This window comes from Myotis myotis, unplaced genomic scaffold, assembly GCF_014108235.1.
Source record: "Myotis myotis isolate mMyoMyo1 unplaced genomic scaffold, mMyoMyo1.p scaffold_m19_p_5, whole genome shotgun sequence".
In the NCBI taxonomy this organism is placed as follows: Eukaryota; Metazoa; Chordata; class Mammalia; order Chiroptera; family Vespertilionidae; genus Myotis; species Myotis myotis.
The window spans coordinates 25,822,078-25,892,935 of record NW_023416357.1 but is presented as its reverse complement, the minus strand read 5'-3'; the positions used below and the strand labels follow the sequence as shown (position 1 = coordinate 25,892,935).

General features: G+C 46.8%; 1 protein-coding gene across 5 annotated transcripts; it reads left to right on the top strand.

The window, feature by feature from the left end:
• The first annotated feature begins 11,098 nt into the window (after positions 1–11,098).
• TENT4A (terminal nucleotidyltransferase 4A) lies at positions 11,099–58,565 on the top strand. Of its 5 annotated transcripts, none has more exons than XM_036308418.1 (13): positions 11,102–12,277; positions 37,811–37,934; positions 38,976–39,022; positions 40,390–40,510; positions 43,484–43,591; positions 44,634–44,762; positions 48,216–48,429; positions 51,049–51,175; positions 52,249–52,349; positions 53,009–53,181; positions 53,625–53,783; positions 54,822–54,986; positions 56,296–58,565. In XM_036308418.1, the coding sequence occupies exons 1-13, from the start codon at positions 11,565–11,567 to the stop codon at positions 56,485–56,487; spliced, it is 2,373 nt and encodes a 790-aa protein (XP_036164311.1). In that variant the 5' UTR covers positions 11,102–11,564; the 3' UTR covers positions 56,488–58,565. The 5 variants fall into 5 exon arrangements, with proteins under 5 accessions (XP_036164314.1, XP_036164313.1, XP_036164312.1 ...); XM_036308417.1 differs by having other exon boundaries at positions 11,105–12,277; positions 56,293–58,565; XM_036308420.1 differs by lacking the exon at positions 54,822–54,986 and having other exon boundaries at positions 11,100–12,277; positions 56,293–58,565.
• The last annotated feature ends 12,293 nt before the right edge of the window (positions 58,566–70,858 follow it).

Here is a 70,858-nt window from a genome sequence, read left to right as displayed (position 1 = left end):
CTGAAAAATGAGAATTTTCCTGTTTCACAAAGTCTTTTTACATCTTAGATTTATATTCATTTATATAAAATCCCTACCTTCAACCATGTCCATCACAATTCCATCTGCTATGGCAGAGTAAGCCTCTGAAATATGTATATATATATATTTATATGAGAGCATTTCTCCTATAAATGGAACACAGGTTGCTCAGTAAAACAGGCAGTCAATGCTAAGTGCCTGTGGTGCTTTCAAAATAGACCTACTGTCCTCCTTGCTAAGGCGGACAAATAGACCTACTGTCCTCCTTGCTAGTGGCTCCCGTGCTCACCATCCAGGGCGTCCTGCCCCAAGCTCCTCGGTGGAAACCTGGATGCTCTCCGATTCTCCCTCTCCCGTTCCTCCATGTGGAATCAATTATGGGGCCCTGATGATTTTACCCCCGAAACATTTTGTGGCAGAGTCAGTGTTATGTTAGCCAGACCCATTTCCTTTCTGTTCTGAGCGCTCAGCTCAACTATGCTTGCTAGACTCCCTCGTACCGGGGTGGGGCCACGAGTCTGAGTTCTGACAACCAGGATGTGGGCCGAAGGTCCATGTTGGCCACTCCCAGGCCTGGCCTCTAAGCTTCCTGCAGGGTCCTTCATCCTATTTCTTCCCTCTCCTGCTGGCCTTCTGCAGAGAACCAAGAGGACTGCCAGGCAGGCCCTAGGGAATGGCAGAATTCCTAAACGGAAGAGCCCGCATCCCTGCATGACTGCATGGATCGGGACCCTCCTTCCTCACACCCAGGCTCCATCACAGATCCACACTGGACCGGGATGGAAGTAGGAAATAAACTCTGACTATACCATGTTCACTGAGCTTTTAGGCTACTTACCTTAATTAACCTTCTCCTAAATAATTCTTCCTAAATCTAATACTCTACCCATGACTGACTTTCTACTTCTCTCAACAGGCCACATCCTCCCAACCTCTGTCCCTACCTTCAACCTTGTCCATCACAATTCCACCTGCTAAGGCAGAGGGAGCCTCTTGGTGTAAACCTTTTAATAATGACTTCGGATATGGCCTCCAACTGCTATAACCTGGCAGATGGTCTCTCCATGCCTGGCTTTGGTCTACAGTGTAACCCTCACATTACATTTCTGTTGCCACCCACCGGGCCTGGCCACAGGGAGTGCTGGGCATTTCTGTCTCAGGACTGTTTCTCTTACCATGCCTCCTCGGGAACATCTGTCTGCCTTCTACCGCCCTCTGTCGACTTAACCTCTCTGGGCAACACTTCTTCCAGGCTCCCTTCCACTTTAACTCCCGAATCACCCACACACCATGCGCGCCCCTGTGTTTTCTACACTGAGAGCACTTGGGACAGAGATTGTGTTGGTCGTCTAGGCTCCTGACACACAGCAGGTGCTCAAAAGCTACCCCCAGATGTGCCAACCAAAAATGTCTTTAGACATTGCCAAATGCCCCCTGGGAGACAAAATCAGCCCTTGAGAAGCCCTGCTCGGGGTCACGTGGGAGAAGGGATGATCTGTTAACCCTGATAAGAAAGCACAAGGCACATTATTTTGGTGGAGTCAACCTTGTCAATGATGACCTGAAACTGGATTTTGTCAAAAAAGGCTCCTGGAAACAGACTTGTAGGGACCAAATTCAGAAGAGATTGGGGGTGGCAGACATTGGGCTTACACAAACCCACCATCTGCTTTTGGCTAAGGACCCCAGTCTTTTCCAACATGGCCATATGCCCAGCACAAGCACGTCTTGTGATTGGTCTAAGCCAGGGGTGGGGAATGTCCTGTCTCTGGGCCATATAAGGCCTGCAAAATCATTTGGCCTGGCCCTACCAAGGCATTAATTAACTGTTTGACCAAATATAGCAAATATATATTTTTTGGTCTATAGCAAATAGATCAAATAATTTTTAAGTTGATAATTTTGTATGGCCTGTGAATGAGGTTAAAATATCCAAATGGCCCTTGACAGAAAAAAGGTTCCCCACCCCAAGTCATTCACAATCATTCTGTGTACCAATATCCCAGCCTCTCTTGCAGGTAAGGGTGGTCTTATAATCAGTTATAGTCAATGTGATATAAGGAGAAATCCAGTGTGAGGGTTTCTTGAAATTTTTGATTTTCTGATAAAAATGGCCACAAGCAGCAGACACCCCTCCTCTCCCTTCCATCCTTGACTATGGGCATATGGCTAGGACTGGGACAGCCATGGTGCCAAGCCAGGGGAGTCACAGTGGGTCAGCTCAGACATCCTGAGTGGTGCTTCACCCTGGCAAGAGCCCTCTATCTCTTGATTTCTTATTTTGGTAGAAAAAGATCTCTGCTTTGTATAATCCCCTGAAGTGGGTTGAATAGTGCTTCCCCCCTCCCCATTCATGTCTACCTAGAACCTCAGAATATGACGTTATAGTCTGCCCAGAACCTCAGAATATGACCTTATAGTATTTGGGAATAAGGTCTTTGCAAGGGTAATTGGTTAAGGATCTTGAGATGAAATCATCCTGGGTTTAGGGTGGGCCCTAAATCCAATGACTGGTGTCCTTATAAGAAGAGGAGAGAACACAAGGAGTCTTGTGGAGAGGAGGCCACTAATTTATTTTTATTATGTATCATCTAGACATTTAAAATGGAGAATAGCATGCATGCATAACACTCCATTTACCTTATTGTGAAGTAATAAGAATTTCACACAAATTACTATTACAGATACCTGAGGCTTATCATTTTTTATGTTCACAAACTTCTATTTTCTAATATATATCTACTAGAGGCCCGGTGCACAAAAATTTGTGCACTCTGGGGGGAGGGAGGTCCCTCAGCCCGGCCTGTGCCCTCTCGCAGTCTGGGACCCCTCGGGAGATAAGACCTGCTGGCTTAGGTCTGCTCCCGGGTGGCAGAGGGCAGGCCCAATCCCTAGGTGCAGCCCCTGGTCGGGCTCAGAGCAGGGCCGATTGGGGAGTTGGGGCGCTGCCCCCTGTCATGCACAGAGCAGGGTGGATGGGGAGGTTGCGGCGCCACCCCCTGTCACGCACAGAGCAGGGCCAATCAGGGGGTTGGGGCACTGCCCCCTGTCACTCACAGAGCAGGACCCATCAGGGGTGTTGGGGCTCTGTACCCTGTCATGCACAGAGAAGGGCCAATCAGGGGGTTGGGGCACTCCCCCCTATCAGGCACAGAGCAGGGCTGATCAGGGGGTTGGGGCGCCTTCCCCTGTCACGAACAGAGCAGGGCGGATAGGGAGGTTGTGGCCCTGCCTCCTGTCACACACAGAGCCGCAGGGCGATCAGGGGGTTTGGGCGCTGCCCCCTGTCACACTGATCCCGGTGCCGGGAGGCATATTACCCTTTTACTATCTAGGGTAGAGACCTGGTGCACGGGTGGGTGCCGGCTGGTTTGCCCTGAAGGGTGTCCTGGATCAGGGTGGGGGTCCCCACTGCAGTGCCTGGCCAGCCTGGGTGAGGGGATGATGGCTGTTTGCAGCTGGTCACACACCCTTCAGGGTGGGGGTCCCCACTGGGGTGCCTGGCCAGTCTGGGTGAGGGGCTGAGGGCTGTTTTCAGGCTGGTGACTGAAGCTCCCAATCACTCCTTTTTTTTCTTTTTTTAAATTTTATTCTGGGCCAGCTTTAGCTTTGAGGCATGGCTCCAGCTCTTAGGCCTCGCCTGCTGAAAGTAGGTTTCTGGCCTTTGCTTACAATGTTGCGATCCTGCTGGCTGAAGCCCCGCAGACTAAAGCAGGTTTCTGGGGTTTTGTTTAGCTTCTATATTTGTTACATAGTTGCTTAGAGTTGCAGCTCAGAGGCCTGCAGCAGCAGGCGGGGAACGTTGGAGTCCTCCGTCACTGAAGCAAGCAAGCCTCATGTTAGTTTCAAGCTGCCTGGCTGCTGGCCGCCATCTTGGCCGGCAGTTAATTTGCATATTGCCCTGATTAGCCAATGGGAAGGCTAGCGGTCGTACGCCAATTACCATGTTTCTCTTTTATTAGATAGGATTTAACATTAATTTTGAAATTATATTTACTTTTCAAAACCAAGATTGTTTTTTAACATGATTTAACTTATGTATGAATTTTAAAAAATATTTCATTTATTTATTTATCTTTCTCTAATTAAATTTGTACACATTTAAGGTATACAGCATGGTAATTTGATATGACTATACACAGTGAAATGATTAGTAGTCAAGCTAATGTATCCATCTCCTCACAAAGTTTCTTTCTTTTTTTGGGGGGGTGGAGCTTTTTGAAAATCTTCCCTGTCCCCCTAGAGCTCACCTTCTGGTGAAGGATCATGTGCTTCTGTGGATAAAGAGAATCAAAGCATAATTGGGGGCTCCCTGTTTATAGGTCTCCTACAGACCATCTCCCCAGTTCTGGTACATATTCCTTCCACTGGAATATACCTTCCATATTCTGTGTGACTGAATGAAGTTAATTTTTTATGGGATCTAACTCATAGTATGTGCTCTGCTGAGGTCCCCACTCTCGTCATCCTGACTGGGCTGTGGTTTCAGACAAATCTCAGAACCCTCACCTAGAAAGTAAGGCGTTAGACCTGAGGATTTGCAGGGTGCTCTGCTTTACAGATTAGGTGGGTGGAGCAGTCTTGGGATCCTGTGCTGGTTGGATGTGATGACTCAGCTCTGAGGAAACAGTGGACCTTGTGTTTTAGGCAATGCTCACCCAAGGCATTAACGTCACCACAAGAGAACACCAGATGCTGGAGCCTCCAGGTGGGACACAGCACCACCTTTGCAGTCGTATTGCCAAAACTAAAAAGACCAAACTGAAATTCCATCAAGACTCCAGATCCAGAGACCAATTCACAGAGAATAGAGATGACAGGAAACATGTTAAATGATACCACATGGAGATATAATTGCAAAATACAGACTGTGGGAAAACAACAAAAGATTAAAAAAAAAGATTAGGCAGAAATCACAGATTAAAAGCCTTAGAAGATATAAATTAACCAATTGTAATGTATAGATCTTTTTTGAAAAAAAAACAACCAATTAAAAATTTTATAAGATACTCAGATATTTATTGTTGGTCAGATATTTGATTAGATTAAGTAAGACAGTAATTATACTTGGATGAGATAATATAGTTATGTTTTAAAACAAGAATGCCTAGAACTTAGAAATATGTATTAAAATATATACATATGTAATACCCTTTGTAAGACTGTAAGCAATAAAATAAAATTAAAAAAATAAAATTTTTTTTAAAAAATAAAATATATACAGATGAAATAATATATTATCTAGGATTTGCTTCAAAATTGTTGAAGAGGGAGGAAGTGGGTGAGGATTCTGATGAACAAGCATGGCCATGAGTTGATAATTATGAAAGCTGGGTAATGGGTACACAGGGGCTCATTACATATGTTCTCTCTACTGTTATATACATTTGAAACTTTCCATAATTAAAAAAAAGAGATCATTCATTTTTACAGAAAAACTCACTCCAAAGATTTCCTTTAATTGAGTGGCACCACTGCTTGAAACTTCCAAAAAGTTCAGCATTCATGTTTGCAGAAAACCTCTCTTTGTGAACACAAAGTCAAAATTGCTAGGTGCAGATCTCTTTCTTTCTCTCTCTACCTCCCTTTCTTCCCATCAGTGACAAGAGATTACCCACAAGCTAGACATAACCCATTGACTGTTCTAGTCTGGGCTTCACAGCACATTAGCATTTTCTTAATTAACTGCCATATCGTGGTGCTTTCGGCAGCAAATCAAAGTGTGACCTGTCCAGAAAATACTTCAACTAGTAAGGAATGTTATCACATCAGATGCCAAAGGGTCTGGGAGCCATGGTATGGTTAAATCTGCTGCTCGCAAGCAATTGAGAGCATCTTCTTTCCATCATTCGGCCCATCCCCCAGAGGGTTGGTCACGTCTCTCTTCTGGCCTCTAGATGGCTACAGCATTGTGTGGTGTCCGATGCAGATATAAGTATGTTCAGTGGTGAAGAAGGGAGTTTCCTCCTAGAAGTCTTTTTTATTCAACTGGGAGACTCCCAGGAGTGTCTTGGCAGCTTTTCCTGAAAGTCTTTTCCTCTAGGATTTAGTTACCTCAGCGCTGGCAGGAAGAATCTGATCACCAGGAACAACAGACTCTGTGGTGTGAGGAATGTGGCATCTTCCTTTGTACCTGGCCATGAAGACACCCGGGAAGAATCAGGGCCCTTCCAGCTAGAGCAGAGTAGGGTCAAAAGACTTGGGTGGGCAACCAGCTGCATCTACTTAGGGGTTGACATTTCAGATCAGGCGATTTCAGGCTCACAACTGCATTTTCCAGTTGGGTGGGGCCTGCATTCTGGCAGCCTGGAGAGGAGCAGCTTTGGACCCTTTCTGCTAGGGTCCCCACCACTCTTCATTCATCTCACTTTGGGGCCCCAGTTATTGCCCTTCAGTATCCCACACCCCTTGCAGTAGGAAGCTCCTTGCATCAAGAGGTGAAAGCTATTTCTCTACCACTTGAATCTTGTCAAGGCCTCATCACTTGCTTTGGTGAGGAAGTGAAGGCGTGACAGTTCTGACCTTATGCATGTCCAATTGCTTTCCCTTTCAGCTATCTTGAGAACAAGCTGGGTCTAGCCTGCTAGATAGTGAGAGGCACATGGGCCAGTCTCTGGTGCCCCAACTGCCAGCCAGCCAATTGTCAGCCATGTGAGTGTGGCCACTTTAGACCACCTGCCTTCAGCTCACCTGCCAGCTGACTGCAGCATATAAGTGATCTATAAGCCAAGTTTGGCTGTATCTGACTTAGATCAGCAGAACCACAGTTGGTCTGTAGACTTGTGAGCAATGGTAAATACTTATTTTAAGCCACTGAGTTTGGGGGTGACTTACTACTCAGCAGTAGCTGACTAACACACACATACACATCCTTGATTTTTTCAGTTACTTACATTACCTATTCAGTTCCTGTGAACAGTTGAGTTTGGGAACCCTATATTAGGCAGAGGTTTCAAACTTTACTGTGTTTAAAACTGCTTAGGAATTTACTTAAAATACAGATTCCTGGGCCTCCCTCCTAGAAAGTCAGGTGAGCGCCAGATATCTGCATTAAACTAATCAGCATATCTAATTCTGGTGCAAGAAGTCCGTTGTAGGCCACACTTTGGAAATCATTTATTTGTGAGAACAAACCATAATGTGATCTCTACTATTACCCCTCCTCTAATATCAGGAGAGAGAGACAAGAGTGGGTTTTGGCCAAAAAGGGAAAATGCTGGGCTCATCTGTGAAACTAGGTAAGCAATGAGAAAGACCTCCCTTGCCCAGAGTCTCAGGAACTGCATTTTACTCTCAGCAGTTCTTCTTGATTTACATTAAGAAATATATTGCTTCTAATTTACATAAAAAGATTTATGACCAAATACACAAGTAATAAAATCCCAGGTCTAATTATAAGAAGTTGAATGGTGGCTGATGAATCAAACTAAGGGAATTAGCTAGAGGCAAACAGCAAAGATGGAGCATCAGGCTATAGAGGGGAAAAGCTTAAAATGTTGAAAAGAAGTAAACAATGGCAATCTATATAATAGATCCTGGAAGCTGGCAAGGTAAGTGCCTGCTTTCATTCCCATTCAGTCAGTCAGTAGACCCTTTGTCATTCCACCAGTGTTCACTGAGGACCTACCATGTGGCAGACACAGTCCTTGAGCTGGCCCACAGCATGGAAAAGGACAAATAAGAATTCTCCTTGTGGATCTTACATTCTACTGGGGTGAGGGGGCACAGCTGATGAAAAGATAAATAAAATTTATATTAGATGGTGTAGAGGAGTTGAATTGTGTGTCTGGCCAAAAGATATGTTTAAGTCCTAAACTTTGGTACCAGTAGAATGTAACCTCATTTAGAAACAGGCCCTTTGCAGATGTAGTCAAGTTAAGATGAGATCATTAGGGTGAGCCCTAATCCAATATGACTTCTGTCCTTATAACAAGAGGAGAAGAGACCCAGACACAGGGAGAACTCCTTGCACTGATGAAGGAGGCAGTGATTGGAGATTGGAGTGATGCACCTATAAGCAAGGAATGCCAACTCACTAGAAGCTAAGAGAAAGTAGGAACAGATTCTCTCCTACAGCCCTTAGAGACAGTGGTCCTGACATCTCAGTTTTAGACTTTTTAAAATATATATATATTTATTGATTTTTTTACAGAGAGGAAGGGAGAGGGATAGTTAGAAACATCAATGAGAGAGAAACATCGATCAGCTGCCTCCTGCACACTCCCTAGTTGGGATGTGCCTGCAACCAAGGTACATGCCCTTGACCGGAATCGAACCTGGGACCCTTCAGTCCACAGGCTGACGCTCTATCCACTGAGCCAAACCGGTTAGGGCTCAGTTTTACACTTTTAGCCTCTAGAACTGTGAGAGAATTTCTGTTGTTTTAAGCCATCCAATTTGTGGTATTTTGTTTCATGGCTCTAGGAAACTAATGAAGATAAATGCTAAGAGAAAAATAAAGCAAGGGAAGTAGGGAGTGCTAAAGGTTAGGTGGCAGTTTAAGAAGAGTCACTTGGAAGTCCTCACCAAGACCTGAGACTGGAGTGGGGAGCCACGTGGACATCTGGGGGAGGAGCATCCCAAGCATGTAACAGTAAGTGCAAAGGCTCTGAGGGAGTGTGCCAGCTGTGCTGTGGCTGGAGCAGGCTGGGTTAGAGGAAGAGCTGGGAAAGGAGGTGGGAGGAAGAGGGAGGACCAGGCAATGTAGGGACTTGCAGGTAATAGTAAGGCTGATTGAGAAAGAAAGCCATGGAAGGTTTTGAGTACAAGAGTGATATAATCTGAATTTTTAAAGAGTAGTACTTTTTTTTTTTTTTTTTTAAGATCTCTCAAGCTGCTGTGTTGAGAAAATGACAAAAGGGGCAAGAATGGAATGTGGGAAACTAGGTAGGAGGCACCGTTTTAAAAAAGGCTAGAAAAAGTGATGACTTGAAGGGGGTAAAGGTGGGGGAAATGAATGAAGTGGGGGATAGCAGCCGGGTTTTGCTGTTTCTTGCAGATGAAGCCAAGAGGATGTGTTGGTTATGGAGAGGGGAGCCCGGTATGACTGCAAGGATTTTGGTCTGAGTCACTGGAAGCAAAGGGTCCTAGAATAACGATTATTTTTTTTCACTTTTGTGTGATATTTCTGACTTTTGTGTGATTTTTTATAGTTTAACACATGTTCTAATCCTTATCATAATTTGCACATGTCCAATATACAAGGGCTGAAAAACGTATGAACCAAAATGTTCAGTTTTTACATTAACACCATTTGCCAAAAAGCCTTAGTAAGCAACACATGATCTTTCATGTTGGTAAAATGTTTGAAGTGTCAAGCACTTAGTAATATGTACTCATCTCTGGTATAGATGAAAAGAGCATCCTATATAATAAAACCCTAATATGCAAATCCACAGAACAGAGGACCCATTGTTATAATGCGCACTGACCACCAGGGGGCAGACACTGAGCGCAGGAGCTGCCCCCTGGTGGTCAGTGGTGGTCAGTGTGCTCCCACAGGGGGAGCGCCACTCAGCCAGAAGCCAGGACTGGAGAGCACAGCAGAGGTGGCCGGGGGAGTCTCTGCCATGCCTCCGCTGCAGTTGGTAAGGAGCCAGGGGTCCGGGACTGCGGGGTGCAGGCTGGGCTGAGGACCCCCGCCCTCCCCCCGCCCCCGCCCGTGCACTAAATTTCGTGCACTGGGCCTCTAGTTTAAAATATAATGCTCTTAAAAAGACCTTGCTCAGGTTATGTTAAAAAGCGGCGGTGCCCTGGTGCTGCTGTGGGAGCAAGGGAAACACCTTTAGGGCCCTGGCTTGGGTCCCTCAAAATTGCCAGCGGGAAGCGAGTGCATCATTGGGCTTAGACCGGGAAGGGCGGGAGTCCCTCTGAGGCAGGGGAGTGGGGTGGGGCCAGTGATGTCCAGTCAAGCCTTCTGGGCTTGCATGGCACTGCAGGTTTATGTGACACTGGCGTTTGCTGTGGACGTCACAGAATGTGTGGTTAGCCTTGCCTTCCAAACAACACCATTGTCAAACCGGGCTCGCAGCCTCCTCTGGACACCGGGAACTCAAACAGCAGACAGCTGGAGGACTCTCTAATAAGTCCTGCCAACACCATGTCAGCTTGAAAAATCAAGGCCACGAGGCCTTACACACAAGTACACGGACTGTTTCTCCCATGGGCAGCTGGGTAGCACTGCCAGGTTTGCCTCCGGAAATCGCACCAGTGAGCTGACTTGGAAGACAGAACCTCGTTTTCTGCACACGAAACCATTAACAAAAGGAAACAAACAAACAAAAAACCCGGTAAGGGTGCCCTCAGAGAAGGGTACTGCCAGCCCCCCGCCCTCCTGCTCTGGCACAGCACCGCCCAGGCCGCGGGGGAGCACGTGGGCGGGTGCAGACACGAGTGACTGTAGCGTGACCCACCGGCTGCGCAAGGAGCTCTGATGATGGACGGGAGGGGACTTGGGCATTTTTGTCATCTCCTCGGAGCAGCGGGCGCAGCGCGGTTAGGCCGCTCCGGCCTTTATATAAGGCGGGGGGGGGGGGGCCGGACTACACAGCGCGGGGCGTCCGAGACCCCCACCGGGCTGCGCGGAAACTTCCACGCAGCGGCGGCGACCTCTTGTCGTTGCGCACGCGCAGCGCGGCCCGTTGGCTGACAGGGACCCTCGCCCAGCGCGCACGTCTCCACGCCTCCGCCTCCGCACAGAGGCCGGAGGTGGGACTGGCGGAAGCAGCCGGGCCGAGGACGGCGCACTGGACTCCCCGTTACTTTCTTTCTCGCCGCAGCCAAGTTTAGGCTGGAAGGGCCCACGCTGCCGACGCCACCCTTGAGACAGCCCCTCCCAGTCGCGTATCCTTCCGACGCCGGCTCTCCCCACCCGCGCGGAGGAGTGCCCAGCGCAGGCGCGGTAACCCAGGCGGCGGTGTCCACTGAGGATTTAAAATTGGCCGCGCGTGCGCACTGGTGTCCCGGCCCCCGACGAGAAAGGCCGTGCTTCCTCCGCGCCCGCCCCGCCCCCGCCCCGCTCCCTCTCCGCCCCTCATTGGAGCGGAGGCGGCGGCGCCCCCTCCTTCCCCCGCGCCCTGTCGCCACTGAGTGTGTCTTTTCGCCGCCGCCGCCGCCGCTGCAGGAGCACCGAGCCAGCGGCGCGAGCGTGACTGAGGGCCCGGCGCACGGCGGCGGCCCTCCCTCGGGTCCCGGGCCGCGGCGCCTGGGCCCGCCCCCTCAGCCCGCCCCTCTCCCATGGCCTCTCCCCGCGGCCCCTGTGGAACGCCGCCGCCGCGGCCCCCGCGCCCGCCCCGCGCCGCCTGAAGGAGCCCGACAGGCCCGAGCCGACCCGCGGCCTGCTCGGGCCGGCCCGCGCCGCTCCGGGACCCCGCGACCCGCCGCCGCGACCCGGCCGGAGCCGCAGCGCAGGCTCGTCCGCCCGCCCGTCTGTCCACCCGCAGCCCGTCCGTCGGTCCGTGCACGGCGCGGCCGGGCTCGGGGCGCGGCGGGGGCGGGGCCGCGGCGGGGCGGGCGGGCGCGCGGGCCCGCGGGGCTGTGCGTGGATGGATCCGCGCGTGGCCTGGATCCAGCCGGAGCAGAAGGGGCCGGCCAATGCCCTGTGGATGCAGATCTGGGAGACCTCGCAGGGCGTGGGCCGCGGCGGCTCGGGCTTCGCGTCCTACTTCTGCCTCAATTCGCCCGCGCTGGACACGGCGGCCACGGCGGGGGCGGCCGGGCTGGGCGGCGGCAGCCTGGCCGGGCCCGTGCCGCCCGCCGCGTCGCCCCCGCCGCCCGCGCCGGGCCCCGCCGCGCTGCCCCCCGCGCTGCTGACGGCGCTCGGGCCGGCGGCCGAGGGTGCCCGGCGCCTGCACAAGTCCCCATCGCTCTCGTCCTCGTCCTCGTCCTCGTCCAACGCCGAGTCGGGCACCGAGAGCCCGGGCTGCTCGTCGTCGTCCTCGAGCAGCGCCTCCGTGGGACGGGCGGGCGGCGGCCGCGGCGATGCCTTCTTCCACTTCGCCGACGGCCCGCCCAGCACCGCCGGCGCGGCCAACGGGCACTCCGGGGCGCGCGGCCCCGCGCCCGCCGGCTCCCCGCCGCAGCACCAGTTCCACCCGGGCCGCCGGAAACGGGAGAACAAGGCCAGCACGTACGGCCTCAACTACCTGCTGTCGGGCAGCCGCGCGGCCGCGCTGAGCGGAGGGGGCGGCCCGGGGCCCCAGGCGCCGCGGCCCGGCACGCCGTGGAAGAGCCGGGCGTACAGCCCAGGCATCCAGGGGTGAGTGCGCGCGGGCGGCGGCGGGCGCGCGGGCGGGGGAGGGGCCGGGCCCCGGCGGGGTGAGGGCGGTGGGCACCCTGCCGGGCCGGCCAGCGCTCCTGCGGTGGGTGCCTCGGGCGCTCAGACATCTCCGTCTGGGCTCTCGTTTTATTTCTGGGGTGGATGCTGGAGGCTCAGGTCCGACTGTGCTAGACGGTTCCCATTTATTTATTTGTTTTTAAAATACTAGTCTGAAGGCTCTGGCTATTGCCTAGTTGTGTTTCCATATTTGCAAACCCTTGAGTAAGTCTTTGTTTCTAAAGAAATATTAAGCTCCTTTTATAAACGAGCGATCAATTCGGCTTGTGCAGATGTGTGCTGTTTTTGTCTCTCGAGACTGGAAAGGAGGATCGGATGCCCCTTTCCTTCCCCCAGAATGCTTAGGGGCAGACCTTCTGTCAAAGTGAGGTGCAGGTAGGTACGGCGTTTTATGTAAGCTAAGTTGCAGAATGTAGTGTTGCCAGGAACTTGAATCAGATTGAAGGTAAATATTAATATTTCTTTTTTCTTTTCTTTTTTTGGCAAAGCCCTTCTAAAAGATGACTTTTTTGGGGGTAGTAAAACAATTTGAGAGGGCTTATATGTTATGATTTAATTTTGTGCTGAAATTAACATAAAAAGCATCAACTGCATTTTTTAAAACCCAGTAGTGTTCAAAGAAAAGAAAAACGTTTATTGCACACACTTACTCTTTGGAAGATGCCACCTTTATTTTAAATCTTTCCACAACAGGCTCGCTAGAGGGACTTAGAAGTTCTACTTAAGTTTAGGGCAATTACAGATGGCCAGGCCAGATAAAAACGTGTGTGGTTGGATGGAGCTGTCCTAGGTGAGCCTGCTCAGGTGCCAGTGTTACTTATCCAGTCCCTGTGATTTTCTATGCTTTTCTAAGCATCTAGAAATAACATTTGCACATACGTTTTATTTCAGTATTTCAAGACTTAAATCATAAACTTCCCTTGCACAATTGCATGCTCATTTAAAAGGCACCTAAGGATTTCCCAGGTGTCAGGGTTGTCACAAACATTAGAGTTCTACTAATTTTACAATTGCTAAGTATTGGGATTACTTCATAAAGGAACTCTCTTATAGGTCTGTTTATTCTCATTGGAAGTGAGAATAAATTGATCCTACTTTAAAGCATGTGTGATACACGTTAAAGCTGCATGTTTTGCAACTTATTTCACCTGGTTTGAGTTAGAGGTGTTACTTTCTTAATTACCTGAAGCCTGAGGATGCACTTTGGACCCAAGTAGGAGACCTGTCTCCTTTCCCTCTCTCCTTTCAGTTCTCACTTGTAGAACTTGTTGAAAAGAGGTGGTGGGAGTGTTCTCTTGATGTATGACATTATATCTAAGGGCTCTTTGGGGAATCTTCAGGTTTCCAAACCTGTCATGTAACTGGAGTTGGCTCTGTGTCTTAGTACTAGGAAATGGGAAGATATGTGATCTTCACTGTAGAGCAGTGATGGCGAACCTATGACACCCATGTCAGAGGTGACGCGCGAACTCATTTTTTTGGTTGATTTTTCTTTGTTAAATGGCATTTAAATATATAAAATAAATATCAAAAATATAAGTCTTTGTTTTACTATGGTTGCAAATATCAAAAAATTTCTAAATGTGACACGGCACCAGAGTTAAGTTAGGGTTTTTCAAAATGCTGACATGCCGAGCTCAAAAGGTTCGCCATCACGGCTGTAGAGCATTTTTGGACCCAGACAGCTGGGAATCCTGTTTCTGCCCTTCATGAGCTTCTAGCAGTGGCAGCATCATGCCTTGTGCAAATCACTTGGACTCTGAACACTGCTTCCTCACTCTTAGGTTTCTATCTAGTAAGCCTCAGAAGGTGCCTTGCTGTTGCTTTTCTTAATGAATGAGCCCACCGCATGCCAGGTACTTTGCTAGGATCTGGGCAGTGTTTGGCACAGCCTCATGATCCTGACCCCGGAGGCTGGCCCTCCTGAGAGTGACTCTGTCTAGCACACATGAGCACTGTTTGTCCAGGTATGCAGATCTCACGCCCATCACTCTCTCGTATCCAGTGTTTCATCACTGTCCTGTTCAATCTCTCTGTGCCTCATCTTCCTTATCCTTCCACAGAACTATTGTTACCTCTAGTGGAGATTGCTCAAGTAGTCCCACATGGTTGTCTTGCCCCCTCTCTGGGGCCTTTCCCAGCACTGCCAATGGGGTGATATCCTGCTAGGTTTCATCAGGCCCCACCCCCTTGTAACTCTATGATGGCACCTCCCCTGTCTCCCTTAGGTTAAAGACTAAAGCCTTAAGCTTTCAGCAGGCCTCAAGGCACTGCTGCTCTGGGCCCTGCCAGGGGGCCTGGCTTGGTTGGCTTCCCCGCTGTGAGGATTCCCACCCTGTCCCACCTCCCAGCTTGCCTGTTAGAACTCAGCTCACAGGCCATGTGGTATAGAACTAAGAGTGGGCATTGAAGCAACCGGGAGGTCTGTGTTTTAACCCACCTAGGGGTGATGGGAGCGCTTCCTTACTGGATGACATTATATCTAAGGGGCAGTAATATGCTTTCCCCCCTCTTTTATTGGCCACTTTTCCTTGCCTGCCTTAGGGGTGGGTAGAAGTGGGGAGAGGCATGTACCTCACCCCCAGTATTGACCTCAGTGTATCTACTTCCTGTTATCTATGCCTGGAGGAGAGCCTGCTAGGATTGCCGACCATGTTCATGGAAGGGTAGGGTACCCTCTGCTTGGTTTGCTACTCCCAATCCTTCTATCAGACTAACCTTTCAGAGGGGACAATGGGGAGGAATAGTACAGCCAGTGGTTGAATGGTGCCTATGATTAAAGGAGGAAGGCAACGCTGATGATCATTAACATGGGACCCTCTGGGCTTAAGGGAACTAACCTTTTGATATCAAGAAATAGCTCTGTCTAGAACTTGCCCCTGGCTGCTAGCTTACCCAGAATGATGGGGAGGCCACCAAAAACTCCTTCACTTGTGGCTTAGAAAGGGAAAGAGCTGAGATAAGAGAGTCCCTGGCCTGGCCAATAGAAAAAAACCTTGTTGTTGAGAAGCTGATCAGACTTACCTATGCCCAGGACAGGTGTTTCTGGAAAGACAGTGTCTGCAGTCCTCAAGAGATGATAAGCAGTTGCCTGGTGCGGTGGAAGTTTGAGTAGCATTAACTGAACCCAGTTGGGCCTTTGCCTGGTAGTCCATGTAGCAACCTGCACTGTTTGTTCTTTTCTGGAGAGGAGGTTTCTGCCCTTGGAAACTTTGCCTGGTGACCTGGCTTTGTGGGCTTGCCATTCTGCTTTCATCCTTGAGATAAAGAAAAAGCACCTAAGAGGAGAAGGGTTAATGCAAGAACTTTCAGAGTAGTGAAGGTAAAATGCTTGTTTTGGGGCTTCTGACATAGAGATGTGGACAGGTGTGTGGATAGGTTCCTGGGTCTGTGCATCCTGGCCTCTGGTTGCTGCCATTCTCTCATGCCCTCAACTCCTGACCCCTAACCTTCTGACCCAGAAGTGCTTTGTTACTTTGTTTTTATTTTCTTTCTTTCTTTCTTCCTTCCTTCCTTCCTTCCTTCCTTCCTTCCTTCCTTCCTTCCTTCCTTCCTTCCTTCCTTCCTTCCTTCCTTCCCCTTCCTTCTCTCTTCTCTTCTCTTCTCTTCTCTTCTCTTCTCTTCTCTTCTCTTCTCTTCTCTTCTCTTCTCTTCTCTTCTCTTCTCTTCTCTTCTCTTCTCTTCTCTTCTCTTCTCTTCTCTCTTCCCGCCCTCCCTTCTTTCTTCCTTTCTTTCTTTCTTGATTTCAAAGAGGAAGGGAGAGAGAGATAGAAACATCAGTGATTAGAGAGAATCATTGATCGGCTGCCTCCTGCACGCCCCCTACTGGAGATCGAGCCCACAACCTGGGCATGTGCCCTTGGCCGGAATCGAACCTGGGACCCTTAGGTCTGCAGACTGACGCTCTATCCACAGAGCCAAACCGGCTAGGGCTTGTTACTTTGCTTTTAATGGCTTTGGAAACCTCATCAGTTTATAGGTAAAGGAAAGTCCTGCACAACTAAGGGGGGGAGCATAGACTTCAGATACTTTGCCACAGACTGACTGGTGCCCTTAAAGTCCCAGGAAGAGCATAATGCAACAAGTGAAGTCCTCCAGCCCTTTGGCAGACCCCTACAGGACTGGTCTCTGACAAGGTTGTCCTCTCAGGCATGCTTGCAGTGCAGCAGTCATATGCAGTATTCTCTCTGCAGGTCCCTTGACGATGTTTAATTTTTGACATCTTCCATTCCTCCAAAGAAAATTTTGTTCTTTGTGTGAACTTTATGAGAAATCGGTAGATGCCATTCATAGGACATGGTCAGCCATACCACTCAGGACCCTGGGCATGGGTTCTTTCTAATTTCAAGTGTGTTCTCTTTCCTCTGTTCTCCTGAGGGAGTCAGAGCTTGGAGGAGCAACCAGGATCCCTTCTCTCTGTGGCTCCAGTCTGACTTGGCACTATCTAAAGTAGAGCCAGTGTGACTTCCCCCAGCATATCCTTGGAGATACCATGTGGGAGGGCACAGGTGACAGCCCATCAGGGCCCACCTCAGACCACAGCCATCATCACTATAGTTGTCTTTCTTTCACTCTGATCTCTTCATATAAACATCGCAGGATGCAGGGGAGAGATTATTGCAAGGTCTGCCTCAAAATGTGGAGGTGGCACACTTGGGCCTTGTTTTCTGAGTGTTCATTCTGTCCTGGGCATATAAGTTCAACCAGAAGTATAAGGTTGTAGGGGAAAGCAAGAATGATCACACTTTGCACATATTTGCTGCCGTACTGACCATTTATGAAATGAGCTCAAACACTCCTTCCTACCTAATAATAGCATCACTCATTCCTGCCCATTGTATCACAGCCAGTCTCTCTGCAAAGTGAAATTGAAAATCTAGCACAAGAGGCTGGCTGTGCTGAAATTGAGGAAAGTGATACCTGGTTACTGATAAAAGAGATTGGATGAAGATAGGACAGCTAACACTTGGGGAAGGGGCTGCTCATGAGGAGGAAGAGGAGGGTGAGGGCAGGATAGATGCTTTGGAAAAGGAAGATTGGAATATCAAACAGGTTGGGGAGTGTCCTTTGGGAAAATGGAGGTTTTGAATATTTCTGCAAAAAATAGCCTTAATGCTCAGCCCCTAGAAGTCAGAGTGGGGTAAGATGGAGCCTGCCTTGGTGCCACACCAGCTACTTCCTAGAAAAAAGACATGAATGTGACTTACTGCTTTTGTAAGTAATTTTTTAAGTAAATATTTTAAGTTAAAAAATTAGTTTTTCATAATTTTAATTTCAAGGTAAAGTTTCAGAGCTTCTTCTGGTCACTAATATGAAATTTTGGTCCCCATTGTAAATGGATTTCTGTAAGTGACCTATGGGAGGAGAGAGAACAGTTATCCCTGGAAAGTGAGAACCTTCTGTGCCTTGGTTAGGTCCTTACAGTTTAGGATCTTGTTTTTCAGTTGTGAAGTAAAAGAGGGCTGTAGTAAATCAACAAAACCCTTGATTTTGATGATGCAGCCAGAATCAGGCTAACAGGAGAGGGATGACTGAATCATACTAACCAGATTCAGAGGAAATTGTGTAAGCCACAGCATTACCTAGAAATTGCCACTGGCCAGTGTGGCTGAAGAGGCCTATCTAGAAGCTCTGGACAGCTTGTTAGTATTTTCTCTTCTCAGAAGGCTGCTGAGTGAGCGTGGCACCTGAGTTAGGGCAGGTAGGAGATGACAATGATGGAGACAGATGCTCAAGTGCAAATGTGCCTCCCAAGTAAGGTGGTCAGGGTACATCTCCCCTGACAATTTGGGATTTGCAGTACAAAGTAAGTGTCTTACTCTAAGATTTTTATGCTACGCTAGTTTTCTGTGGCTGTGTAACAAATGGCCACAAATTCAGTGCCTTAAAACAATACTCCTTTTTTGTCTCTCAGTTTCTGTGGGTAGGAAGTCAGGGATGGCTGGATTGAAGTCAAGGTTTTGGCTGCTGTGTTCTCAGCTGGAGCTCAGGGTCCTTTTGCAAGCTCATTCCTGTTATTGTCAGAATTTAGTTCCTTGTACTTGTGTTAGGTCGGATATTTCTCATTCCTTGCTGGCTGCCAGCTGGGGGCTTCTCTCAGCTACTTTAGGCTATCTTCATTCCTTGGCTTGTGGGCCCTCCTCCCTCTTTAAACTGGAACAGCTCCCTGAATGCCTGATCATGTCTTCTCCAGCTGGAGGAAGCCCTCTGCATTAAGGGCTCATGTAATTGGGTCAGGCCCACTAGGTACCTTCTCTCTATCTTAAAGGCATGTCACATGAGTGATGATATCATAGTAACAGGTTTCAAAGATTAAGGCATAGAATTTTCTGGGGCTGCTTGCCACATGCAGGTGTTCTCCTATAGGTAGACTTCCCCTATTGTGGGAAATGGGTGAGGAGGAGGTGGTAGTTTTCTTTTCCAACACTTTTGTCCCTTGACTGGACTCCAGCTCATAAGGATGACTCTTGCAGATTGCTGGTTTTGTCCTCTGGCTTGGTTGTCACCATTGAACTCAGATAACCAGAGTGACCATTGCTATAAGTGCTTTCTTGTGCCTCTCTCATGTGGACTATTCTTAAAATATGTTATCTAAGAAAAGTTTGCATTAAAGCCATTTAAATAAGCACATTAAAATTACAGTGATTGAAAAGTCCTGTTCACGAGGTATTGTACATTGGTCATTCCTATGCTGGGAGAAAGGGTGGTTGGTGACTAACCCAAGTCCTCTCTTTTTTTAAAAAAATGTCTTTATTGATTTCAGAGAGGAAGGGAGAGGGAAAGAGAGATAGAAACATCAACGATGAGAGAGAATCACAGATCAACTGCCTCCCGCACATCCTCCACTGGAGACCAAGCTCGAAACCCAGGCATGTGCCCTTGACCAGAATCGAACCCGGGACCCTTCAATCCTCAGGCCGACACTCTATCCACTGAGCCAAACCAGCCAGGGCCCAAGTCATCTCTGTAATCTAGTTCTAAGTACATAATAGTCCATCTTTGCAGAAGACCCCATACCACCTGTTTTTCAGCCCAGGGCAGTGGGAGTGAGGGCTTTCTGATAGCCCCGTTCAAAGCCCTGTGCTTCCTTCAAGAGAAGGACAAAGAATACTCCTACATGGTTTTCCCATGGTCCCTTCCTGTGGAGTTACTGCTGCTCTTAAAATACTGACCACTGCTCTCCTGCGGCCACTCAGGGGATGTGGGGCTGTGTCTCAGCCTGCCTTTTCAGAGACAAGCACATGTTATCCACTGTCTGTGATTAAGTGTCGGATGGATGGATGGAAGAAGGAAAGGAGGATCTGCCATCTTAGATGAGCAGGTCAGGGGTGGCAAATCTACATAGTTTAAATAAACTAAATTGTTGTTTGTCTTAGATTTCTAAAGATTTGATTGTCATCTCTGAAGTTATTTAAATGCAGAATATTTAGATCTATTGGGGCTTATTGACCTGTCTTTCTAAAGAGAGTGTGTGATTAAGGCAGTTTTATCCCTTCTGATGTGGAATATAAAACAGAAAACATTCAAAAAATTATACTGAATTTGAGGCATCCCCATTTAGTTTTTTGACTTTTTAAAATTGATCTTGGAGGAAGGGAGGGAGGAAAAAGGGAAAAGCACTTATAGCAATGGTCACTCTGGTTATCTGAGTTCAATGGCGACAACCAAGCCAGAGGACAAAACCAGCAATCTGCAAGAGTCATCCTTATGAGCTGGAGTCCAGTCAAGGGACAAGGCCTCATTGGCCAAGGCCTCATTTAGTTTTTATTTTTAATATATACTTTATTGATGTCAGAGAGGGAAGGAGAGGGAGAGAGAGATATAAACGCCAATGATGAGAATCATTGATTGGCTTCCTCCTGCATTGAGCCCGAAACCCGGGCATGTGCCCTGACTGGGAATCGAACCGTGACCTCCTGGTTCATACGTTGATGCTCAATCACGGAGCCACACCGGCCAGGCCTCATTTAATTTTAATTGGTCTGTCTGTATTATTATAAAAGTAATACCTAACATCAGAAGTTAAAAACTTGGCTACCTGGTATGTGTCCTATGTCCAGTTCATGTGTGTCCTGGGCTTCAGAAGCGTGTGTTCCTTATGCTGGTGACAAGGAGGAGGAGGCAGGGACTGGGCCTGGGCCTGGGCCAGGGCCAGGTGGGTCTCTGCAGAGGTTTAGCCCTATCCCATTGACAGGTGGACTATATGGGAGCAGTGCAGTGGTTCCCATTGGCAGGGAATGTCTTTGATTAGCATCAAATAAGCTGCTCTGCAGAACCTTTAGGCTCTTCTGTGGGTTAAGATCGGAGTTAATTTCCTAAGTGATAAAGTGAATACAGGTCGTTTGTATCTTTTCATGTTTGAAAGAGATTTTCAGACTATGGTAATGTTTCTGGAATCCTGTGGATCTGAAGGAATGGCTAGATGCAGGGCTAGAAGGACAATGAAAAATCAAATAATATTTTTTTGCTTTGAACCCTATGGCTAGCATTTGTTTCCCAGCATTGACTGTGGCCTTGTGCTTGCTAGGTTAGCCTGCATCGTGCACTCGAGTAGCCTGGCTGACAAGGCTGGTTTTGGCTGGCTTCATCCTGGCTTCTTACTTCTGAGCCTCAGTTTCCCCATCTGTGAAGCAGGGTAGGGCATCCTCCTCATAGGGCATATTATATTTAGAAGATTTGGAAGTGCTATGTGTGTGACTTGTCACATGAGGGATTAGAAAGGCCTCTGCTTTCCTTTTCTTCTTTTTTCGCTGAGGAAATTGAAACCAAAAATTAGGTGCTTCTTGTTGCCAGCTGGATAGAAAAAACCTTTTGCTTGGTTTTTGAAAAAATGGACAACTTTCCCTCTTAGGCCAAAACATTTCTCTTGGATAAACTGTTAAAGACTGAAGTTCTGAGTCTTCAGGGAAAGCTGTGGACACAGCTGGAGGCCAACATGAAGCTTTGGAAATACTTTCTCCTTTTGAGTCAAGATATACTTTTCTATTTTTAAAAATCTAATGTGTTCTCTAGTTTGTAAGTAAGAGCTTTAAGGGTACTCCTGAAGTGTTTTATCAGGTATGTGTGTGTTGCTGTATGTAACTTGTGTGAAGTTGTTCACGAGTTTCTTGTTCAGTGCACATAGTAGAAGTGCATGTTGTGTTCTTTGAGCTCTTTGCAGCTCTAACATGTTCTGTGTACAGTGGAGAAAACAAAAGTAAGGGATAGGGAAGGTTAGACAGAAGCTAGAGCAGCACTGTCTGGGAGATGGTCTGTGAAGATGGGAGAGCTCTAGTTTTGTGTGGTCCAATACAGTAGTCACTGAGCACTTGAAATGTGACCAATGAACTGAGGAACTGAATTTTAATTGTATTTAACTGAAATTAAAATTTAAATAGCCTTATGTTTGGACAGCATGGAACTGGAGTAATTTTAGACTCTATTCAAAACAGTGTTTTATTCAGTAACTGTTGCCTAAATAAATTGAAACTCAGACAACAGTAAAAGCTGTGCTACCCAGCAACACCACTAGAAATCTCTAGAAATTGTGTTTCTGAGTTTCTAGAGTAAATCTTTTCAAAGGGCTGCTGGTTCAATAACACATAAAGGATAAAAATAGGTTCACAGCAGAATACGACCTGGCACAACTTTTATGGCTTGGAGTGCCTACTCCAAGGATGCAGGTGATAGGTACTTTTGCACTCTGGGTTAATGATATTATCTGACAGACACTACCTGGTCCTCAGCAACAGCAGTGCACAGTGTGTGGGGCTCTGCCTAAATGTCCTCCCTGAGTTCTTTGAGCAGTCTTATGAAATGGGTAATGTTACTCCTGTCTTTAGACAGAAAACCAAAGCCTAGACAGGCTAATGTGATTTGGCAAAAAGTGCTGCGCTTGGAAATGCCAGTCCAGCGCTAAAGTCAGGGAGCTCCAAGCAGTGTTAAGTGAAGCAGATATCCCCAAGATGGGGGTGATGGAAGCTAGCAACTAACGTGTCCTGCAAACCTGGTTTCAATGTGTTTGTAGAGCCCAGATTTAAGGTGGGTGTGGGCTAGCTCCTCTTGTGAGGACTCTGACAGTCAAGTGCAGAATGAAGACGGAGAGTATTGGTATTGCAGGAGGATTCCGGGGACAGGAAGCCAGTCCTGCACTGCAGTACACTAGAACCTCCTGCTTTCTGGGCCATTCCAGAACTGGCCTGGAGGGAAGTTGAGATAGAGGAAGCAGGACTCCCACCATCTGAATTATTCTTAGATATTGCATCCTACCAAAAAAGGAGCATTTGCTGAGTTGCCGTTGTACCTGAAGACAATTGAAAGACCAAAAGCAGGACCAGCGAGCATTCGCTGACCTCCTCCTTGGTGTCGTGTGCTGCATTGTGTGGAACCTGCATTCTCCCTATTCTTCTAGCAATAACTCATTTTAAGGAGAGACAGATTAAGCCTCAGTAAATGTAAGTGTCTTGAGTGAGGTGCAGCCAGAAACCAGAAGGAATGGAGGCCTGCTTGATGAGAAAGCCCATGCACTTCACCATTGCCTCCGCAGGGAGTGAATTGGTACACTTGAGTTAAGAGCGAAGCAAGAACCTGGTGAATTGGTGGGAGCCATGGTGCAGCACCCTAAAAAGTATTTCTGTTATGGGCAAACAGATTTTTTAAGAATTGAAGGATAACTCTGAAATGATGGCTGAAAATATTAAAGAGGATAGATAACCTTGCATGGCCTGTGAAATGTAAAGAAATCCAAAAGTATTGTTATAAGTTATCTCATGGAAAAAAGCAGAAAATAAGTCTGTCTAAAGAGTTTGTGGCTCTGTCAAAGACTCACAAGAGACTGATGTACTAACCTAAGTACAAGCATGACGGTTAGAAATAAGAATATAGAACTGAGACCAATGTCCAAAGAATGGGAACTTGTGAGAATTGTCCCAGGGTAAGGCTTGGAGTGAATTGAAGCTTGCAAAATTGTTAAGAGTCAAAAGGGCCTTTTAAGGTAGGTCTTAGAGTAAGACCAGAAGAAGTAAAAGCTCTGTGGATGGGGAAGAGGACTCACTGTGCTCTGGGCAGCCATCTGGCTCCAGCCCTTGCATTTGTCATTATCTTTTAGTTGTGTGTGTTGATTGGCCAACTTTCTAGAGGCGCTAATTGGTGCCATATTCTCTGAAGCCTGCAGTGTGCCTGAGTGACAGGTTTCTCTGCCTCCGAGCCTCTGCATGTCCCCAGTGTCGCTGGCTTTGAATGTTGTGGAGAAATCTGAAGCAAGTCTGATTCCCCCTTTGGGAATGCCTACTGTGTGCATGTCCACAGGTGTATAGAACTGGATATGGTCAGACTTTACCAAGTGCTTTTTTTCAGTCTTGGTGACGTGGAGGTGATTGTCAAGTCCTCTACCAAGTGTGTTCCCTGCATGGGCTTTCCTGCTCTGAGGGACTTTGGGACGACTTGTCCTAGGAGGACAGCAGCACTGGGGAGAGGCTGTGCATGTCTGATGTTACTACTAAATGGTCAAGGCCAGGCCAGTAGATGGTGGGGAAGAAGCAGCTCAATGTGGTGGAGGTAGAATGGGGTTTGGAGATCCCAGAGGTCTGCAGGAAGCAGACAGGGAAGCTTCAGAGCAGTGGTTCTCAACCTTGGCTGCACATTAGAATCACCTGGGAATCTTTTTAAAATCCTGATTTCTGGGCCTCATCCTCTGGAAATTCTGTTTCTTTGTTATGGGGTGGGGCCACAACATTAGTAACAAAGAAACAATTTCCAGAGGATGAGGCCCAGAAATCAGGATTTTAAAAAGATTCCCAGGTGATTCTAAAGTGCAGCCAAGGTTGAGAACCACTGCTTCAGAGAGTGCTTTGAGCAGCAGAGACACCTGCTGTAGAGGTGCTATTCAGCTCCAGATGTGCTGCTCCGGCAGGTTGTTTAACCTCCACGCCTTCTGTAATCGGGCGATAATGGTGGTTATCAGGCTCATACTTGGTGAAGTGTGTCCAGCGCCTGGACAAAGTAAGCAGGTGGTAAATCTCAGCTAATAATAAGAATATTGATATGATAATATCACTAATGAATTTTAAGTTTTCTTCTAAGTCTGAATGCAGCCTCAGAATTCTGCCCAGCTCAGGCCTCTGGCAGCAGTGCCTTTGGTGAGAGCTGGCACAGGAGAGAAAGCCTGTTAGGTGTAGCTGGTGTGACAAGACCAGAGAGGTGGGGTAATGGAGAGAACCCCCACTCCCTTGCTCACACGCATCTCCTCTGGGTATGGTCTTCCACATCTGCAGAGGTTTTACTGGGATTGTGGGGCAACTTCTTCAGGAGCCCTGTGTTTTTTTTTGAGAGGGGTTGTGTATGTTGCAGTGAGGGGTAGCTTCCTAAACAGTGACTGAGAGTGGCACTAGAACCAGAGCCATAGCACTGAGGGGGGCCTATTAGCCTCCTGGGCCTTGGAGCTGAGCAGTCATAGGAGTAGTTCCCAGACCTTCAGGATGCCTGGCCTCACTCACTGTGGGCTGCAACAGAGCCAGAAAGGAAAGTCCTCACTGGTTTGTCCTTACTCTAAAGGCTGAAGGACGCCAGATTCTTTAAGAAGACCTGAGCACAGTGATATCTGCTCTTTGACCTTTGGAGGTAAAGCTGAAGTGGTAATACTTTGTTTTGGTTATTATTATAAAAGCAATAACATACTTATTGAAGAAATCTGGAAAGTACAAAAAAGAAATTACCCATGATGTTCCTGCTAACACTTGAGCGTATTTCATTATGTTATTTTTAATGTGATAATCACTGGCTTTTTAAAACTTTTAAGAAATTGGAGGGAGGGAGACAGTAACAGTTGAAGACAGTTTCTAGTATTTTCTATTGCATTTTATATCATAACTAGAGGCCTGGTGCACAAAAATTTGTGCACTCTGGGGGGTCCCTCAGCCCGGCCTATGCCCTCTTGCAGTCTGGGACCCCTCGGAGGATGTCCACCTGCTGGCTTAGTCCTGCTCCCTGGGGGATCAGGCCCAAGCTGGCAGTCAGACATACCTCTGGCAGCCCGGCAGCCCTCGGGGGGTGTCCACTTGCCAGCGGGGAGCAGGCCTAAGCTGCAGTCGGACATCCTTAGTATTGCTGAGGAGGCAGGAGATGCTCCCACCACCACTGCTGTACTGGCAGCAGTCAGCCTGGCTTGTGGCTGAGCAGAGCTCCCCCTGTAGGAGCGCACTGACCACCAGGGGGCAGCTCCTGCATTGAGCGTCTGCCCAGTGGTGGTCAGTGTTTGTCATAGTGACCAGACATTCCCAGTCGTTCTGCTCTTAGGGTCAGTTTGCATATTACCCTTTTATTATATAGGACTAGAGGCCTGGTGCACAAAAATTTGTGCACTCGGGGGGGGGGGAAGAGGGGTCCCTCAGCCCGGCCTGTGCCCTCTCGCAGTCTGGGACCCCTCAGGAGATAACGACCTGCTGGCTTAGGCCTGCTCCCAGGTGGCAGAGGGCAGGCCCAATCCCTAGGTGCAGCCCCTGGTCGGGCTCAGAGCAGGGCCGATTGGGGAGTTGGGGCGCCGCCCCCTGTCATGCACAGAGCAGGGCGGACCGGGAGATTGCGATGCCACCCTCAGTCACACTCAGGGTAGGGCCGATTGGGGGGTTGGGGCACCGCCCCCTGTCACACTCAAGGCAGGGCCCATCAGGGAGTTGGGGCGCTGCCACCTGTCACGCACAGAGCAGGGCCCATTAGGGGGTTGGGGAGCTCCCCCCTGTCACGCACAGAGCAAGGTCAATCAGGAGGTTGGGGAGCTCCCCCCTGTCACGCACAGAGCAGGGCCCATCAGGGGGTTGGGGAGCTCCCCCCTGTCACGCACAGAGCAGGGCCCATCAGGGGGTTGGGGAGCTCCCCCCTGTCACGCACAGAGCAGGGCGGATCAGGGGGTTGGGTGCCGCCCTCTATCACCCACAGAGCAGGGCCGATCAGGGGGTTGGGGCGCCGCCACTGTCACACTCAGGGCAGGGCCGATGGGGAGGTTATGGCTCTACCCCATCACACACAGAGCAGGGCCCGTGGGGTGGGGGGGTTGGGGCGCTGCACCCTGTCACACACAGAGCCGCAGGGCGATCAGGAGGTTGGGGAGCTCCCCCCTATCAGGCACAGACAGGGCAGATCAGGGGGTTGGGGCGCCCGCCCCCTGTCACACACAGAGCCGCAGGGCGATCAGGGGGTTTGGGCGCTGCCCCCTGTCATGCTGATCCCGGTGCCGGGAGACCTTGCGGCTCCGCTGATCCCTGTGCTGGGAGGCATATTACCCTTTTACTATATAGAATAGAGGCCTGGTGCATGGGTGGGGGCTGGCTGGTTTGCCCTGAAGGGTGTCCCGGATCAGGGTGGGGGTCCCCACTGGGGTGCCTGGCCAGCCTGGATGAGGGGATGATGGCTGTTTGCATCTGGTCCCACACCCTTCAGGGTGGGGGTCCCCACTGGGGTGCCTGGCCAGTCTGGGTGAGGGGCTGAGGGCCGTTTTCAGGCTGGGACTGAAGCTCCCAACTGCTCCTTTTTTTCTTTATTCTGAGCCAGCTTTAGCTCTGAGGCTCCAGCTCTTAGGCCTCCGCTCCTGAAAGCAGGTATCTGGTTTGTTTAGGTTCTACAATCAAAACTCTGTATCAACTCCAGCTCTGAGATCCGGGCTAGCTGAAAGCTGGTTTCTGGGGTTTTGTTTAGCTTCTATTTTTGTAACTATGTTTCAAACTGCCAGCTCAGAGGCCTGCAGCGGCAGGCGGGGAACGTTGGAGTCCTCTGTCACTGAAGCAAGCAAGCCTCATGTTAGTTTCAAGCTGCCTGGCTGCCGGCCGCCATCTTGGCTGGCAGTTAATTTGCATATTGCCCTGATTAGCCAATGGGAAGGCTAGCGGTCGTACGCCAATTACCATTTTTCTCTTTTATTAGATAGGATAGAGGCCTGATGCACGGGTGTGGGCTGGTTGGTTTGCCCTGAAGGGTGTCCCGGATCAGGGTGGTGGTCCTGCTGGGGTGCCTGGCCAGCCTGGGGGAGGGGCTGATGGGTGTTTGCAGGCTGGTCACACCCCTTTCAGGGTCAGGGTCCCCACTGGGGTGCCTGGCCAGTCTGGATGAGGGGCTGAGGGCCGTTTTCAGGTGACAGAAGCTCCCAGCCTCTCCTTTTTTTTTTTTTCTCCTTTTTTTTTTATTTTTTTTTTTATTCTGGGGTTTATTTACCTTGTATAATTGAAACTTTGTAGCCTTGAGAGGAGCTTAGAGCCGGCCAGGGCAAGCGGGAGGAAAGCCTCCTGCTCGCTCCAGCTCTGTGGCCACAGCCTGCAGCAGGTATCTGGGGTTTATTTACCTTCTATAATTGAAACTTTGTTGCTTTGAGTGGAGCTTAGACCCACCGCGGCAGGCGAGAAGCTTGGCTTCCTTCATCATTGGGGCAACCAAGCCTCCTGGTTGCTCCAGCTCCGTGGCTGCCAGCCGCCATCTTGGTTGGGTTAATTTGCATGTAGTCACTCTGATTGGCTGGTGAGTGTGCCTTAAGGCATAGCGAAGGTATGCTCAATTTGCATGTTTGTCTTTTATTAGTATAGATGGAAAAGCCTGGTTTTCCTCAAGCATTTAGAATTGACCAGGTTCATGGGGGATGTTAAAGGTAAACTACCAATAGAATGACACGTGGTAAACACGGGACAGGGACGTTGGGGACCAGTGTGGAGAGTTCTAAGAGTTCAGTGAGGTGGGAAGATTGGACATTTTAACACTTTAGTGCAGGGGTCCTCAAACTTTTTAAACAGGGGGCCAGTTCACTGTCCCTCAGACCGTTGGAGGGCCGGACTATAGTTTGAAAAAAAACTATGAACAAATTCCTATGCACACAGCAGCGGCAAAAACACCCGGCGTGCCGGATAAATGTTTTCGGCGGGCCGCAGTTTGAGGACCCCTGCTTTAGTGGGTTCAGGTGCTGAAACTTCTTGTAAGTAAACCAGAGGACGGTACGTTCATTCATCTCGCTTTTCTCTTTCCTTAACAAAACGATGAATAAATATCTGAACTCTGACCATAGCTTTGCTCAGAAGTAGCCATGGGATTTACAATCGGAGGGGGGAGCAGGCAAACCCATCCATCCCTCCTTCACCTCGAAGAGCAGACAACATTCCTAACAGATTGGAGTGTTTTCTTTGCCCCTTTTGTTTCCATACTTTTATTTTAAACACATGTTGTTGTCCTTCTTGGTCAAGCACGAAGAGCTCACCTCTAAACAACTTATAGATTTGGGGAGGGGAGCTAGAAGGTAGGGGCAGGGAGCCAGCTCTGTCTGGGGCTGGATACCAAGTCTCTGGGCTCGGGGAGTCACAGTAACAGGGAGGAATAGGGCTGCTCCCCCTCCCTGCACCCCTTCAGAGCCAGCCAGCTCTCCCTGGCTTTGATTCAAATTTAGACACAGTTGAGAACCTTGAACCCTGCCAGCTGAGCTTCTAAAATAAAAAATAATCCCCTGAAATGGTCATCTGTTATCATCAGTAGCTTCATTAGCTGTGAAATGAGGTAGTTTGCTTCTCTAACCGGGTAATTCATTTTGTGCTCTTTAAAACAGCTCTTTGAGGTGGGTTTTATAAATATTTACTGCAACCATATACCAGGTACTTAGATACTAAAACATTGCTGATCTTATATTTGGTACTAAGAACAAAAATTAATTTAGGAAATATACTAAAAATTGAGAAGTCAGTCATTACCTTTTGAATGGGTCTGTACTCTTATAAGAGAGTCATTGTAGATGAGAATGTTTAGTTTAAAAGCACCCTAGAAAATAATGCTTTAGAAGTGGTTCACCAGTAGTTTTGTGAGGATTGTGTTTTTGGAGCGCGGCTACAGGTCAGTGCTCCAGTACTGAGGAAGGGGAAGGTAAAAGGGCTGTGGGAACTAACCCCCTTAGGAAACTTTTCGAGAAGTCTCCTGGTAGCTTCTGCCTGGAGCTGCTGGAGAGGATGGTCCATGTGTCCTTTTAGCACACCAGACAGGCAGCCAGCAGCTTCTGCCACTGAAGCAGGCTTGGAACCGGTCCCAGGGCCCCCTGATAAATGTTCATAGTTTCCTGCTGGTTTTGAGATACCGCCTCTGATTCATTTTAGAAATTTTTCTATAATGGTCACAGCCTAAAAGCTTGGAAGATTTGGAGACTGAATTCTAGTGGACTGACATTGAGCTGTAAGAGAGAACAATGACTAAATTGTCTTTGGGTTAGGAGATTTAGTGTGGTTTTTATGTAGCTATCTTGTCAGCTGTGAAATGCCTTTGAGGTTTTGTTATGTGAGAAGAGTGAACTTCCTCATTTTGGTTTTTGAGGAGAAATGATCAAAAATTTTTGTGGGCTTAATTCTGTGAAACTGGAGAATTAAGTGTGTGCATATGGGGAGTAATAGATTAAAAAAATGACCTGTGTTATATCTGATGCTGGCGGTTGGACTTGTGGCTGATAGTACCTAATAGTGAAAGTGTTTTGTCCCTACCCATATATGCAGTTTCTTAAAGGGATGAAAACTATTTGTAATGTTAGTATTGAATAAAGTAATCCAAATGCTTTTATTTAGCACTGTTTACATTTCTAAAAGGACAGTTGGCTATTTAAATGGGTTCTGTTAACAAGTTAGGTTAGCCACTACAGGGGTAAAATATTACTTCTTGGAATGCTGATTTTTGATGTCTTTTTGTAGGGAATGTAAATTTTAAATGACAAGGTCATAGCAATATTTATCTAAACTTGATTTGATTCATTCCACACGTATTTATTGAATGCTTGCCATAAGCAAACACTGTTCTGGTGCTGGAGATCAGGCAGTGAGCAGGTGAGCCCTTTGAGGTTGATAGGTTCCAACCTGGGTGGAGACAGACTCTAGTAGTCCATTGATACTTGGCCTGAAGAATGCAGGGCATAGGGGAACAGTGCGTGCTGGGTTTGGCCAGGGAGAGGGTGCTGCCTCACCTTCCTGTGGCTTCTGATGATTGCTGCGATGCCACAGTTCTTCTGGGGCTGAACGGGGGTCCTAGCTCACTGCCTAATCCCTTGCCAATCCTTGGTGCTTCCTCTCTTTGAGGTTTCAACCTAGAGACCCAGCAGAGGAGGCAGCTGCTGTAGCTTTTTTTTTTTTTTTTTTTTTTTTTTTTTTTTTTTTTTAACCAGGATTACAGGCTTTATTAGAGGAGAAGGACCTGCCGGGCTGCCTCACAAGGGGAAGAGAGCAACACGTGCAGGGGTGGGCACGCCTTTTTTTTCTGCTGTAGCTTTTCCAGTAGGACCAGAGGTTATGATGGTTGTTAGACCTTTCTATGTCTTTCTGTGCCGAAGGTGTAATCATAGTCCAGAGCCACGCAGTCCTCTGGTGGTTCCAGGAGTCACACAGTGCCTTCAGGGCCCCTGCTTGCCTCAACAAAGGGCTAGCAGGGCTTGGGCCAGTGAGAGCACCTTCTAGTCCAGCCAATTCGCCAGCAGTATCCCTTCATTCCCAGAAGGCAAAGTCAGAATACTCTTACTATGTAATATTTGTTAGGACAGTTGCAGACTTTGAGATCCAAGTTAATACCTATTTCAGATAGGTATATTATCAGTGTATCTTACTGGTGGAAGACGCCACTGCAATCAGGAGGCCTGTGTGTCCCACTTGGCACCTTCCTGCTCTGGAAATGTGGGCATGCTGCACCCCCATCATTAATTTCTCCTACTATATGGGAAGGAGGGAGTGCTAGACGACCTCTCATGTCATGAGCCAGTCTACAGACATGTGAGAAAATGGACACTGTCATGCGGATTGGCTAGTGTCTGCAGACAGGTAGCACAGGCTCCCTTCACGCTTCCTTTTCCTGGTACATCCAGGGTGCTGAGGGTAGGGGTCCTGGGAAGCTGAGGAGGGACTGTCTTATGTTGTTATTTCAGATACATACAACTTAAGAAAACAGTGACAGGACGTTCTGCTCTACAAGTGCAGACCTGCATGACATTTGGAATGCCTGTTGACAAGATGATTTAATGTATTATATTTGTGGGATGTGGATATAATTTTAGCGTATTAGCTTTGGTATTCTTCTTCCATGACTCTGGGCCAATTGTTTAATTATTCTAGGCTCATATTTTATTTTTGTCTCTAAATTTCTATACTACTGTTGTTATCAGACCACGACTAAGAGGTGTAGGAGAGCATGTGCCCTTAGTGCAGTGATGACAAACCTATAACACGCGTGTCAGAGGTGACACGCGAACTCATTTTTTTTAAATATATTTTTTATTGATTAAGATATTACATATGTGTCCTTGTCCCCACGTTACCCTCTACCCCCCACCCCCCCCACCCCCACTCATGCCCTCACCCCCCCGTTGTCCATGTCCATTGGTTAGGCCTATATGCTTGCATATAAGTCCTTTGGTTGATCTTTCCCCCTTACCCCCACCCTCCCCTACCTTCCCTCCAAGTCCCGACAGTCCAATCAATGCCTCTCCGTCTCTGGATCAGTCCTTGTTCATCAGCTTATGTTGTTCATTATATTCCACAAATGAGTGAGATCCTGTGGTATTTATCCGCTCTCAAGTTCCATCCATGCTGTGGCAAATGGTAAGAGTTCCTTTTTCTTCTTCCTCTTCTTAAAGAATACCTTTCAGCATTTCATATAATGCTGGTTTGGTGGTGATGAACTCCTTTAGCTTTTTCTTATCCGTGAAGCTCTTTATCTGACCTTCTATTCTGAATGATAGCTTTGCTGGATAAAGTAATCTTGGTTGCAGGTTCTTGCTATTCATCACTTTGAATATTTCTTGCCAGTCTCTTCTGGCCTGCATGGTTTCTGTTGAGAAATCAGCTGACAGTCGTATGGGTACTCCCTTGTAGGTAACTGACTGTCTTTCTCTTGCTGCTTTTAAGATTCTCTCTTTATCTTTTGCTCTTGGCATTTTAATTATGATGTGTCTTGGTGTGGTCCTCCTTGGATTCCTTTTGTTTGGGGTTCTCTGCGCTTCCTGGACTTGTAAGTCCATTTCTTTCACCAGGTAGGGGAAGTTTTCTGTCATTATTTCTTCAAAAAGGTTTTCAATATCTTGCCCTCTCTCTCCTTCTGGTACCCCTATAATTCTGATGTTGGTACGCTTGAAGTTGTCCCAGAGGTTCCTTACACTATCTTCATATTTTTGGAATCTCTTTTCTTTTTTCTTTTTCGGTTGGGTATTTTTTGTTTCTTTGTATTTCAAATCTTTGACTTGATTCTTGGGATCCTCTTTTCTGCTGCTGGATCTCTGTAAATTATTCTTTATTTCAGTCAGTGTATGCTTAATTTCTAGTTGGTCCTTTTTCATGTCCTCCATGGTCTCCCTATACATATTGAGGGATTCATTAAATTTATCGGCGGTTTCCATAAAATTCTTGAAAAACCTTATAACCGTGGCCTTAAACTCTATATCCAGTCGTTTGCTTTCCTCCATTTCTGCCATTTGTGACCTGTTTCTTTGTCTCCGCATTTTGGCAGCTTCCCTGTGTTGATAGAGTGGCCCTGTGCGCCAGGTGTCCTGTAGGGCCCAGTAGCTCAGCCTCCCCAGTTACCTGGGGTGGACACTCTTGGTGCACTCTTGGTGCCTTGGTTGTTGTAGAATCACTGGGAGAATTGACCTCCAGGCCAATTGGCTGTGAGAATCAGCTGTGTCTGCAGTGGGAGAACTTCTGTGCTGAAGACACCCTTCTGGGGCAAGACTTGCTTCAGTGGGGCTTTGGTGCTCACTGAGTCTGCTCCCTGAGTGCGTCCCTTATGGATCTGAGGAGTTGCAGTCTGGATGGACCCCCTCTGACCACTGAGTACAGTGGCTCCTGGATCTAAGGAGGTGCTAATTCAGCCTCTGCCTGAGGCCACACAGCAGGAGCCACGAAGAGGCTCAGCTGTGAAGCAATGCAAGCCGCTGCGGGGCCTTGGGCCTTCTCTTGGAAGTTCCAGGTCTGCCTGGTTCGGCTGCAGTTAGGTACATTCACATGCAAAAGCCTCTGCCGCAGCCTGGGTGGGGCGGGGTCTCAGGGAGTCAGAGGGCGGAGAAAGCGGCCATGGCCGATTCTCCGCCCGGAGTCGCGCGTCTCAGTGTTCCGGTAACGGCTGCAAGCACCTCTGAGGGAAAGCCGCCCTCAAGTTCGCTCGCTGCCGGACAGACCAGCTTCTCCCCGTGTGAGACCTGGGTCCCCAGAGACTTCCCGGAACCGGAGTTCAGAGCCGTCGGGAGTTTGTGATTCAAAAAGACAGCCGCGTCCTCAGGCGCCACCCCCTTTCCTCGCGCGTGCGCCCGCCGTACCTCTGCACTTCACCTCCGCAGCGCCTCTGGCTCTCAGCGTGCTTTTCTTTCCTTCTAGTTGTGGAATTTACACTCAGCCAGCCTTCCTGTTGTTCTGGATGATGTTTGCTCAGTCCTTTGGGGTAATTTTCAATTGTTGTGTGAGGCAATAATTTCCCGGTGTTTACCTATGCTGCCATCTTAGTTGCTCTCGCGAACTCATTTTTTTGGTTGATTTTTCTTTGTTAAATGGCATTTAAATATACAAAATAAATATCAAAAATATAAGTCTTTGTTTTACTATGGTTGCAAATATCAAAAAATTTCTATATGTGACACAGCACCAGAGTTAAGTTAGGGTTTTTCAAAATGCTGACACGCCGAGCTCAAAAGGTTCACCATCACTGCCTTAGTGCTTCAAGTGCACTAACTTCTCACCCAGGGTGGCAGCTGGTCCCCCAGCACAAGATGTTCTCAGGAAGAGCCCAGTGCTTCTCCCAGGCAGCTCTCCCAGTGATGTCCTAATAACAGGGAAGGAGTCACCTGTGGCTCTTAGCTGGTGTGGGCGCTAGCCTGCTAACCAGACACATCTAGACATGCTAACAACATTGCCCAGTGGTAAGAAGTTTTAGGTCACACTTCAGACTTTAATGTGTCTGTTGAGCTGCTGGAAGAGATGTGATTGGTGCTCAGTAACTGTTAAAATAATAGAAGCTTTACCCTCACTATCTTGGACTTCAATGATATTTTGGAAAAAGTAGTGCATTTTAGTGTTACATGACTCTCTACCTTTTTGTTTTTATTAAAAGACTGATCCTGGCTGGCTGAACTGGCAGCATGCTTGGGTGAGGTTTGCTTTTTTTGATTAAAAAAAAAATTAAACATGGTGAACAAAATTGGATTCCAGTGATGGACTGAGATTGATGGCCTAACAAGGGTGTTGAGGATTTATTTCCTACTGGAGGATTTATTTCCCTTGCTTTTAGAGCCTTGAGTAGTCTTCAGACTTGCTGCCGAGTGTCAGGAATGGCCACTCCAAATGAATTTTGGGAGTAGGGAGGCAGTACTTCAGGTAAGAAAGATGAAGTCGACTTTAAGCAAGAGCCTATGTAAGATAACATGTAAGATAATATGGTGCTCCTTACCTTCATAACTTGATGTTAAAGGTCCTGTTGAGAAGTATTGCCTGCTGTTATGTGGACTGTTTTGTAAGCTATTCAGCTGACTTTACTGTTATATTATTGAGATAATTTTGTTTTGTCTTTTATTTGTTTTTCTAAACAAACTTGGAATGGAAGCAGGTGAATCTGACTTGTTATAACTTCTAGGATTGGACCATCTCCCATCTCCCATCTCCCACCCCAACCCCCATCTTTAATTAATCTAAAGGAAATGGAGAATGACCATCTTTCCTTCCTCCAGAAGGACTTGTTTACAGAAAAGGTCTTTGGCCCTAAAACTTAACTCCACTGTTGCCACCCCCACAGGGCTGGCTTTTTGCCCATGGCTGACAGTGGTGACAGAAGTGTCTTTTGAGGCAGAGGTGAGATATGAAGTGGCTTTGGGGACTCCTCTCTCCTGGAGACCTTTGTTAGGAAAGAAAGGGCCGGCCATACTTCTGCCCACATGTATTTGGTTGTTGACCTCCTTGCCTCTGAGTCATAAGGAGAGGACACATAAGGAGTGTTGAGATAAATAGGGCTGTTCTGCCTCCAGGGACAATGTTTCTGTAACAGGTTGGGAGGCACTGGACACTGGATCCAGCATGTTCTTAACAGTGGGAGGGCAGAGCCTAACTGCTGAGACAACCCTCAGGCCTCCTAAGCACACGTGTCTTTGTCTCTTATGTCCCTGTCTCACTTTGGCCTGTCTTAGACATGCATGCATAGTATGAGCACCAAAGGTGCCCAGTGGACCTCGGAGCACATTAGAACTGGGGTGACTGTGTTTTAAAAGAAAAACATAGTGACACATCAACCGGAATTATCTTTCATAAATGGAATTCTCTGTACCTTAATGTAAGATCACTGAAATGAATTTCTTTTTTTTTTTTTTAATTAAATCTTTATTGTTCAGATTATTACATTTGTTCCTCTTTTTTTCCCCCCCATAACTCCCCTCCTCCCAGTTCCCGCCCCACCCTCTGCCCTCACTCCCCACCCACTGTCCTCATCCATAGGTGCACGATTTTTGTCCAGTCTCTTCCCGCATCTCCCACACCCCTTTCCCCCCCAGGAATAGTCAGTCCATTTCATTTCTATGTCCCTGATTCTATTATAATCACCAGTTCATTCTGTACATCAGATTATTTATTCACTTGATTCTTAGATTCACTTGTTGATAGATGCATATTTGTTGTTCATAATTTGTATCTTTACCTTTTTCTTCCTCTTCCTCTTCTTAAAGAATACCTTTCAGCATTTCATATAATCCTGGTTTGGTGGTGATGAACTCCTTTAGCTTTTCCTTATCTGTGAAGCTCTTTATCTGACCTTCAATTCTGAATGATAGCTTTGCTGGATAAAGTAATCTTGGTTGTAGGTTCTTGGTATTCATCACTTTGAATATTTCTTGCCACTCCCTTCTGGCCTGCAAAGTTTCTGTTGAGAAATCAGCTGACAGTCGTATGGGTATTCCCTTGTAGGTAACTGAGTTTCTTTCTCTTGCTGTTTTTAAGATTCTCTCTTTATCTTTTGCTCTTGGCATTTTAATGATGATGTGTCTTGGTGTGGTCCTCTTTGGATTCCTTTTGTTTGGGGTTCTCCGCGCTTCTTGGACCTGTAAGTCCATTTCTTTCACCAGGTGGGGGAAGTTTTCTGTCATTATTTCTTCAAATAGGTTTTCAATATCTTGCTCTCTCTCATCTTCTGGCACCCCTATAATTCTGATGTTGGTACGCTTGAAGCTGTCCCAGAGGCTCCTTACACTATCCTCGCATTTTTGGATTCTTTTTTCATTTTGCTTTTCCGGTTGGGTGTTTTTTGCTTCCTCGCATTTCAAATCATTGACTTGATTCTTGCGCTCCTCTGGTCTGCTGTCGGGAGTCTGTATAATATTCGTTATTTCAGTCCGTGTATGCTTAATTTCTAGTTGGTTCCCCAATATAAGATCGAGGGTCTCATTAGTTTTCTTGTAGATCTCATTAAGTTTATCGGCGGCTTCTAAACAGTTCTTGAGAGACCTTAAAAGTGTGGTTCTGAACTCTATATCTTCCATTGACAATTTTGTCCTGTTTCTTTGTCTCCGCATTTTGTTATGCTTCCTTGGTGCACCCCCTAGTGGTCTTTGTGCGCAGTCTTATAGTTAAATCTTGATTGTTGTAGCTAATTCCAGGGAGGGTTTGACCTCCAGGCCAAGTGGCTATGAGAATCAGCTGTGTCAGCAGTGAGAGAACTTCTGTCCTCTAGGGAGGTGCTAATCTAGCCTTTGCCTGAGGCTATCCGGCAAATGCCTGTGTGCAGGGCTTGGGCGGGGCGGGTCGCACAGGATCAACAGGGTGGGCTGGAGAGAGCAGTTATGGCGGCTCTCAGTCCTGTCCCCAGGGGCTCTGCCTCTCTGAGTCCCAGCACCCGCTGCAAAGCTCGGAGAGAAAGCTGCACTCGCTCTGACCGAAGCCAGACAGTCCCGCTTCTCCCGTTTGAGTCTGGGTCCCTAAAGACTCGCCCGGATCTGGAGCTCAGAGTCTGCGACTCCCTCCTGATTGAAAACGCCAACCGCGCCCTCCGCGGCCAGCCCGCTCGCGCACTCCGCACCTCAGAATTTGACTTCAGCACTGCGCCTCCTCTGAGTGTCCGTATGCGTTTCTCTTTCCTCCTAGTTGTAGGACTTCCACTCAGCCAGCGTTCCTGTGGTTCTGGGTGATGTCCCTTCCGTTTTTTGGTTTCACTTTTGAAGTAGTTGTTCAAAGCAGCAAACTCCGGCGTTAACCTATGCCGCCATCTTGGTTCTCCTGAAATGAATTTCTTTTGAATAAGTCTTAAAGTGCCAGTCCAAAGTTTTGGTATATGGTATTGACAAAATTCACTCGTGTTAATCTGTGGTGCTATACAATACTGTGTAATTGGTCCATCACAGAGTGTTCAGAGGAGGAGAGAAACTGGTTTGTAAGTGGCCAGAAATATATTGTAGTGTCATGCAGATCTAATACCAAAGTGTAACGTGGTTAAGTTTAATTGTAACTCTAGTATGTTTTCTCTTTTGTTTATTAGACTTCATGAGGAAATAATTGACTTCTATAACTTCATGTCCCCTTGTCCTGAAGAAGCAGCCATGAGAAGAGAGGTGGTGAAACGGATCGAAACTGTGGTTAAAGATCTTTGGCCAACAGCTGATGTGGGTATAGTCTTTGTACTTCTTTGTCACATACAAGTAAATGTGAGCACCCAACATTGTAACGTGTCAGTCCTGTCTGTGCAGACCTATGTCTCCCTTATTGGCCCAAGGCAGGGATTCTCCAGATGTGGTCCTGGGCCAGGCAGCAGCATATCTATCACCTGAGAGCTTGTTAGAAATGCACCTGCTGAGTCAGACACCTTGGAGGGGCAGGAGTCTGTGTTTAACATGCCTTCCTGGTGGTCCTGACATATTCATGTGTGAGGACCACTGGCCTAAGGTTTTTTGGAATGGTGTGATTATTTTTCTTTTAAATTCACCTTAAGGTTAGAAATTTTACCCCTTCCCCACCACTCATCGTAGCATAAGTTCATTTTTGTGGAAATTGAAAGTGCTTCCTCACCTACCACTTTTAGAGTAAATGAACTAGAGTCCATTGAGTTGAGGGCCACTGACATTTGTAGTGCTTAGCTCAGGCAACATGAACATGTCATCTGACCAAGTTATGATGGTCCGCCCACAGGCTCCTGACCTAATCGGTCAGCCTCTCCTACCAGTGACCAGGGACCATGACTGGTGGCCCACAGTGATGGAGATGAGCTGGCAGCTGAAGAGCATGTGAGCTCCCAGTGAGCCAGGCAGCAGCTTGATTCCCCTCCACTTTTAAAGTGACTTACTACAATATCTTTGGCTTTAACTTCAGTGCCCTGGCATAATGCCCTGCCTCTGTGTCCCAGCTGTGGGTTTGAAAGTTTTTGGAGAGTTTGAACCAGGCTCTAAAAAGTCCTTGGCTTTGGCAGGTGTGGGCAAGGCCAATAATTATTTTGTCTCTTAATTTTGAGTTTTTAAAAATTCCTTTTTGGGGAAGGTCTTTAACTTAAAAGATTAACTAGATTTCATTGGATTGTTTTTGGATCCTCCCAACGTGCAGGGCAATCTAAATTTTACCCCGAAGTAGGAGTGAGGCCTTTCTTTCAGTGAGAAGTAATCAAAGGATGACTGAATTGTCACCAGTTCTAAGACAATCATTCTTTCTTTCAGGTCCAGATATTTGGCAGCTTTAGTACTGGTCTCTATCTTCCAACTAGGTGAGTGCCGGATTAGTGTTTATGTTTTCTGGGAGCAGGGGAATGGCGGTGTCTCTGTCTGTTTTCAGGGCTCATAGTAGGTTTCTTCAAGTCTAAGGCTAGAAGCACGAGCTAAAGGAAAAGACTAGAGAGCACAGAGGGGACATAGGAAATATAATTTAATTTACTATTATGGTAATTGATTGCTTTGTATTTTTTTCTTGTATTTAATTTGATGGGGTATGAAAGTGCTGGACACTAGAAACATTAAGAAGATGAGTAAGAGGACCAGGGGAAGAAAATGCAATAGAAAACATTCCGCTTATATTTTTGGATATGTTTTGAAAAATTGATCTTATGTTTTCATGAAGATTCAAGCAAAATTTTAATTAAATAATACTCATTAAGCTGTGTATTTGACAGAAAATTGTCAAACAAATTTACATGCTAACGTCATTCTTCACTGTTTCCCTATCTCTTGAAAGCCAATTCCAGCATGGCAGCAGGGCTGAATCTGGAGTGGCTGAAGGGCATTTCCCCAAACCTGAAAAGGATGCAAAAATGATTGCTTGCTGCCAGACAGCTAAGGGCATCTCTATCTACATGTTATTGCCTCCTACTGGCAAAACACCTGAACAGCCGTAGGCAGTTTCTCCAAAACCAGATAATCTGGCAATGGACTCTGTATAGAAACCTGACCCTTTGATATGTATATCTCCACATTGCCTTAGGACAATTTGTGTTAATAAAAAGCAAGGGATCCTGAGACAAGATCATCTTAGTTTCTTTAGCTAGGCTCCTCTGACTCCCTATTATGCCTTTCAAAATTGTGCTTCATTTCTGGACTCTTTATTAAGTTACACACAGCCCTTCTAGATGCTGGAACAAGAACCCCGGCACCTATCGAGGACTATTTTAATATCCAAATCAATTTATGTACATTGTTTCATTTAAAGTCTATTTTTTTGTTAATCCCCTGTTAGTATTTTGAGACTAAAGAGGCTGTAATCTCAGGGTTTGGAGTGGGCATTGGCAGGGCCAATGGGGAATTGAATAGCTTCAAGGAGTCCAGGAGTCCCGGGTCAGCATGAGTGACCCAGCATATACAGCACAGAGTGAGGGCCCAGAAACCTCAGAGAGGCAGATACTTTATTTCAGTCCCTTATTACCTCGTGATGTTGGGAGATTCTGTCAGCCTTTTTGTTTTCAGTCTTTATGTTACAAATACTACTTCATAAGCTACATTTTCTCTCCCTGAAAGGGATATCGGTAATAGGGTTACCTTGAGGGAGATGGGAGTGCAGGCTGTGGCACCAGCCCATCCCAGATGTCTGTGTTACCGCATGGTGAGGTGAGCAGCAGTTTATGGCCACTTTCCTTTTGTCCAGTGACATCGACTTAGTGGTCTTTGGAAAATGGGAGCGTCCTCCTCTCCAACTGTTGGAGCAGGCCCTGAGGAAGCACAACGTGGCTGAGCCAGGCTCCATCAAAGTTCTGGATAAAGCTACAGTAAGTGGAGGCCTGCTCCGATGCCGGGGTGATTAACGGGTTGTCTGCAGCAGGGATTGGTTATGTTTCTGAAGACTTCTCTACTTTTGGTGTAAATGTGCTTTCTAGTTGTCACCAGCTGAGAACCGGTTCAGTGACAGTCTGAATCACAAGTTGTGAGAGCATCCGACTGTTCCCGGCACTAAGATACATGACTGTCGACTTCTCTTAGGGCAGTGGTTCTCAACCTTCCTAATGCTGCGACCCTTTAATATAGTTCCTCATGTTGTGACCCCCAATTTCTTTCTTTTTTTTTTTTTTTAAATATATTTTATTGAGTTTTTACAGAGAGGAAAGGAGAGAGATAGAGAGTTAGAAACATCGATGAGAGAGAAACATCGACCAGCTGCCTCCTGCACACTCCCCACTGGGGATGTGCGCGCAACCCAGGTACATGCCCTTGACCGGAATCGAACCTGGGACCCTTCAGTCCGTAGGCCGACGCTCTATCAACTGAGCCAAACCGGTTTCAGCGTGACCCCCAATTTCATTGTTACAATTTGAACATAATTAAAGCATAGTGATTAATCACAAAAACAATATGTAATTATATATGTGTTTTCCGATGGTCTTAGGCAACCCCTGTGAAAGGGTCATTCGACCCCCAAAGGGGTCTCGACCCACAGGTTGAGAACCGCTGTCTTAGAGTGTGTGAGGAAAGGGTGTTAGTACCTTAAACGAGACGTGTTCAGTTGCTGTCCTTTCTAGAGTATGTAACTGAATGATTAAACCATGGCTTTTATTACATAGAAAAAGATTACTATTCGCCAAGTTATAGTTCAGAAAGAAATACTTACCTGTTTCATTCTAAAAGTACACATTTATGAAAAACCTCTTATCTTGGGAGGAGTTGGAAGATGAGACTGATTTTGAAGCATGTGTGTCAAGGTTTCTCTAAGTCCAAGATTAGAAACAGTGCAGGAACTGTAAGTTACTTGCCTGTTGTGTGATAGTTATTAGCTCACCTACACTACAGGCTAACATTTCATTTTTAAATTGTTTCAACCTGTATGAAGCCAGACTAAGTCCTTTTAGTTTTAAGAAAATTGTCAGAAATTAAGCTGTATCTTGCTCATGTAGTGGAGCCATTTGCTCACCTGCCTTCTAGCACCATGGATAAGTTTGGGCCATTTTTTAAACCACTTACAGGCATTATCTCAGTTAATCCTCCAAGGCATTCTCATTGGCAGAAGCTATTATTTTTCACATTTGGCAGGTGAGGAAACTGAGGCACAGAGAGGATAGGTAATTAGCCCAGGGTGGGCTCAACAGCCACGCCTTTTCTTCTGCTGCCAGAGGTCCACTGTCACCGGGTGTCCGTGGCAGTTGGCCTAGGGGAGCATTTTAGATCAGGTTGTGCACTGAAAACCCTGTGTCTCTATTGACTTCTGGACATTTTAAACCTTTAGCTAGATCCCATTTGTTTTGGTAAAGGGAATGCAGCCTTTTCAGTCCTTAGAGGCTGAATGACTAAAACATTGCCTTTTCTTCTGGAAAAACACAATTTTGGGGGTGAGGATGATTTAAATGATTGTTTGGGCATCTTTTATGAGGCCAGTTTTTTAAAAAAATGTCTTTTTATTGATTTCAGAGAGGAAGGGAGAGGGAGAGAGAGATGAAACATCAATGTTGAGAGAGAATCATTGATTGGCTGCCTCCTGTACACCTACTGGGGATCAAGCCTGCAACCCAGGCATGTGTCCTGACTAGGAATCGAACCATGACCTCCTGGTTCATAGGTTGACCTTTAATCATAGAGCCACACTGGCCAGTCTTGAGGCCAGTTTTGAGTGCCTTTTGGTGATAATTTCTATTGATGAGTATTTTCAAAATGGCCTTTTATTCTCTGACTAGAAGCCCAGCGCATGATTGAAATCGCCTGAGGAGGCGCCTCACCTCCCGCTGTGTGAGGAGGCACCCCACAGGCTGCCATGGAAATCAGGCTGGACTTGCACCATGGGCAGCCGGGACCCAGGCCTGACTCTCACAGCGCCAGCCACCAGGGGAGTCAGGCCTGACTGGCGCTGTGGGTGGCCGGGGCCCGCGCCTGACTTCCGCCCCAGGCCCCCTTGTTCCCCTGCCTGTGTCCACTCTGGGGCTGCCTGAGCCGTAGCGGCGGCTTGGCCAGCCCCAGGCCTCCCCAGCCCTCCTGCCTGTGTCCGCTCAGGGCCGGCGGCTCCGCTGTGCTGGCTCGGGCAGGTCCCCCTGTGTCTGTCTCCTCCGCTCAGGGCCTCACCTGAGCGCACAGCCTCCTCCTGTCTGGTCATGATCCATTACGGCGTCCCGGGCTAATTTTCATATTGCCTCTTTATATAAATAGATTTTTTAGGGGGGATTTTTTTTTTTTAGTTTGTTTTAAAGATTGAAATCCATAGTAGAATTGTTTGGAGAAACAACATCAGTACAAATTATAATTCTAAAAATGGCTTTGAAGTTCTCTTGAATGTTTTCAGAAATTCTAGCAAACATAATTTGGGGACAGGAGTTCCTGCCGATAATCAGGCACTTGTGGTGGAACCGGGACTTAGCTGGCCTTTCCATGTGGTAGGCAGGTGTATGGAGCCCGGGCCTTCCACCCCTCTTTCTCCTTCCTTCAGCACCTGTTCCCCTTTGCCCCATCTCATTGGCAGAAGCAGATAGTGGTCATGACGGATGCTTGACCACTGGCAAGATGCTGAGTCATGCCAGCAGGGCTGGGCAGAGGTGTTGCTGGGGTGGGGGGTGGGGGCGTTCTTGGGTTCTAAGGACTAGAGGTTAACTCTGGCAAAAAGTCCCTTTTCTTCTCATCTTTAAAATTTTGGGTTTATGATCTCTAAGCCCATTTTGTAAATAATTTTTTAAAAGCCTCTCTGTACAACTTTGGAAACATTTTGATGGCTGACTGTGGAGAATGTTGCATATTGAAGCACAATTTTTCAAATTAAACTTTTGCAGGTACCAATAATAAAACTCACAGACCAGGAGACTGAAGTTAAAGTTGACATCAGCTTCAACATGGAGACTGGGGTCCGGGCAGCAGAGTTCATCAAGAATTATATGAAGGTACTGCCATTAGCAAGTTAACACAATAAAAATCAGGGACTTAAGATATTATGTTGGGTATTGTTTCTCTTAAAAATGTTAAAAACTTTAAACTGATTGTTCATAATAATAGAGCCTGTACAGTTGTGTTATTTATCCTCAACTGAAAAACAGCTCTGTAGTTTCAATTGCCTGTAGTCTGGGTGCTGCTTCTTTCCACAGTTTCAGGGACCTTGCTCCTTCCATTTCTCTTTTCCTTCACATCATGTCTTGTCTGAGAGCTCATTTCTACCCCACAGACATGAAAACAACAGAAGTTTCCTCTGTCTCCCACCCCTTCTCCCGCCTATGCATTTCCTTGTTACCTTCACCCTGCTCTCCCCTTGGGAGGTCTGGACACTCATCCTGTTGTTGTCCCCTGCCTCATAAGCTTTCCCCCCTCCAACCTCCTCTGCTTTTCTCTGGGTGCCTCTGAGTGTTGGAGGTTCTTGCATTGGTTCCAGGATCTTCCCTTGATCACTGTCGCATCCTTCCTTCCCTTCACCTGCACAGCCCTCTGCCTGGCAGCAAGCCCTGGGAAGCATTTGAAGAAATGTACTCATTTATTCTCTGAGTTTTTCTTTGTGCAAATTTCCCCACCTTGTAACTGGGGAGGAGCTCCCCAATGGGATCTTAATGAGCCCTTTGAGGATGAGCCTAGAGCAGTGATGGCGAACCTTTGACACGTGTGTCAGAGGTGACACTCGAACTCGTTTTTTTGGTTGATTTTTCTTTGTTAAATGGCATTTAAATATATAAAATAAATATCAAAAATATTTACTTTGTTTTACTATGGTTGCACATATCAAAAAATTTCTATATGTGACACGGCACCAGAGTTAAGTTAGGGTTTTTCAAAATGCTGACATGCCAAGCTCAAAAGGTTCGCCATCACTGGCCTAGAGCTTTCCAAGGGGCAGGAGGATTGAGGAAGCTTTCTTTTCTACCATGTAAAATTTGCTATGTAATAAGTCTTCAAGGTATATAAACTAACCAGTAAATATTTCTCTTTTGGAATTTACAGAAATATTCATTGCTGCCTTACTTGATTTTAGTATTGAAACAGTTCCTCCTGCAGAGGGACCTGAATGAAGTTTTTACCGGTGGAATTAGCTCATATAGCCTAATTTTAATGGCCATTAGCTTTCTACAGGTGAGTGGGCTTTCTCCTCAGTAGGACTAGGTTCTTCCACGGTGGGTGTTCTGACCAGTTGCTGTGTGGGTCCCAGCTGTCCTCCTCTCCCTCCACTACTCTGTTTTGGTTTAGAAGAGATTGACTTCTAATTTTCATAATAAAACCCTATTTTGATGAATACTTCTTTCCTACTGTTCTTTATAGTTTATTTTGTAGCTGATTTAACTGTTAGAGGAGGGAGGGCCCATCTGGTTGTCAGTTAAGTGTATATCAGTCTAAACTCGAGGAAATACCTATACATTTAGAAAACTTTCATACCTTGATATACAATAAAAACATTTTTCTTGGTGCTTGACTATGATTTATACTGAAAACTATCTCAGAAAAAAGTTTGATACCGTATATGGTAAAAACAGGAAAATTGCTAGTAGTCAGTACAACTCCTGGTTGCACTGCCTTCAGTTACTTTGACTTCTTTGGCCTGTTTGTGCAGAGATGCTATACAAAGAGGGAAAATGGAATTTTTCTACAGTTTTAATCCCATTGACATGTCTTTCATTCTCGCCTCCACAATGCTGCCCTTATTGCCACTCTTCCCTAATTTTCGAACATAATTTTGAAGTAACAACCATCTCTTCTTAGCTTACTTTGTCATATGCAGTATGTCCTCGGGTTACGTCGGAGACCCGTTCCTATGGTGTGACGTAACGCGATTTTTGCAGTAAGTCCGAACCCACTTACATAACCACCTACGTCACTCACATGGAGCACATACACAGCAGCAATGAAGTGAAACAGTAAAAAAAATTTAAAAGAAAGATAACAATTCCTGACCTTTACTTGTGGTAAATAAATAATAAAAAACAAAGCACATATGTACATACGTCAAAATGACGGAACTTTTTTTTTTTAATAAATAAATGGGAGATGGCGATGTAACCATGAAATGACATATGTTGAGTCTGATGTAACCCCAGGACTGTCTGTATTCCTGATGTGAACTATTTTAGTAGCCATGTAGTAATGACAACTCCTTACTTTTATTGCCCTTGGCTAAGTGCCTTTTGTTTAATTACCCCATGGGATCCTTGCAGCTCTCCTCTGACCTAGGAGCTTTGCCTAGCATGGGTGGGATTGTCTTTGTCATCTCCACATTCTTTAGTGCAGTGGTTCTCAACCTTCCTAATGCCGCGACCCTTTAATACAGTTCTTCATGTTGTGGTGACCCCAACCATAAAATTATTTTCATTGCTACTTCATAACTGTAATTTTGCTACTGTTATGAATTGTAATGTAAATATCTGATATGCAGGATGTATTTTCATTGTTACAAATTGAACATAATTAAAGCATAGTGATTAATCACAAAAACAATATGTAATTATATATGTGTTTTCCGATGGTCCTAGGTGACCCCTGTGAAAGGGTCATTCAACCCACAGGTTGAGAACCGCTGCTTTAGTGTCTTGCCCCTCCTGCCTCAAAACTGAATTGTAGCACCTGAGTTCATTTCATGGCTAATTGAGGTAAGAAAACCCAGCCTTGCCCTGGGTAATCCTCAGGTATTTTATTTTGACTAGAAGGCAAGGAATAAGAAGGAGAGTAAGGTAAGGAAAAATAAGAATGCTACACTTGTGCCTTTGGAATATGCAGATCCTCAGAAGTCAAAGTTATGAACCCTAAAAATACTTTTAGGATTCCTCATGGAGCTCTGTGTTGTAAATTGTGCTTCTATCAGGATTTTTATTTTTGTGTGCTATCCAGTGTAACTCTATGCAGTTGGCAGTGTTCTCTCTGCCCTTGCAGTCCAGCATGGGCCAACGGGCCAGATGCCTACTGAGCATTGGCCATGTTGCTAGCAAGACCGACAAATGGAATTTTTAATTAATTGGTCTTAATTTATCCTGCATAATAAAAGGGTAATATGCAAATCTACTGTACAGTGGAATGACTGGTTGCTATGATGTGCACTGACACCAGGGGGCAGACGCTCAACGCAGGAGCTGCCCCATGGTGGTCAGTGTGCTCCCATCGGGGGAGCGCTGCTTAGCCAGAAGCTGGGCTCACGGCTGGCGAGCGCAGCAGTGGTGGTGGGAGCCTCTCCTGCCTCTGGAGCAGCACTAATGATGTCCGACTGCTAGCTTAGACCCGCTCCCCCTAAGCGGCCTAAGCTGGCAGTTGGGTATCCCCTGAGGGCTCCTGGAATGTGAAAAAAGGCACAGGCCAAGCTGAGGAACACCCCTTCCCCCCCAGTGCATGAATGTCGTGCACCGGGCCTCTAGTTTAAATATAAATAGCCATATGTGGCTCGTGGCTTTCCTTATGGGCAGCACAGGCCTGCATTGCTCAGATTTGGGTCTCTTAAATCAGTTACTCAGGAAGGTGTTAGTAGACAGTGACTTAGGTTAAAAAAAAGTCCATTACCCACTTAAAGAAATTGTGGCGCCAAACTGAGGCTGATGCTAATCTCTGACAAGTTTGCTATAAATATTATGATAGAATACTAAATTACTATACACAGTTAATGTTAATCCTTTCGCATTCTGGTTTTCTGTGATACTGTTTAATCTAATACTGCCCCCTTTTGGTTGTATTTTGGAACAATGAAATTAAGATTAGAATCTGTAAAATCACTTCCACCATCTAGACTAGCAATTTTCAATTTTTTTCATCTCATGGTACACATAAACTAGTTACTAAGTTCTGCAACACACCAAAAAATGTTATATTTTTTGCCAATCTGACAAAAAAAGATAGGTATAATTTTGATTCATTCACATAGGATGACTATTATTGTGTTGGCTGTTGTAATTTTTTTTTTTTTCATTTGACAATCTAAGGCAGGGGTGGGGAACATCGGCCTGTAGGCCATAGAAGGCCTGAGAAATCATTTGATGTGGCCCTGGCAAGGAATTAGGGGTGAGTTAATTAAATGTTTGACCAAATATAGCAGGCTAATTTTTAGGTTGATAATTTTGTATGGCCTACAAATGCTGTTATAAATATCCAAATGGCCCTTGGCAGAAAAAAGCTTCTCCACCCCTGATCTAAGGGAGAAGAGATCAATGCCCCTGATTGAATAGTTAGGTATTGCATGTTTTAAAAATTCTGTGGCACACCAGTTGAAAATTGTTGATTTAGATGACCCTAAATTGTGCAGAATATGGCCCACTCATCAGTGATTAGGAACTTGTGGTTAATCAGATGTCTGTGTTTGTAGGAAGTTGCTGTATAGATTACCAGTTTCAAAGAATTGAAGTATAATAAAAACGTTCAGTTAGAAGGTTCTATTTCTTTTGAATTCTCTTTATTGACCAGGCTTTGTTACTGACTTTGGCAACTGCTCTGAGCGTCCCAATGCCTGTGGGTGAGTGGGTGCTGCTGAGGGCGGTCCTAGAAGAGATCACTAGGTAGCAGATTTCATCACATGCAATCTTCTTTAGAAATGACTTGAATCCATTGCTTTTACAGTTGCATCCAAGAATTGATGCCCGGAGAGCTGATGAAAACCTTGGAATGCTTCTTGTAGAATTTTTTGAACTCTATGGAAGAAATTTTAATTACTTGAAAACTGGTATTAGAATAAAAGAAGGAGGTGCCTATATTGCCAAAGAAGAGATCATGAAAGCCATGACCAGCGGGTATAGACCTTCGATGCTGTGCATTGAGGACCCCTTGCTGCCTGGTAATGGCACTTTGCTCTGAACTTGCCCCAAGCATGCAGGGGCATCCCTTCCCCGGTGTACCGGTGTGGTGGTGGTGGTGGTGGTGGTGGTGGTGGTGTATCCTCAGGCCCTGGCAGGCAAGGGCAGTTCATTAGGACTCCTACTGTCCTAACAGTTAATAGTGACAATTTACGATTCCTTACTTAATGCTTCTAATTACTTATTGCAAAGTTGCAATTTTATTTACATTCTGTAGTCAACCAGAAAGATGTAGAATGTGAAAATTAAGAAAAAAGTTTATATTTTATTATAAAACTATTACATATTTATCATAAACCACTTAATTCCCAGAAGTATGTAGTAGAGAAAGAGCAAAGTATGCTATACTCGTCTCCCATTTTGGTGTATATTTCTCCCCCCTTTTTTTTTTTTTTACATGTATTGCAGCCTTATAAAAAAATGGCATATTATAATACAAACAGATTTTCAATTTGTTTTTTACTTAACAGTGTATCCAAGACCCCCTTTTTAATGTGAGTAGGGTCTGTTCAGTAACAAAGATTGCCAGCCACCTTGAAGAACCCGAACGAAGTTTTCCAGTTTTATTCTTTTTATTGTTTTTAAGGGTGCTCATATTCCCAACCTTTGTGACAGTCTTTTAAGTTTTTGCCAATCTGATAAAATCATGCAATATAAATTTTCATTTAATTTACATTTCTTTAATGATAGTGAGGTTAAGCACATTGTTATTTATCAATTCCACAAATGTTTATTGAGCATCTATTAGGTGAGACACTGTTCTTACTGTTGGTGATAAAGTCAGTGACGGACAGGTGACAGAAAAGGTGGTGGAGATGTCAGCTCCAGGTACACTGCCCCTTTGTATGTCTTTTGTGTGAGTTCATGTGCTTTGTCATGTGTCTGCTGGACTGTTCCCTTACCAATTTTGTGAGACTGTAAGTTAGGGAAGCCTTTCTTTTATCTCCCAGTTTGTCATTTGCACCTGGATTTATCTTTATTGTTGAAAATGTTACATATGTCCCCCTTTTTTCCCATTGACCCCCCTCCACCCACACCTGCCCTCCCCCCAGACCTTCACCCCATTACTGTTTGTGTCCATGGGTTATGCATATACGTTCTTTGGGTTTGGTATTTTTTATTGTTTAGCTTCTATATATATATTTATTTAATGTCCTCATATTTAATGATTTTTGTTTTATGGCTTTTGGGGTACAAAATTTATTTCTTAAAATTTTTTTAAAGAAAACATACTGACTCTTCTGTTGTTCGTAAATGCCAAGATTTATGTCATGCCTTTTCAGTAGTGATTTTCCCGGCAGCATGGTGTGGCAGGTTTTCATCATCTGTCCATGTTTGTAAGTTAAACACAGAATAAGTTAAACATTGTCTTCAGTGTTTGCTCAAATGTACTTAAAAAACAAAAACTCCACTATATCACTAGGTTATCCTATATAATAAAAGGGTAATATGCAAATTTACCTAAAGGGCTGAATGACCTGGAACGAACAGTCGCTATGATGCGCACTGACCACCAGGGGGCAGACGCTCAACGCATGAGCTTCCCCATGGTGGTCAGTGCACTCCCACAGGGGGAGCTCCTCTCAGCCACAAGCCGGGCTGACAGCTGCGAGCGCAGTGGCGGTGGTGGGAGCCTCTCCCACCTCCTTGGCAGTCGGACATCCCCCTGAGAGCTCTTGGACTGCAAGAGGGCACAGGCTGGGCTGAGGGAACCCGTCACCCCCTCCGCCCCCTACCCGGTGCCTGAATTTCATGCACCCGGCCTCTAGTCCTATATAATAAAAGGCTAATATGCAAATTGTCCCCTCGGGAGTTTGACCACTCTCTATGACGTGTGCTGACCACCAGGAGCAGCGTGGAATGAAGGAAGGCCCCATCCGGCAGCTGGGGAAGGAAATCCCCGATGGGCCCTGATCACCAGCCAGTCTTAGGAACCCTACCCGTGCATGAATTTCGTGCACCAGGCCTCTAGTATTATATAATTAAGTATGGAAAAGATACTGTTCCAATACTCAGAATACAGCTTCTAAAAAAAAATCCTTATCTGACTTGTGAAGAAATTTCATGTAAATTAAAATTAAGGTTAAGCTCCTTGACTATGACTTGCTTGGTGACTTCAGTGGCAGCTTTATTTGATTTACTACCCAACACCCAGAGTTCAGACCTGAACATTCTATCCTAGAGGATTTGCTCTGTGGGCCTCAGGTTAACTGCCTGCTGCAGTCGGTGTGCTCTCAGTCAGTGTGATGGCAGCCTGATTCAGGTTGCTGCTTTGGCCCACTTGTGTTTTTTGCCTCCTGGGGAGTTACTTGACTTTTTCATAAATGGTCACTCTGTCTCTGTGAGTGACATCTCTGTTCATGGAGGTAGACTCTGATCTGATGATGCAGATCAGGCCCCTCAGCTCAAGAACAACTTGGGATGCCATGTGGTGATTAACTAATGTGTGTTTGCAGGTGCGTGATCTGGCTTAGCTCTGGGGGTCTGGATATGTTTGAGTGGTGAGGGCCCGATTCAGAATAACTTTATATGAGAAAATAAAAAACATCGATAATGGCTCAAATGTTTGGTAGAGTTTTACAGCTGCCTTTCTGTTTCAGGAAATGATGTTGGCCGGAGCTCCTATGGGGCCATGCAGGTGAAGCAGGTTTTTGATTATGCATACATTGTACTCAGTCATGCTGTGTCACCGCTTGCAAGGTCCTATCCAAACAGAGATTCGGAAAGGTAACAGAAGTCATTCGACACCTTTGTTGGGTTCACAGCTGAAGGGCATGGTCCTTGCACCCTTATTAGCCTCTGTCGTTTGTTTCCATGAAGTTTTCTAATGTATGTGCCATCAAATTTTAGTAAAACTTGAAAATATCAGAAAAGGAAGACCTTTTAGGAATTCAGGATGGCTCTATTTGATTCATCCAAGGATAAGAGTTGAAAATTTCTTATTTGAGGAGCTAGCATTCCCCCCCCCCCCCCCGAATATTTTGTTTTGGGGAGGTGATTCTTGGCTTTTAAAACTTTGGAACTTGATGCTTTTTTCTGAGGGAGTCTTCAAAATGTTGGGTAGTCAGCTCTACATGAATGTGTATCCCAGTCCGCATGCCCCATCCCTTCTCTCTCAGGCACAACTATCCATCATTCTCCATTCTGGAACACTTATACACTTACTTCTAGTGAGAAATATTTATATTTGCCTGCAGATTATGGCGTTGTGGTGGAGGTGGTCGGATTGGGGGACAGAGAGAGAGAAGTGAGAGCAGGGAATGAAAAGAAGAATAGTATGATTGTCACAAGTGGTAGTTGAAAGTGCCATTGGCTCTGTTCCTTGGGCGGATTATGGATACGTAGGTTTGGAGACCCAGCGCTGGTGGTGGTAGACCTGTCATGGGTTTTGTGCCTCAGTCCACTCAGTGCTTTCAGGCAGCACTTTGGGGCCCTGTGGTGGGTGCACTGTCTCCCATTCTCACCGTGCAGGGGAAGTGGGAATTTTAGACCTTTGTGATCATGGCGGGTGAGGAGGGTGGACTTCCCTACTTAGGCATAGGATTTAAATAGTCTTTTGCAGATCATTTAGGTTCAAGAACTTGTACATAAATGAATCCACTTTTACTCTACTGTGATCTCAAAGTACGTTTAGGCTCAACCATCAGAAATCATGTGTTTTTAAAACTTATTTTAGCTTTTTTCCTGTATTTCACTTAGGAAAGCAATATTTTGGTAAAAGTATAAATAGCCAGTGAAAAGGGTTCATGGCTTCACAGTCCTGTTGTGCTATATTGATGTCCCTCCTTGTCCTTTTGTAGTACTTTAGGAAGAATCGTCAAGGTAACTCAGGAAGTGATTGACTACCGGCGGTGGATCAAGGAGAAGTGGGGCAGCAAGGTCCACCCAGCTCCCGACCTTGGTGAGAAATTAATTTAGTCAGTCACCTTTCACCTTCTGACCATTCATGCAGGAGTATCCCCTTTGTTCCTTCCTGGGACATTGTTCACACTAAGAAAAATACCTAGTTTTTCTTTAAGAGTTTAATTTAAAACTATAAGACTTAGGTCAGCACCACGCAGAAGAAATATAATGTGTGCCACATGGAATTTTAAAGTTTCTAGTAACTGCCTAAAAAATGTAAAACATGATAATATGATTTATTCAATTTAGTGTTCAAATACTAACATATCAAAATGTAATCAATATAAAAATTATTGAGATATTTTGGAACCTTCTTTCATACAAGAGCTGAAATCCAGTGTGTATTTATACTTATAGCATATCCCAATTAGCATGTTAAATTTCCACCAGAAATATTTGATCTGTGTTTAGATTTCATAAAATGTATAGTTGAAAACTCTTTACATAGCAAGTTGTTTCAGATATACTTAAATGTTTTCTAATAACTAGAATATAATTTTAAAAATTAATTAAATAGAATTAGAAATTCAGTTTGTCAGCCTCATTAGCATCATTTTAAGGCTCAGTCACATCTGTGGCTGGTGGCTATCCCATCAGGCCCACATGTCTGCGCTCCTAGAAAAATGACTCACCTAGACTGTGTTTTTCCTTCCACAGACAATAGAATTAAGATAAAAGAGCGAATAAACACATGTGATGGGGAGCAGCCCCAGCGCCGAGACCCGGAGCCACCCTACACCCAGCACCTGACCTTGTCTCTGCCCTGCCCCCAGCTTCTCTCCTCGGGCTCCTCTGCGTCTTCCGTGTCTTCACTTTCTGGAAGTGACATTGTGAGTGTGTCAGCTGGGAGGTCTGTCTGTGGAAAGCATCCATAGCAGGGAGTTTTTATCACTCTCTCTGTGTATGTGACACCACCCTAGGTCTGCAGTGAGTGGTCCCCACTCTGCTGTGAGCCTCATTCTCAGTGGCCCATGTGGCCCCTTGTAAATGGTAATGCTACTGACGGTAGAATTACAGTGGACTTCCTTGAATAGTTTTTTAAAAACTTATTTGGAAATAAAACAATTAAGTCTAGGCATCCTTTCTGTATTTCCTTTACATTTTCCTTCAGTTTTGAAATGAAGCAAATGTGAGCAGCTTTGGGCTGCCTGTTGTTGAGCAGCAGTAATGGACGGATTCTAGCAACCTTGCATAGCAAGCATGCTGCAGGCATTTCTTTCGTGACCTTAAGAAGTCGCCTCTGTACAGCCCTCCCTGTTCTTTCTGCTCACAGGATTCCGACACCCCGCCCTGCACAACGCCCAGCGTTTACCAGTTCAGTCTGCAAGCACCCACTCCCCTGCTGGCCAGCTTGCCGACCGCCTTGCCCATGCCGAGTGGCAAGCCTCAGTCCACTACTTCCAGAACATTGGTCATGACAACTAACACTCAGGTATGTGGCCACTGGTGCCCATCCTGTGATAGGTCCTTAGGAACTGTGTAGGAGTGGCTGACACTTTGATTTAGGAAAAGAACTTTAAAGGTCTTTGGAAAGTACATTTCTGTCTCGTAGGAAATTATCCTCATTTGTGGGTCTCATAGAATATAATTCCTGTCATTCTTTACATTGATACCCAGCTTGAGACCACTGTCCTGGGTTGTGTCAGAGAGAGGGACTGATGCTTTCCTCAGGCAGAAATGGACACTTGTCCCTGTTTCCCCTGAGGATCACAGAGTTTACACTCTTACCAAGTGTAATAGACACTTTGACCTTTTCACATTGTTTTCACACAGGCAATATTTATAGGACTTTGGCTATTAGAATATGTTCTTTCTTTTTTAAATTTAGACAAAGACGTCTGAAAGACAATATCCAAAATACGAAATTTTGTTTCAACTTCCCAATTATATATCAGTTGAATATGTATATATATAAAACCCATCACATTAATTTACTTTAAAGAGTAAAGCCAGTTTCTCCAACGTGGTTATAATTGAGTGTACTAGTAAAGTGACATAGATACATGCAAGGAGGGTCACACTCTTCAGAGGTCTGTGGGGCAAAGGACTAAGACGTGAGTAGTGCAGTTTTGGAAAGTCTGAGGCTTCACGCCAGCACCCTGTGCTGTGACGGAACGGTGATGCAGAAATAGGAGCAGTCCTCAACTACGGAGGAGGGCAGGGACCGCCTGCCTCGGTGCCAGCTGCAGGCTGTTGCTGCTATGGACTGTTTCCAGAGACTCAAGGGACAGTTACTCTGATGGCTGTAGTTTTTGAATTGTTATTTGGTCTTAATAAATATTGAAACGTTCTGACTTGGGTTACTAGCTATACTTCATATTGTGATTGCGGTTTCAGAACATAAAATATTTCTGATTTAGAACAAAATCTTGTGAGGTTCTAGTCAAACACAAACCGGGCCTCAGACCTGGAATGGTTGACCTGTATTGGCTCTGCGCCTTATGGGTGTCTCTGTTGGTTCTTTCCCTAGACTAGGTTTACTATACCTCCGCCGACCCTGGGTGTGGCCCCCATTCCTTGCAGACAAGTGGGTGTTGAAGGAACTTCAGCACTGAAGGCCGTGCACCACATGTCTTCCCCGGCCATTCCATCCGCGTCTCCTAACCCGCTCTCCAGCCCTCATCTGTATCATAAGGTAGGTCTCCCATCCGGCCCAAGCCCCTGGCACCCACCATAGCAGGTTCATGATAGGTGTTGCTTAATTGCCACCTCTGCCAAAGAGAGAATTCCAGAGACTTAAATACACACACACACACACACACACACACACACACATATACACACATTTAAAATATATTTTTATTGATTTCAGAGAGTAAGGGAGAGGGAGAGAGAGATAGAAACATCAATGATGAGAGAGAATCATTGATCGGCTGCCTCCTGCACACCTTCTACTAAGGATCGAGCCTGCAACCTGGGCATGTGCCCTTGACCGGAATCGAACCCGGGACCCTTCAGTCCATGGGCTGATGCTCTATCCACTGAGCCAAACCAGCTAGGGCTAAGTATATTTTTATTGATTTCAGAGAGGAAAGGAGAGGGAGAGAGAGATCTCCTGGGGATCGAGCCCTTAACCCAGGCCATGTGCCCTTGACTGGGATCAAACCCAGGACCCTTCAGTCCGCAGGCGGACACTCGATCCACTGATCCAAACTGGCCAGGGCTCTAGAGACTTTTTAAAAGGGAATTTGTTTTCTGGTCATTCAGCTGTTTGCTTTCCCTTGTAACAAATAAAACTTTAAAAGTGTTAAGAAATTATTTTAAAATTTAATATAGCTTAATTCCTTTCCAAATATATTTCTCTTAATTTGTCTAGTGAAATTTTTAGCATAAAACTGAAGCAAGTGAAGAATATTTTGTTTTCCCATGTATCAATTTACGTGCTAAAAACTTTGGTTTTCAAGAAGCAAATAGAATTTAGAACAGATATTGATGCGGCTCTTTGCAGTGCTTTTCATTCCCGCAGCATCACTCCCTCCCAGTGCTTTGCCTGGCACCCTGGCAGAAGGCGAGGTGGGCTGGCAGGGCTCAAAGTTCATTTGCTTTCTAGGCCCCGGGGTCCCTGCCAGTGCCCTTCTCCATTTCCCTGTGGCTCATCTAAGTCCAAATCCAACACATTAGAAACTGTTGCATAATAAGATAACGGGCCATTGTGAAGTTCCTGTGCTCGTGAAGTGCCAAGGTGTTTGAAAGAGCTGTGACTGGCATCTTCCAGTAGGAACAGGGTATAGTGTTTGAGGCCAGTGTTCCCCTGGGCCCTCATGGGCTGTATTTGCTGCATTTATCACTGTCCCTCATCACTCCAGCCAGGTCCTTCATGGCTTAGGCTCACTGCCCCGAGGCTGAGCTCACAGGAGCTGGGATGGGCGAGTCTCCCATGGCACTGGTGTTTCTTGTTTCCAAGCCACTCTTCATCGTGCTGTTTCTCTTTATCTCTTCAGCAGCACAGTGGCATGAAGCTGGCCATGAAAGGCTCTCACAACCACAGCCAAGGTGGCAGCTACAGCTCTGTGGGCAGTGGAGGTGTGCGACCCCCTGTGGGCAACCGAGGACACCACCAGTATAACCGTACCAGCTGGAGGAGGAAAAAACACACGCACACGAGGGACAGCCTGCCTGTCAGTCTCAGCAGATAATAGCTCCTGGTGGCGCCTCCTGGCCACCACCCTTCCGAGACTGACCCGGGTGGCCTCGGCGCCTGGCAGGAACTGAGACCAGCATCCAGCACATCAGCCGGGCCCCTCAAACGCCTGCTGCTGATCACTCTGCATGTTCCTTGTGTGGTGGTCACGTCCATCTTAAAGAACAGCTCCTTGTGCTCATCTGTGAAGCCTTATTCCACGTGGACGCTGTTTTCTGCCTTCCCAGGATCCTTCCAGAAGCAGGTCTGGACCTGGAGCTGCAGGGGGTGAAGTCGGCTTGGGCGTTTGTTTCTCAGCTGTGTCTGTTCCTTCGAGGTTGGGTGTTTTCATCTTACGTTTGTCAGAGCCACAGAGATCAACCCCATATCGGCTCTTCCTCGGCGGATGGATGGAGGTCACATTGTTTTACTGCCCTCACGTTTTGTTTCAAGTTTCAGAACTGTTTTTCTATGTAAATATTGAAAACTTATCATTTGTGCAATAACTCAGATATTTTTTATTTAATTTCCTATTTTCACATAAGTTATATTTAAGGGAAGAGGGAATTTTTTTTTAAACAAGCTTAGGTCCTTTCCCGAGTTGCTTTTCTAAGTTGGGTTCATAGGGTTGGCTGGTTGTCTGGTGAGCACCGTTGCAAACACCATGAGTGAGGGGGCTTGGGTTTATTTTTATGTTTATTATTTGGGTCAGAGGGGAAGCCTCTCAATTTATGATGAAGGAGCCGAGTTGCCCCCTAGTTTTCTGAAGGGGTTTGGCCCCCGAGTCTTCTGACCAGCTGCCTGCCGGTTCTGCCGTCCAGCCTGTCTGTTGTCTCGCTCTGACCATGGAGTTTTAACGTTTTGGTTTTTGGTTCTTTTAAAATAGACAACAAATCCAGCATTTAAAGTGCCAGAAGTATAACTTTCTAAGGGGAGAAGAGGTTGTCACATTATAAAAAAAAAAAAAAATGTGAACTACATGCTTCAGTCGGCTTTAGTAATAACAGCCTGTAATGATGGGGCTGGTGAGGATCATGACGGACAATGGTGCCCAGTTTAGGAATGTGGAGAAAGGAATTATGTTGATTCCATTGAGGAATCTGTATAGCAGTATGCATTCGTTCTGTTAAGAGCAAATATAGGAAAAGTACTTCAGCTGCTCAGCAAATATAGGAAAAATGCTTCAGCTGCTCAGCTCGCTGTGGGGAGTATTCCTAATGCTTGCAGGAGAGCACAGCCCAGTGTCGGGCTGGGAGGGCTGGCGCCCAACTTGAGAAGCATACAGGTATACTATGCAAGTGTATTCTGCCATGACAACCACTGTCTTTGTTACCTTTTTTGGAACAAGAATATATCCATCCTGCCTAACCCTGAGTTTTTGGAACACTACAATTGTCCTGGGATTTAGCTGCATCTCATAGGTCTGACTTCCCATTTCTAACATGGGGTATTGGCCCCGCTGAACACTACAGGGAGGTTGGCCTTTGGAGTCCACTAGTGGAGTATGTTGAGACAAGAAACTTATTACCATGACACCTGATTGATATGCTGAGTGATATCTGAATGTGATGGACACCCAGCAAGGACAAGCTTTAAAATGTCTACGGTCTGTTTGGTTTTAAGCAGGACTGGCCCACATTATCATTGAGAGCTGCCAGCTGTGACTGCAGCTTCCCTAGGAGGCATTCCAGAATAGAGTAGCACATTTTGTCTACAGTTCTTAATGATCGAAAGTTATCAGAATATTTAAAAATATTTAAATTGTAAACCTATTGATAAAGAGGTATTTATAAAACTGATATGTAGGTCTGTACTAATCTCTACATATTAGCAATATTGACTGTAACCCTATACACTAAGGACACCTCTGCAGGGACGGCGGCCAGTGTCCCATGGGTGCCCATTTTAAAGCTCGATTCACACGCACAGGTGCCATGCTCCACCCCGTCATGGTGAAGGAATGAATTGGCCTGGCTACCACTGTGGTCACAAAGGATATCATGTTTCAATTTTTTTTGTGTGCAAACAACAAAATTGACATATTTTTATGTAAAGTTTTTCTATTCTTTGATTTTTAATAAACTTTGGAAATCATGTAGTGTTTGTGTGTGAACTTTCAAGGGGAAAGGTGCTTCCTACAGTTTCACATTCTGGGATTTTCTAAATTTAGGCAATGGAAAAGATTTCATCCATTGGTTCAGCAAATTCAGAACTTAGTTGGGGTTCCAAGTTATGGATGAGAGAATCGGAATTGAAGAGTGTCTGTTCTCATGCTGTGCTGATACGGGCTCAGTCAAACCATTCAAATGATACATGTGATTTCTGAGGCTGATTCTGGGATACTATGTACTTAGACTCCCAAATGAAATGTGTTTCTTCTTTTATATTACTTAAACATATGACACATTTTAAGCTGTCAAATAACATTATGTATCTTGAAATGTAACTTATGTGTAGACTTAAAAAGGAAGTTTATAAAAATTCTTACAAACCAGTGAGTGACACAACTACTTGTCTCAGGCTACACGGCCCCTTTGTGTGTCCAGAGTGATGGACAGTGTGGTGAAGGCAGGTGTCCTCGTCACACTGCACATTCAGTCGGTCCTTCCAGAGGTTTCCGGGGGTGCTCCGAGCAGGTGCGGCTGGAGACCACTGAGGCCCCTCACAGCACTGCGTTCCGCAAGGTCGCAGGAAATCTCAGTGTGCCCCAGAAAGTGCGGTGGCTGGAGGCGGTGACCTGTGCTGATGTGTGCATGGATGAGAGCCCCACTGGGCTCAGGAAATGGGTGATTTCCTGTTGGACTGGGATTTCATGGTCATTGTTTATAAGATGCTGGCCCTCATCAAGATGGGACCTGGAAAAGTGTGCTGTGATTGTTTCAAATGCACCAACCTCAGCATCTGGTCACTTGACCTCATTCTTCACTCACCCATGTAAGGCTGTTAGGCCTCCTGTTCAGTCCTCCCTGTCCCCCTGCTGCCTCTTCATCCAGCTACGTGGCCCATGCTTCACAAACCTGCAGCCCCTCATGGTAAAGCCTCTCACCTGCTGTTTCTCAATTGATTCTCCTGGCAAGACCCCAATCCTGGGTTCTCGCCCCTGCTACTCCCCTCAGCCCGTGTGCAGGGTAAGGCAGGGTAAGGAATACTGGGGACTTGAGCCAAGACCCTGTAGGTGGCACCGCTGAGATGAGGCTGACATGGGTGAGTGCTAATGGCTGCCCGGTCCCATGGCACAGGCATGGTTCCCATCTCCAGGTGAGTAAACTGAGGCACAGGGAGGCTAAGAAACTGGGCCTAGGTAATGCAGTGAGTGTCAGAGCAGAGACAGGACACATCTCCTCTGTGCCCCTTTTACAGTGACTGCTTTTATCTCCCACGTTGTCCAAACTCCCTCATCCCCCCGTTCTCATTTCCTCTTGGCCATTGGCCTTGGCTCCCTGTCAGCAAGGAAGCTCCTCTGAGCCGCTGCCTCCTCTCAGCTTGAAATCTTCGAACTCCCCCTCATGAATGAGGGCTGTGCGCCCCTCCTCATCTGTGTAGCCCTGGGCTTGTCCCAGTCACCCCATCCTCGCCTCTCCAGGACACCACACTGCCACCCAGGCAGCCTTCAGTCCTCACCTTAGGGTAGCACTGGCCTGGGGGGGGGGGGGCGCGGGGGGGGGGGGCTTCATCACAGACCTAGGCTGCACCTTCAACCCTCAGACAGCTGTGGCCGCGTCATGGAGGTGGCAGTGGCAACCTGTGGGTGGGCCATGTGTCCTTCCATGGAGAAGGCCATGGTTTCCCTTGCCCTCTGAATGCTTGCCTCTCAAATGCTCAATTGAGAGGCAGCAGGACTTATTTTGTAACATACTATTGGTCATGCATGAACAAATACTCATGTAAAATACAATAAAATGAATTCATTTGAAAAGTGAAATGAAAACCCTGGGCATACAGCCTATGTTGTTACCGGATTCGACAGACCCCAGCGTGCTGTGGGTTACAGGTCTCTGTGCTTCCCATCAGCACCCACATCCCTGAGCAGCTGGGGTTCTGGGGCCCACCTGGCCCCTCACTCTGAGCTGCAGCTTCCACCGGCTCAGACCTCTCCAGGCCCTCCCTCTCGGGGAGCATTCCTCCTGCGCCCTGGGAACTAATGACCAGTGGATCTCAGGCCCCAGCACAGCCCCTGACCACCACACTGCTGATTCCTTCCCATGGCTGGCTAGTGGGAACCCACACTGCGCCACTGTGCTTGACAAAGTAATTCTAAGACCTGTGTGCGTGTCTCCAAGGAGGTATGGCTGCCCGGGCCCCACCTCCGGAGATGTGAATTCATTGGTGCAGAGCTGCATCTAGGGAACTTTATGCCTTGATTCTCTTGCTGAGAGCCTCTGCCAGAAAGCACCATTTTTCCTATTTCTGCGACGCCTCAGCAAAAGGGATGTTTTCCTTTGCTACCATGTGCAGGTAACCGTGCCGCTCTTACGCATAGCGCCTCCTCTGCTCTCTTCTATTTAACTAAACGGTGATGAGGGACAGGGAGAGTTGCCTGGGAGAGACGTTAGAGACCGGCAGAGCCTGCCTCCTTCCTCCAGGTCTCCCAGCAGGGCCAGCCGCCTCTGCTGCTTTTCAGAGGCCCTGAAGGGTGGGGACCATGTGCCCTTTGATGGGAGCGCTTCACTGGCGGGAGGTGACATTGCGTGGTCTGGTCTAAATGGTGCTGCACTCTGTCCTGGGTGCAGCACAAAGAGCAGGTGGCACGTGTTTGGGGCTGGTCTCTCTCCATGCCCTGAGTTTCCAGTTCATTGTGAAGTTTGAGAAGCCCAGGGGTAGGTCTGGTGCAGGCAAGGGGGTCCTGCCTAAGTGTGGGCGGTCTCTACCTGTGCGACCCGTCCCTCGAGGGGCACAGGGTGAGTGTTGGCAGGTATGGAGGGGGTAACCCCTGTTTTTTTTTTTTTTTTTTTTTATCCATCTTTCCTAGGGCTGGCTCCTTTGTCCACGCCCATGGGGTCCCTCCTCCCCTCAGAGCCACATGGAGGGGTCTAGATGGTTGTTTTTCTCTTATCTAGTATCGTGCCCAGAATATTCAATGGCCAAATGATTTTTTTTTACAATATCATAGTGAGAAAGTATTTTTCTGTGAGCTTTCTGAGGTGTGTGTGTGTGTGTGTGTTTGTGTGTGTGCATGTGTGGGTCCCTCACAGGCTCAGCACCATGTTGGCCACCCAGACCTTGCTGGACAAAGGTTTACGGGAGGAATCCTGCTCCCCCTGCTCTGGTATCACATGCCAGATAAAGTCTGGAGCAAATAAAGTGCAAAGCTTCAGTGAATAATAATAAAAAAAATGTGTAGAAAAGCAGCAGGAAATAGAGTCAAGACTCCAATTTTATTTTTTAGAGAAACTGGAATCTAGATGTGTACTAACATTTTTTTAAAAGTGTTTTGTCCTTTTAGCTGAAGCATAGCCTATTCGAGTGTTGCCACCCCAGAGGAGTGTTTGTTTGTGTTTGTTTGTTTTGACAGAGCGCCTGCCAATCAATCAGCATAGGAGGAAGAAAAGTTGGAGCCAGGAGGAAGCCAGATAATTGCCAAGAATTTGTTTTGTTGTTCTGCTTCGTTTCATTTCATTTCACCTCAAGTCCCTGGATGGGTGTGTCTGCTGCCCCGTCCGTCTCCCTGGCAGGTACACAGGCCTCCATCCTTTCCTGCTGCTGACTGTTCAGGGAATCTGCCCTTGACACCCCCCTTCAGCACGTCCTGGCTGCTCGGAGTCCAACCAAGAGAAGACAGGGGGCGCTCTCGCCTCATGAGCAGATTTTCTCATCCTGGGAACCTTCTTGGCTGGTAGGTCCCCCCTTCCCGCAGGGGTTGCAGGCCTGCACATCACCAAGGGGCAGGGGGGTCCCTTCCCGGGAGAGGAGGGCCCCTGAGGTAGGCTGCAGATTAAGTTAGTATTTGAAAAACCTTGTGCTTAGGTTTAAAAAAATAACAGAGAAATAAGGCTGCATTTTTTCTATGGGAAAAAAAAAAAAAAGAAATATCTGTAAAATCCCAACAGTGACGATGAGGCTGCATGGTGGGGGACTGGGGCCACTCCTGCTGCCCCAGGAGGTGCCCATCAGCTCCATGGGCGGGGGGTGGGGGTTACCCAAATGGGTGAAATCAGAATTCCACCCTCCCCACAGAACCTGCAGGCAGACTGTCATGAGGATCCCCACGTGCTGGGAGGGACCTGCAGGACCTGCCTTCAGGGTGCCCTTCTTCCACAGAAAGACTCGGACTGGGAGCTGGAACAGGAGCTGCTTGTGGGTTGAGGACCGTGTCCTGTCCCATCACCCTCCCTCATTGGCCGTGTGAGCTCCCGCAAGGCCACAACGACCTTTCTCAGCACCTTACCCTTGGACCCGGAACTGGGAGAGCAAAAGCCCTTTGTAAACAGCCAGCTGCTCTGCAGGTTCCATCACAGCAACCTTCTCCCCTGACCGCGGCCTTCAGGGTGCAGGCTTCCTCACCTTCGCTTCCTTCTCTCTCCTCGCCCCTCCCTGGGCCTCTCTGTCAGCCGCATTGGCACTGGCTCTCTGGACAGGCCTCTGCTTCTGGGAGCTGCACACCAGCACGTGTGCGTTTACTTACAGGCGCACACACCTGGTTAGACTCCACGGAGAACCCGTCACACAGTCCCCTAGGGGCTGGCAATGGGGCTGTTGACTTTATCTTCTTATAATTACATTTTCCCTTGAAACAATTTTCAGTTAAATGTCTGTTTGGCAAGGTACCGAGTGAAAGCTGATCTGACCTAGAAAATGACAGGAACACTTTTAATCCTTCCAACTTAACCTTTTCATCCTGACTTAACCTTTCCCTTCTGACATAAATGAAGAAATGCGGGCTCTTCGCTGTTATGGTTTCAGGGGATTACAGGTGCGGCTGTGGAGAATTTAGGAGAGTTTAGCTCAGCCTCAGCCTTGCTCTTGGCCCTGTTGGAGCACTCAGACTCCACAACACGGGCTGGACCTCCTCTTGACCGCTGTTAGGGCCGGGCCAGTCTTTATGACGGCTCACTGGGTGCCAGGCCCCCACTGGGCACTTGGCACATTTGTGGGGTTTTGTTAGGTGACCCTTGTTCACCTGGGCCATTCACTCGCCCTTCTTCAAGCTGACCCAGTGCCAGCTTGGGCGGGCAGCACCCCTCCCCACGGTGGTGCCGTGCTGAAGGAACAGGGCATTTGGATGGCCACAGGGAGCAGGGTGCAGGGGCCTGGGCTGCTTAGCTGGAGCACCACGCTGCCCGGCTAATGGGGTCTCAGTGGGGGTGGGGAGTGGGTGGTGCCTACACATCTCCTGCCTCGTCACCCACAGCTGCTGACACCAAGGCCCCTTTCCTGGGATCTTGGGGGCATTAAATAAACCAGTGCTTTATTCAGTGCTGTGCGAACTGGAACAGATGTGGTGAGGAGAAAGCATTCCAGTCTGCCTCGTTTTTTCATCCCTATTAAGTGTGTAGTGTAAGAAATAAAAGTATTTTCTTTGACTTTCATACCGCCATGAGATGAGAAAGTCATTTGGGAAACGTACTGGAAAAGAGAATTCCATCCACTTCCCCCCCACAAATCTGTGTGTGTGTGTGTGTGTGTGTGTGTGTGTGTGTGTGTGTGTGTGTGAGTATGTGAGCCTGCACCCGAGTGCCTGCACAGATTAAGGACAAGAAGTAAAGTGAATAAAAATCTCTGTTGGAGCCTCAAAGAAGCCCAGTGGTACCCATTCAATCCCAGGCTCCTTGTAAACTGTTTGGTCCACAAGGATCTTTCTCTCCGCTGGGGAGTAAACCTCAATCAATAGAGATGATCAGGGCACCAGCCACTAATGACTGCCATTAGCTTAAGTCATTTTTCTGATCACAAATACAATGTTCATGTTCATATTAGCACACTTAGAAAATATAGGACAATATAAGGAGTATCAGAACCACCTCGAGTTCCAACAGGCATAGATAACCACTGTGATCCATTGGTGTACTTTCAGGCATGGCTTAGTAACTGATGGCCCCTTGGTCAAATCTAGCCCGCTGCCTGGTTTTATAAAAGTTCCGTGAAGTTGTATTAGAACGCGTCCACATTCATTTGTTTACTTATCGTCTAGACTCTTGGGCCATGTTTTGGCTTCAGTGGTGGAGCTGAGTCATGACAGGCACTGCACAGCAACCCCAGCTTTGGACAGTTTTTAGTGTGTGTGTGTGTGTGTGTGTGTGTGTGTGTGTGTGCACCCATGAATGTGCATGCCTATGGCAGACTCATTGAATTGATAGATTCAGTGTGTTTTAGCAAGGGGACTCTGGGAAGAACCCGTTTCAGAGTTTCTGGGGACATAATGAGCTGCGTTTGGCCATGCTGAGTGTGAGGCAGGAGCCTGGGAGAGAGCGGGGGTGGAGATGGGGGCGTGAGGAGGGTGGTCTGGGTGGAAGAGGGTCTTGGTAACCTTGGAAGCTGTGGGCATGAGTGACCACTGAAGTTCAGAGTGAAAGCAAAGACCAGCGATGGGCTATGCGGAGCGTGGTGTGATGCGCTGTTCTTGTGTGGGAGGGGGAGGACTCGAGAGAAAAGAAACGAGGGCCCCACGTCCCCGGAGGAGAGTGTTGCCAGCATGACAAATGCTTCAGAGAAGGCGACAGAGCTGAGGAGTGTGAAGGGGCCACTGGATTGGAAAGTTGGCAGGTGGTTGGTGAGTTGTGTGATCCCACAGGCTACAGAGAAACACAGGCCAGAGAGGGGAGTGGAGGGGGCACACAGATGTTCTGGAAGATAATGGGTGTCTCCTGTAATGAAAAGTGACCTAACAATTTTGTGCACATATGCAACACGAGTTAGTGGAAAGTTCTTTTTCCCCCATTACTTAAATATAAGTCCAAGTAAAATCTTTTCTGTGATTTATAGATTTTTTTTTTTAATAAAGATACTGCTTCATATATATAAGAAATTTTAACATGGTATTATTCATTAATTTATGTAAATGTTATGTTGCCTCAGTGTTCATATAAATAAAATCTATATTTTTAATTGCCACAATGAATCACAGATCCTGGGGAGAGGAATTATAATATGAATAATTTTTAAAGTCAATAATTGCAACCCAATTTTATCTGATTTGTATTTTAGCATGTCAGCTGGCTTGAAGAGATGCATATATTAAGCATCTTAAAGTTTAGGTAGCAAATGCTTACTTTTAAAAAGGCTCAGAAAATAACTTAGTGTAGAATTTAATGAAACATTTCTCTCCATTTAAAATAAACTAGAACTGGATGCCAATATTTTGGATGTCTTGTGGTTTAGAGCCACCTAGTCAGGCAGTTGTGTGATTTTTAACTGTCCCATCAGTTTTCTTAGGTCAAGTGTTAGAGGACTAGTAGGTTTTTATTCATCATGCCCAACCTCACCCGGCCAAGTAGAGTGGTCTCGGGGGTGATTCTGAGAGAAGAGGAGTGTGAGGGGGCAAATGTCTCTACTTGTGGAGAGAGCTTTGTGGGGATGGGAGGTGGGGGGCAAAGCCATGCTGCCCCATCACCCCACCCCAGGCTCCCCGGGAGCGAGGATGCGCAGGAGGAGCTGGGCCACTCCTCCAGGCTCTGCTCCCTCCTGGCTCCACAGAAGAGCCTAGAGAGGACGCTGGGTGGGCCTGCCAGGCCTGGGTCCCCTGGAGCAGTAGGGGTGCTCTCAGGACCCCAGAGGCAGGAAGGCATTGCAGGAGCGGGAGAGCCCATGGGGTCTCCAGCCCAGCCCAGAGACCAGCCTTCACGGGAGTGTCATGGCAGAGTCTCCCACACCACCTGCTGAGAAAGTTGAGGCTGCCAAGAGCTGACCCTGGCCCAGCCTGCTGCCTTATCCAGGGAGCTGCCCAGCCCTGGAATCATTAGAGGCAGAGAAAACCCAAAGACAGTGTGTGGTGACAGCCCTAGCCCTTCAGTCCCAGAGCGGTGGAAATGGCCCAGACGCTGCCTAACTTGTTTTTGGCTGCGGTCGGATATTTGGGTGTGAATCTCCAGCCCAGGAATCTGTGTGTCAGGATGCATAGCGCCCTCCAGGCGGAGTCGTGCCTCTGCCGGAGAGCTGTGATCCTGACTAAATTTATCCTGAGTTTCCTGCTGTGACAGATGCATCTCGACTTTGAACTTTAAGAACAGCTCCTTGGGTTATGCAACTGCACCTCGCGGGATGTGAGCTGAAGGCAGTGGCGGAAATCATGCACACGGACAGAAGAGCTTTCTTCCTGCTCCAGGCAGCTGGTGTCTGGCTGCAGGCAGGGTAGGGGCGTGTGTGTGTGGGGGGGGGGGCGGGGGGGGGGCGGGGGGGGGCGTCTCTCTGCTCCAGCCTCTCTCTAAGGCAGGCCCCACACTATGGGCTGTTCCTCTTCCCACATCCCTTCCACCCCAACAGAACTTACCCCTCCAGGGCCATCCCTGCAGGGCTCTGCAAGGGGCCGGCAGCAGGTTGATAGGAATGAATTGCAGGTAAGATGTGAGCCATGTGAGAAAGCCAGGTGGTCAGCGTTCTACCCTGGCCGCTCATTTCACTCGCCTGGGACACTCAGAAAACATTGCGGCTGGGCCCATGCCCACAGATTAGGATTTGGTTGGGTGGAGTCTAGCCTGGATGCCAATATTTTAAAGCTCTCTTGGCATTTTTGAGGTGGAGCCGGAGCTGAGCTCCACTGATGGGAGGCATTACTTTCCCAGGTAACATTTGTGCATGCACAGAGCCCGGAGCCTTCAATGCAGTGGACACAGATGGGAACTGGAAACTCAATGCAACTGCTGCGGTGCCCTGTGCTTGCACCGCCCTCTGAGGCTGGTGAGTGGAGGACACCGGGCTTCCTGTTTCACCTTCCATGTGACCCATCACTGATGCTCAAAGTGCATTTGCTGGATAAACGAATGGGCATCTCAGGCTGCGAGGGGTCGGCCCTTCCCTGACTACTGCAAACCCAAATGAGCCTCTCTTGTTGCTTGCCCACGATTGAGGGTGGTCTCAGGCAGAAACCTGAGGGTAGTGGCAGTGCCAGGCCAGATGGCAGAGCCTGGCTGTGAGCATGACACGCTGCCCGGAGGCAGCGTCGGCCGCAGGACAGCTGTCCTCCTGCCAAGGAATTGCGTTTCCACAGTGAGATAAACCGAGTTACGGAGAACAATGTGATTAGAAGAAAGACATCATCTGTCTTGCAGACCCAGGACATGATAGGCTCACGGGTCAGGACTTTTTAAACAAAGAAATAATAATAATAATAAAAAAAAATCCTTAATAAAAACAAATAAACTTACAAAGGTTTATAAAATATTTATAAGATGAAGGGCCTTTTCATATGCTAGGATTTATTAACAATTTTTATTCCAGGAAGGACTAGTTTTGGAACCAATAAAATTATTCTGGAGGATTAATTATTGCGATTTAATTATATTTTTTTGGAGGGGGGCTTACAAAAAGCTATTTGCACTTTAAAAAATAGAGAGAGAGATAGAAACATCAGTGATGAGAGAATCATTGACTGGCTGCCTCCTGCCCCACACTGGGCATTGAGTCCACAACCCAGGCATGTGCCCTGATCAGGAATCAAACGGTGACCTCGTGGTTCGTAGGTCAATGCTCAACCACTGAGCAGCTCCAGCTGGGCTACATTTAATGAGTTTTTTAAAAAAATGGAGACATAAAACATTACAAAAGTAATCATGGTCAGCACAGACAACATAATGAAGGACAAGAGCTGGGGATCTGTCCGTTTGTGGATGGTTGTATGTCTGTCCACTCATCCTGAGACCAGCTGGGCCTCAATAACCACCTATGAACACACATCAGGTAACCTGAAAAGATTATTTATTTAATCCTTACCTAAGGATACGTTTATTGATTTTAGAGAGAGAGGAAGAGAGAGAGAGAGAGAGAGAGAGAGAGGAAAACATTGATGTGAGAGAGAAACTTTGACCTCAGATCTAACCCACAGCCTGGGTATGCCCTGTTCCGGAATCAAACCTGTAACCTTTTGGTGTATGAGGCAACACTCCAACCAACTGAGCCACACCAGCCAGGGCAGAGTGAAAAGATGTGAACATAAAATTGTACAATCTTAGTGTGTGAAGGGCTTTCAGATTACTTAGTCTGACACCAAGAATTACCCATGGGGAAACTGAGGCTCAGAAGAAATGATGCTAACAAGGTCTTCTTGTTCTAGTGACACAGATTTGTTCCCCCAAAAGTCACTGCCTGGATACATTGAAAATTATAGGAATGGGTCAGGAAAAAGTTCTGAGAAATGAGGAATACTTGGGAGTGCGGGATAAATGGGAGCTTTGAGATAATTTATTTTCTAAATAACAACATTGAAACTGCTCAGCTGTAGCCTTCCAAATGCTAAGCCAGAGACCAACATCACTCTTGGCTGGCGCTTCTCAACGTCCTCGCTGGGAACTTTTGGGGACGTAGGGATCTAGATTATTAATAAGTGATAGCATTGCCTCCAGCAAAAAGGGAGTGGCATGGGATCGGTAGTCAATTAATTTCTGTACACACTAAGTTAAGTACATTAATTATTTTAAGCTGTGGGACTTTCCGATTCTTTAGTGTGCCAGTGTGCAGTGTTTCCCAAAGTCATTTAATCAGGGTGCCCTTCCCGGACTGTTAGAGGGCAGTGCCCCACAGAATACAGGTCAGGTGGTAAGAAGATGTCAGGAGCGGGACCGTACAGGCATTAATGAAATAATCGAGTTGCATATAATATACAGCAGGACATTGGATCTTTGCAACAGCTCCTCCAGATACCAGATTACAGGTGAGGGAACAGGGCTACAGAAGTCCCTGAGGGCTCATCAATGGTGGCTGCCCCTAAGTGGCCGTCAGGCTCAGCTCCAGAGCCCAAGCTGCTAAGTCCTGGCCTCTGTGGATGCCATCGGCTCCCAGGCCTGCCTCTCTGATCTGGAGGTCAGTGTTTTCCTCACCTCCTGTCTCTGCATCTTCATTCTCTCCACTCTGAACATTGCAATTTCTCCAGTGACTCACACAGCAGCCACCTCATGCTAGTCCCTCTTCCTTTTGTTCCCGGTTAATACCTTCTCACTCTTTAGATGTCAGCCGAAGGTCACTTCCCTGGGACGCCTTTCCCTTTTCCATCAGACTAAGTCACCGTCTTCTGTGCTCACCACCATGCCACTCCTCATCGGGCTCATGCATTTCCCTCCACCACAGGCAGGGGGCAGTGTACACACACACACACACACACACACACACACACACACACACACACGGTGCCAAAGGCAGGGGCTCAGCACAGCAAAGATGAGTCTCCCTGCTCCTGGCTAGTCTCTCACATTTACCCCAGTGCAGAAGACTGGCCAATGCACTTGCTGGGTGCTGGCTCTGTATGTTGACTAGTTAACACATGCTTCATGTTTATGATGGTGTGTGGCCTTCCAGTCTGTCTCTTCAAAATGGAGAACACACACACATGTACATTTCTCTGTTTTCAAATAACAAAGCTATGTCCCAAAGTACCAATTCCAGCAGTGGCTTGCCTTGATCTTTACTGTTGGTTGTATTTTTAGATACATATTTTGATTATCTGGCTCTCATATAGTCAGAAGAAAAACAAACACCAGCACTCTCTTATTAACACAGCTGACGAAATTTACTTCTCTCTATTAACAACTTTTAAAAGTGGCATTCTTATAGAATGAAAGGGTTGTCCCTTACTGCTCGCTTTAGTTGCTGCTATGCTATCTTTCTCTAAGGAGTGTCAAGTTGCTATTTTCCCCGCTTCTCCGAGAAAGCCAAAATAATCACATTGACCCCTACCTGCAGTGAGAGTGAGCCATAACGAGCAAAGCTGAGCGGCAAGCAAGTTGCAGGTGCCAGATGTTACCTAGATGCTAAATTATTAACTGCTACCGTACACCCCTCCTCCATTTTGAACTCTCTCTGGCAATGGTAATTTTAAGGTGGGAGCTTTTCTTCATATGGCATAGGGAAAGCTCAAAATCAAAATCGAGATTACAAATAGTTTTATATTTGAAAAGGGTCTTTTTAGGATAATATGGCAAGTCGTTTCGCTCACACATTGAAACCAGAACTATGAGGTTATCAAATGTCCACGTTCTTTGCAAGTGTTGACACTTTTGTCTGTCATTTTGCAATGATGGACTCCCTCATTGCTAGTCACTGACCAATTATCAGAACGTAATGGAAAGTGCATGGATGATGCATGTCTATTGGGGGAATAGACCCAAGATTCCTGAATGGGGGTCTTCTAGAAGAATGGGATCCATCCTTGACCTTGGGGAGTGGAGATGGGCATCTTATAAAACTCACCCCTGAGAAAGAAGTTGTCTATACTCTTAGACTTGCCAGTCCTCGACATATCTTGG

Bases quoted from the DNA above. Each gene is read 5' to 3' on its own strand.
- TENT4A (XM_036308417.1), top strand. From the start codon at position 11,565: ATGGATCCGCGCGTGGCCTGGATCCAGCCGGAGCAGAAGGGGCCGGCC. The intron at 40,511-43,483 runs GTAAGTGGAGGC...AAACTTTTGCAG, and splicing joins AAGTTCTGGATAAAGCTACA to GTACCAATAATAAAACTCAC. The intron at 54,987-56,292 runs GTAGGTCTCCCA...TTATCTCTTCAG, and splicing joins GCCCTCATCTGTATCATAAG to CAGCACAGTGGCATGAAGCT.